This window comes from Pelodiscus sinensis, chromosome 7 (genome assembly GCF_049634645.1).
Source record: "Pelodiscus sinensis isolate JC-2024 chromosome 7, ASM4963464v1, whole genome shotgun sequence".
In the NCBI taxonomy this organism is placed as follows: Eukaryota; Metazoa; Chordata; order Testudines; family Trionychidae; genus Pelodiscus; species Pelodiscus sinensis.
In genome coordinates, this window is record NC_134717.1 from 25,238,042 (window position 1) to 25,301,817 (window position 63,776).

The 63,776-nt window shown below is 41.9% G+C and overlaps 1 long non-coding RNA gene across 1 annotated transcript; it reads right to left on the reverse strand.

Annotated features, from left to right (window-relative positions):
* Positions 1 to 37,282: 37,282 nt before the first annotated feature.
* Positions 37,283 to 56,264, reverse strand: LOC142830290 (uncharacterized). Its single transcript, XR_012905443.1, has 5 exons — positions 56,176 to 56,264; positions 43,283 to 43,353; positions 42,458 to 42,567; positions 40,729 to 40,985; positions 37,283 to 39,218 (listed from the first exon to the last, which is right to left on the reverse strand). It is a non-coding gene; the product is annotated as an uncharacterized LOC142830290 (long non-coding RNA).
* Positions 56,265 to 63,776: the final 7,512 nt, after the last annotated feature.

The window sequence follows — 63,776 nt, forward strand, 5'->3', positions numbered from 1 at the left end:
ACATAGCTAAAGCCAGCCAGTCTCTGAAACAAGCTTGATAAAGGACATACACAATATGCATTTAAATCCTAATTCTGATGTTATGAGGAAAGCTAAAAATCATACTATTGACTAGCCACTGTATGATCAAGAATGCAGCAGCATTAAATTTAGTCTCAGTACTCTGATATCTGCACTGAGCATACTTTAAGGTATTGGTCATGACCTACGAGTTCCTAAATAGCCTGAGATATGCTTACCCAAGAAAGTATGTGTCCCCCATGACATACTGCCATGCATTCAGAGAGGTTTCAGCTAAATCCCTCTCATTCTACAGGGTTGCTGGAATTCACCTCTTTGGTCTGTTCATCAACATTCTCTGAATTTCAAAGCACAATGCAAAAGTCATGTACTTGACAGGGGCCTCAAGAGGTGGCCGAGAGGTGTGCTTATTGAGTGGTCCAGGTATCTGTTTTGATGCTTTGGTTTACTGGCAGGCTGAGTGTGCTCATTATTTGTATAGGATTCTTTCTTGCTGGTTCATGGTAAACTTGTTATTATCAGGTTAGTAAGAAGGGTGCATCACGCTTTCTGTTTGTGTGTTTATTACTTAAATCTCAATAAATGATTTTTTAAAAATACACATCAGCATTATACAGCAACATAGAAGGCTACCCAATAGGAAACAGAACACCTAATAACATAACATGATTGTTACTGAAGGAGCCCTATATCTTTTTTGTTCCCAAAATGTAAATGTTAACTAAACAGCATTGTCTAGTATTGGCGAGGGGCTGTCTTTTTGTTTTGGGTTTCTACAGCACTTAGCACAATGGTCTCCTGCTCCATGACTGAGGTTCTATAGGGAAGATAAATTAGGTATCCTTTATTGTAGCATGAGACATGCAAACATAGTGGTGCTGTATCGAATCTCCATCTTGCTTTTTGGAGAGCAATGGTTATTTTCTGCTTTTTCAATATATTGACAAGATAGCTCGGTCTTATTTCATATTTTTGTAGTTGTGATCACAGATTAAGTCTAGCATCAGATACCACCCAAACCATAAAGCTCTACAAAGCTGAATTACAGGCAAAACAGTTGTCCACAGTATTTCTATAGGTGCTGGAAAAGCAAGAATATATGCAGTATTTACTAGTTGACTTATCACTAGCAGTTCTGTAATGAAGGGTTAGCATGAATTTTTTAATACAACAGCTGACTAAATCCCTCTTAAGCTAGCCAAGCTTTCCCATTTAAGCTCACGTAATCAGATTTCCAAAGCTATAAAGGTGGCCCCCTTTTGTTATAAACTCTGTAGCCTTAAAATACTTGCTCTCTATCCTAGGAGATAAATATGTCCTTTATCTAAAGCTTACAGCATCCAATAATCAACATATTTCTTTGCTGGATGAATTCTACTTTGCTAATACACAACACAGTAAATGGACTCTCAAAGGAAGAGTTCCTCAAATTCTATATTTCAGATATTTAGTTTTGCTAAGAGAACTGTGGATAATGATTGCCATCACTGAACAATTAGGATAGCCACAGATTTTGTATTAAAAGACTTACTCAATGTTTCCTGGGGCCTTCAGGGTCTTCTCAACACCCCCTCTCCTCTGCCCCTGTCTCAACCCCTCAGGCCACCAGGGGCCTTCTCTCTCCCTGCACTGTCCCTGCTCCAGATGCCAAAGGCCTTCTCTCCCCCTTCCTCTCTAGAACTGCAGCCAAGGACTGGAGTGGGAGGGGGAGATAAAAATTTGGGGGCAGAGGGGCTATTTACATGGTCTGGTAGCAGGCAAGATAGTGTGGCCTCAGCCATGCTGGGCACTCTTGGTGATATGGCTGCCCACAGTGGTCACTCTCAATATTGTGTCCCTCTGTGCCCTTCCCCTTTTCTATGTTATGGAAAACAGTCCCATTCCTGGCACTTCCCATTTTCTCAGCACAACCAAACCCTGACCTTGCTTTAAAGGTAGGATAAGAGAAAGCTGTATCCCAAATCTGTATCCTAACTCTTACCATTTAGGAGGAGTTCTTGAACAAACAGATTCACAGACAGATGTACATTTCTAAAATAGAGATAGATTCTGGGTCTGACACATTAGAAAAGGTGACTGCCACTTCCTGAGCACCTCCTGGTGGACTGTGGATCTGTGATGTCTTATCTCAGTTTCTCCCTTAATATGGTAAGAATCAGGTCACTTTAGCAGCCTGATCAAGAAGTCAAGCACTCTACTGCAATAATTGTCCATTTAATAAGGTCTTCTGAAAGAGGCACTTGTATGGTTTTTACAGGCTCTTACATCAGAGCTTAGGCAAAATCTAAAAGTCCCAGAATAAAGTTTCTGGGATCTTTCTCTGTTACCTCACCTAACATATTAGAGACCTGCATTCAACTTTCCCCTGTGCCTGATGTGTAGAAAGGCACTCAAGTACAAATATTACAATTGCAAGAAAGTGTCCCAGTCACTAGGCTATGGGAAGCAGTAGCAGCTATTACCTGAGTAGACTTAAAGTAGTACAGAGACTTACTAATAGTGGAACTAAATATATTCATTTGCTTCTGAGAAAAGTACAGAACACAGAGTAGAGGATGTGGACAAATTAGAGTCCAGTATAGGGCAACAAAAAGGATTAGGGAACTGGGGCATATGACTTATGAGTAGAGGCTGAGGGAACTGGGCTTAGTCTTCAAAAAAGAACAGAGGGCAGGGAATTTGATAGCAATCTTCAACTACCTGAAAGGAAGGAGGCGAGGGGACAGAGCTAGGCTGTTCTCAATGATGGCAGATGACAGAACAAGGAGCAATCATTTCAAGTTGTAGTGGAGAAGGTCTAGGTTGGATATTAGGGAAAACGAGTCCACAATAAATGTGGGGAAGCACGGGAATGGGTTACCTAGGGAGGAGTGGAATCTCCAGAGGTTTTTAAGGCCCCTGGACAAAACCTTGTCTGGTATGATTTAGTTGGGGTTGGTCCTCCTTTGAACTAGCTGACCCCCTGAGGTTTCTTCCAACTCTGTGCATTAAAGCATAATGCCATATGATCCATCACTGGGTGATATCACACAGCACATCTAAACAGGGGTGTGAATGCAAAAAGAAGAAAGATCTGAAACCCTTCATCAGACAACCATGGCAAGAAAGCTGTATTTATCTTTTTTCTTGTACTGGCCCAGATTCCTACTGTTGCTCTTTTTGTGTCTGGTTTCTCTGTACACTTCACTTTTGTTCCCCAGGACTGTTTCCACAATATACTATAATGTTTGATAGTTTCAAGAGCATTTTGTTTCTAAAGTTTGGATTTCTTGTCTTCAGACAGGTTCACAATTAAATAGGAAAAGGAAGTTATTTAGCTTATAAGATCTTATGGCAGATGTATGCTTTTGGATACTGATATGAATGAATAGAGTCAGACCACGTTATGGTCTCAAAACTTTAGTGCAGGAGCTTAGATTTTCGTTATAAACCAAAAAGAAATCATGTAGATTAGAAGGGTGTGTGTGTGTGTGTGTGTTAGAAGGGTGTGTGTTGGGGACGGGTGGAAAATAATGGCACCAAGACTGAGGTTAATAAGCAGCCCTTCAGCTTTCTGTTGAAAGAAGAGGAGGCTATTTAGTTCTCTTCATATACTATCCCACCATTCCATGCAGTGTATTCTTGAATCATCATCACTCCTGTTTTGTTATATTTGTTGAACTGCAACAACCCTATATTTTAGCTTTTGTTTTCTTCCCTCATATTAATGGATATAATTATTACAAAGATTCATGGCAAATTTCCTGGGCACAGGAGTTGAAAATTGGTAAAAACAATGTTTGTAGCTGTTTAAGTATGAAATTTCTTGGTGGTGTAACAATGGGGGGGGGCGGAATCATTGGTTTGCCACCCTCACCTATGTCCTGCCTTTAGAGTTAGAGTGAAGGCAGCAACCGCAGAGCTTTCTGCACCCACTGGAGCATCCAAGAGATAGAAGAAGAAGATAGGTCTGATCTCCTGTGTGTTGCTGGGAGCACCCCAGCTAAGGGATCTTGCTGCTTGTCTTGATCAGCTTGGGAGGGCCAATACTTGCTCTCTACACAGTTGCAGAAAGCTCAGCATCCCCTGACCCACACTCACTTCTTGCCCCTGTCCTTCCTCGGGCAAGTAAGAGGTAGGAAGCCCCCCTTTAATGGAGTGCTCCCAGTATCACAGTGCAGACGCAATCCAACTCCACAAGTCTCCTCCACCTGCAGGAATCTCAGGCTGCTGCACAGTCCCAGACAGCATCCTGTAGCAGAGGGAGGCACCCAAAAGTGGCTCTGGTCTGATCTCCCTATTCCCACTGCCAGAGCAGTTTGTAGGGCATGGACAGGCCCTGGTTTTCCCCAGCCCAGTTGGAGCTAGGGGAGTGCTCTTACGAACAAAGAGACATCAGCTTTCATGGGGAAGGGCTTGTTTCGTGATCTGTGATGTGTTTTTCATATCTGTAATGTTGGCAGAGCCCTAAATATAAGGTAGGATTGTGCATACAAGGACAAACCAAACTTCAAGAATATCTAAAATTGGTTCACCTCCTAATAAAGTTACATCAGTCTTATTAGCAAACGTATTTCTGGATGGCCATCATACTGACCACTCCAAATGCATACTACTAAAAACTGTGTGCATACCCTCTCATGCTAATGGGCATGGAGGAATTCATTCCAGAAGGGGGCATGACAAAGTAGTTTGTTCTCCATACTATACACTGTCATACCAGTGTTCTATTCCTGGCTCAGCCACTTACTTGCTGCATGACCTTGGACAAGTCCCTTTGCTGCCTTGTGCCTTGGTTTCTCCATCTCTAAAGTAGGGATAATGATACCGTTGGCCTTGTAAAGTGCCATGAGATCTGTTAGTGAATGGCACTGGACAAGAGCTAGATATTATACCATTGCTGTTAAATGAGTTTGTCTTCCTTCAGCTTCCAGACTTTGGCATATGGGTAGCAGCTTCCAGCATACAAGGGTTGAGTGCAAGCCAGGTTTCTGTATCTTCAATTACACTTTGGATTAAGTATACAGTAAGGCAATAGCATGATCTCTACTAGAGATACAAGAAAGCTGTTCTGCAGTCCTTTGGCTTACCTGCTGGCTTACACGCATACATCCACAATCTCCTTGGAAATCCCTATGTTAAGTTTGATCACTCAAGCTTTGTACAAAATGATGGTCTGGAAGGACGGGGTTACATATTTTCCTAATTAAGGAATAAATGGCACAATTTTTCCTTTGGGTTGCAATACATAACATTTCCCCCACTTAAGAAATACCTAAGTACCAAAAATAATTGTGCAGAAATACAATATGTACCAAAGGAACAACTCTACTACTGTAAATCCGTATAGCCTGTCACATAATATTCCCAGGAATGGTCACAGAGGTATTATAGAAATATTGTCATATCATCTGTACAACATTTGAGAGAAAGACTTGAACAAAAAGTTTTGCTAGGAAATACCTATATATAGTAATATTTCTACTCACTACATAGTGAGGTTTATGCTAATATCTTTTGCTGTGGTGATAGAGCAGTACAAAAACAAACAATTCTGAATTTCCCATCTATTTATTGACTACAGGCAGCCAGCTATAATTTCCTAAGTAAACTACGTGGCACCACTAGACAAACTCTAAGTCTATGCTTTCCATTATCACTCAACTGAGAGAGTACTTAGGTACACCAAATGCATAGGTAAAGTAATCAATAAAAGGGGAGAACAAATTAATCGAATGTGATGTAACATTGTATCCTGAAAATAGCTTGATTAGAAATAGCTACAACTGATAGAAATTTAATCTGGCATTGTACAGGTGTTTAAAGTCATTTTTGTGTTAGCCTTGTATGTCTTGAGTCTGGTTTTAATCGCATAGCAAATGTAATTTCATTAAAGAGCTAAAGATATCGCTAACGCTAATAAGCCACCTTTGAAATATAGAGAGCCTTTCAAGATTGAATTTTTTAGTTGGCTTGCTTCTCTTTCTTTAGAGTCTAATTGATTTTCTTGACATCTCTTTAGCCTGGCAAACTGCCTGCCTAAGTACTTTATCTGACCTTCAGGCTGTTTGCCAGCTATCGATCTAATACCTACAATGGCTATGTTGTAACTGCTCTTCCAACTTTGATAAAGGCTAATGTACCAGCACAAGCAAGACAGGATGTCAATGGTCACAAAATTTCTATCATCGTTCCTCTCTATAGCTACTTATGTAAGCATTCCAGGTTAGACTGAAATAAGATCCTAAGCAGTCCAGATAGGCTTTTATTTCTATTTTCTTTTTCCAGGAAATTATAAAAATAAAACTAAAATATCAAGGTAACAAATAATGTTTAGAAAGATTCAAATTCATTGTAGAAACACAAATAACTTTATCATTTCATGGATAAACCACACACAAAAAACCCCATCCCAAACTTGAATTGTTAAATAAAGGTCAAGACATGGGGAAAAATTGTAAAGTAGAAAAACAAGAATTCAGTTAGATTTTCCTATCTCAAATTCATTCCCTTCTATCTTGCCTTAGGTCAAGTAAAATTAAAATATTTTGTATGAGGTGATAACTGAATGGAAAGTGACAGAAAATAACTACTTTTTAAAGCAAATTTGATAAATCAGTACATTATAAACGAGTACACAGTGCTCCACAAGAATAAAGAAAAAACAGTGTGAAATTCTTAAAATCAGGCTTCATTTTCAAAAAGTCTGCATCACTAAATTAAGCTGTTGTATCCCCAACAACGGGTCCAAGTAGTATTTCTGCCTTTAAGGAAGACTGAAACCAGGTTTTAGTTAATCCTGTTCATGTTAGATTTTACTAGGGCCAAGATGGGGACCAGAAAGTGAGGCGAACAATGAACTCCCAAAGGAAGTTCCAAACCTGAGAACAAGGGGCTGTTGGGGCACTGTGAAATTTGAAATGTTTTTTAAGTTAATATAGTGTCTATACACAGCAAATCCAACACAAAGCACAGAAGAGAGGGTGCTTGAAATAAGGCAGAGGCCCGGGGTCCCTTGAGTCACACCATAGCCGGAGAAATGATCTTCAGGTTATGGGTGACCACACTCCATGTGCCACAGGGCATATTCTAAAGATACAGGTATGAATTTCTGACACCTTTGTTAAAAAGAGAAAAAAAGGAAAAAAAGATATGTTGGTTAAGGCATTAGCCTAGGCATTGAGACTTCTGGGTTCAAATCCCTGCTCTACTTCAGATCTCTTTGTGTGACCTTGGTCAAGTCCCTTATCCTGTGTTTGACTCATTTTACTAGCTGTAACGTGCTTTACTGCCCAAGGATGTATAGAGGATAAAATCATGAAAGGTGCTCATCTTCTGTGGTAATGGGATTAAATAAAATCCACTGATAAGATCCATGCTTCAAATAATCCATTGCTTTGTGGTTCCCATCATTACTGCATGCCCCATGCAGTCTTAATTGATACCACTTACGTGAGCCTGCTGCAGCTGCCCCCAAACTCCCAATTTTTAATAAGAGCTCTACAAAACAAATACTTTGCACTCACGTGTTCCCAGGGTTGCCTTCCAGCAGTTAAAAATGTGTTTCAAAAGCTCTGTTCTTACTGATGAAGAAACACTGAAGTAAAACAAAAACAGCTATGTTAATTTCAAGCTCTTTTTGAAACTGTACAAAATAGTGAAGCTTGCCACGGGGAAACATCATTAGGGAAAAGAATGGATTTTTCAGACTGTAAATAAAATATTTCAAACAGCACAACATTAAGACTAATTACTGCCTGCTGCCCCTGCCCAGTGTATTGTACTCCCACCCAGTACTCGTCCCACAGATGCATGCATCAGGTATGGTTGTTTTCCAGAATGCTGATGTGCAAACTAGGAGGCTATTTAGCTGTGTATGCAGGGCTCCCTTTTTTGGCACAACTCTACTCCCCACATGGCAGAATGCCTATGCTGTGAATGGGAGGCAGAGATGGATAAATTAATACACTTGATACACCTTTTTCAAAGGGGCAGCAAAATCTGCTTAGCAAATGCTTCCCTTCCCAGTCATTCAGGAGACAATATTCCTTCCAAAGGTGTTGCATCTCCAGGTGCTGATGCTCAAAAGAGTGTCTCCATATTCACTCCTCCACGTGCATCAGCCTGGGACAAGTCTTAGTAGAAATCCAACAACAGAAATGCACACACCTTGACTGTGCACCTCCAAATCAATCATTTATATTCATAGATTGCTAAGATTTTAGAGACTGGGTCACTATAAAAATTTGGCCTCATAATAGCTTTGATGCTTCATGCATAAGCAGAAGAGGAAGACGCCTCACAGACTATTTGGCACAGCACCAGCAGACCATAAGTGAACAGGCAGCTGAAAGATCAGCTCTTGAAAAGCTGGTGTGGAAGAAAAGGAAGAGCTCTGAATTGACTAAGACTGGCTGTGGTCCCTGATTATAAAATAAATGCATCTGACAGTGAAGTCAGTGGGGAAGTTAACAGAAGTAGACTAATTGAAACACTGATGTACTAAATCCTTTATCTAATCCCAGACTATGTAAACAAAAACCACACCTCTTCAAACAGGCTCATTTCCCACTTTGTTTCTTCTGCAAAAATTCCCAATGGAGATTTCTCAAATACTCTTTAGATTTTCCATCAGAAGAAACAAGAGTCTGTTCTTTGTAATATATGCATTGTTTAGGGGCTTGGTGCCCAGAACAAACAGGACACACAAAGAACCAGGCATGTCTAGTTTCCCCTAATCATGTAAGAATCTGCCACATATTTTTTTTAGAATTTCTAATTTTCAGCAATAATCTGTTGACACATAATAATGCATACTGTATAACCTGATTTAAAAATAGACAAATCTTCCATACAAAATAGCAAGACTTTTACTTAGTCATGTGTACAAATTTTTGGTTGCAAAACTCTCCTACTCAGCAAGAAAAAAGCTAATGTATATTTTTTACCATTTATTTTTAATTAGTGCAAAAGGAAGCCTATTATATAGAAGTTAAAACAGGAAAAAATGCACAATACATGTTAGGACTTCCCTGCTAGTATCTCACTATTGAAAAACATGATTCAAATCAGGCTTCTCACAAATGAAGTGAGTTTAGTGTTCTCAGTTTACAGTATTCAGTGCATATTTTGTCCAAGTCATAAATTCACAACAAAATTTACTGGAGACCCAAAATCTGACTAGCAAAATGATTACAGGTCAGAAGAAAGATCTATGGGCAGAATTGCATGGCAAAGCTTACTTAGCACCTGCTGACACTGTAGCTGCCTCTATTTAGTCTTTCAATGAAAACTAAGATTCCCCACAAAGAACTTAATCCATAAAAGTGCTGTTTTATTTATTATCCTAGTGATTCAATTGTAATATCAATTAAAATGGAATGAAAATTCTTAAACCATTTGTAAACTATGATCAATTTCAATTACAAAACACAAAAATATTTAATATTCTAGTTTAATAATCCTTTCAGAATGGTCATGAAAACATACCGCAATAAAAAGTTAATTATTGTTCTTGCCAATGCTTGCTGGAATTCATAGAATTGGCAAGTATTTAAGAGCTAAACACATCAGCAATATACAATAGAACAGATTTTAGGTACAAAATTAGCCAAGCCTTGAAATACTTTCAGATATTCCTTGAAATACTTTCAGGTGTTAAATTTTTAGACTCTCACCAGTGTCCTATGGTCTCCTGATGGGTCTACATTATTTGATGACCTATAACTCAAATGATATTCAACATGAACTTCTATTCTATATAGTTCTATAGCTAGTCTTAAGCTAGTCTGCTTTCTTTCCAGTTAGTCTCACTAATGTATGCTCTCCTATGGATGTTTCATTCTTGATTCTCTTAAAGTTGAATTAGTGCTACTAATTACCTCAAGCAGCTGTCTAATACGCTTTTGAACCTAAGTATTCTGTGGAATATCCATTTTATTCTATACTCAGCACTACCATTGACTGTTGTCAAGAGAGAAATTGCTACAGCCTACTCTCCAGGAGTGACTCTTGCAGTATTCATTGGCTCTTTTGCTGGAAAAGAGATAAGAGCATCTGCCCAGGACTTGTAGTAGTTTGGGATTTCCCATCGGGGGAGGAGGGAGTCATTCAAGTAGTCTCAAACAAACACAAGAAAGATGCCTTTGCTTTGCCCTAACCACACAGATTTATACTGACGGTCACAGCATAGGCTATATGAATGTCAGGAAGAGTACTGTATATTGTGGATTATTTCCAAATAAAATCTATTACAAATGCATTATACACATGAAACTCTAGTTTTCAAGCCAGCATTAGGCAACACTATAAAATATTACCAAAAGGAAATGAGTGACTGGCAGCCAGATTGAGGTAATTCCTGAGTTTAGTGTCCTTTGCAAACTGCAATGATTTTTATCAGCATGCTAAGGTCACCAACCAACTTTCCTTTCAGTCTTGCTAATCACAAACAAATTCTGGAATGAGTCTGGCCCCTGTTTTCTTCTGCCTCCAATTCCTGAAAAAGCAAGATCGAAGCATCTACAACAAGCTTTCAGAAACTGATTCAAGGAAAACCTGTTCAAAAGAAAGCATTCTCTCATTATACCGTTTTCCCTGTGGATCATCATTACTAGAAGATTTTTAAAGATAGTCCACTAGCTAGTCTATTATTGTTGGCTATCATGGCTTTAATGTCAGTCATAGCTATGGCAGTTAAGAACGGGCAGCCAAAAAGGTATTCAGGTTCAGTGTTTGAGCTTTTTTCCCCCAAAAATCAAAACTCACATTCACTTCAACATGTTTGTATTCCTTACCTACTATTGACAAACATTCATGCAAACAGGTTTTTGGCTATTCTTCATATAAAAATACCCACATTACTCATATATGCATATTCATGTTGCTGTTCATGCTAGAGTATTTACTATTCTTGAGAAGTGGATTGTGCCCACAAAATCTCCTGATACCATCTATGTGTTTTATTAGTCTTTAAGGTGCAGCTTTAAGTTTTTCTACTATTCTTTAGTCACTCATTTTAAAAGATGCATCTTTCCAGGTCAGGGGCAGAAGCAATATCATGAGAAAGACCTGTGACTGGTCACATAGCACGGAAGAGTCAAAGAGGATAGATCCCAGGGTGAAGTTTGTCTATACTATTAAGTGAACTCTGTATACATATCCCCAGAACTTTGTTCAGGTTCGCAAATGATTATCAAGACAGGAAGTAATGCACTATTCAGCTAATCATTTATTGTCAACAGTAAAAAAAAATTTCCAGCATCCAAGATGAGCTGGACAAGCTAATCACTGGTATTTTAGTTTTTGCTTGTTGTGTTTAACTTGGAGGAAATTGTCTGTAGGCTTGGTGTATAAACAAGATTGGTCGTGTATATGATTACAGTTGGATAAGCACTCAGTTTGCAGATACAATATTTCAAAATTCCTAGATCATTATATTGGCATGCAAACATTGTAATTTATAGGAATCATGTACTAAAGGAGACTCCTTAATCAGATGTTTACTATGTATAGAACATAGTAAACATCTTTTTAATCCTAACAAACATTTTTAATCCTAATAAATACTAACTCTTAATGAAGCATTTTTTTTTATTTCCTACAGATCAGATACTGATATGGTCAACCTTTTTTTTTTTTTTAAATGTTGAACACAGCAATCTCATAGCTAAACTGCTTTAATTTGGAATCAATTCCAATTTGGCAGAGTTCACATGCTGATTTAACAGCAAAGTAGTATAATTTCAAGACTCAGGCTATGTCTACACTTGCTGCTTCTTGTGTCAGAAATATGCAAATAAGGCTAAGCGTGGAATATCGCCGAGCCTCATTTGCATACCTAATGATCCGACATTTTTGCAGAAGAAGCTCTTGTGCCAGAAGGAGCTGTCTACACTGCCCCTTCTTGCGCAACAAAAACCCTCTTGCGCAATGCCGTTCTTCCTGAAAAGTAATCAGCGTAACGGCATTGTGCAAGAGGGTTTTCGTTGCGTAAGAAGGGGCAGTGTAGACAGCTCCTTCTGGCACAAGAGCTTCTTCTGCAAAAATGTCGGATCATTAGGTATGCAAATGAGGCTCGGCGATATTCCACGCTTAGCCTTATTTGCATATTTCTGGCGCAAGAAGCCACGAGCGTAGACATAGCCAAAATGTTTTCAAAACCACCTAAGCCACTCTAGAAAACCTTTAGGTTTGTTCTAATTCATTTAGGAGCCTAACGGCATGTGTGTGATATTTGCTATCATTCAGTGATAATGGGAAAAGGTGAAGCAAAACTTCTATGATAGAACAGTGTTGGGTGCTTAATAAGCCAAAATTAGACACCCTATTAAAATCACTCTTTGCCGTGGCTTTTCCTTTTTTGGATTCCTCTGGCATAAGCAATCTCAGATTATTTTCTCATTAGTCATTAACTATGCTAAAGAAATATAAACTATTTTACTAGATACAAGTCATTAAAATACAAACTCCAAAGGTCCCCACATCTGCCAACTCAGATGAAACAGTTTAAAAAGTCTAGTCTATTAATTGCCTTTCCCCTCCCTATGACAAGACTTGCTGCATGAACAACATGCAGTCTAGTACAGGTGAAAGCTAATGCAAGCATTTAGGGTTTATAGCTTCATCAGATGAAGTAAAGGAAAGTTTCCAAGAAGCACAGCATTGCTAGCAGCTGTGCTGAGTTTTGCTCAGCAAAAAGTCACTCTCAGATATCATTCATATTTAAACAATAGGATGTGAGCAGAAGACTTTGTGCTGCAGAAAGATAGTGACTTCTGAAATTATCACAATTATCATTCCATTATTGCAAGACAAACAACCTAATTTATTATGCTCTGCTGCTTCTCAGCTCTGGATCTCTTCCTGTTCTATTACACAGCCGGTTACTTAAGTATTCTACACAAACAGCATTTGTATTGAGTACTTCATTAATATTTGTAATATTATGAAGTTCTGGAACTTGCTCAGATCCCAGATGAGAGGCAAGAGTCCAGGACTGTTTCCTCAGAAAGGGATGTGGATAAGCAATGTAGGTCTCTGAGCCAAAGCTTTGACGCTGAAGTGAGGAACACTTAAGATTTTGAACATTCTGGCCATAGAGTGCAAACCTTCCTTTCAAAGGATACTTCCTGTATGCCACCAGATGGAGGGCAAACACCTCCCAGTTCAGCAAGGCAGAAAAATTGATATAAAAAGAATCTTAGCAATCATGGTGGTAGAGTCAGCTCTGCCAGAACTAACTGTATCTTTCAGGACAGGGCAAAATTTGCATTCTCAAACACTTTTCTATAGAAGCCATGCACCGAAGTTTAGCAAGCTGGAGGTTAACCAAGACATTTGGAAAGGAAAGCAACAAAATTCTGTAACAAGGTTGGGCAGCACGTATGGGTCTTTGGAATACTTTGCTTGAGTGAAAGTGTCATGATGCCATGGACTGCTATTACTTTTTCTGTGTCAGGCACATTTCAGGCAACTTTATACTATTCCCTTTGTAGTAGAGAGAATCAAAGCTACAGTCTTTCTAGATTTTTCTCCCATTTGTAATAAAACTGGTTATCCTTTAATGACTAGAGCAGTCAAAGTTATTCTGTCATTTGAAACAAAAATGGATAGATTCCAGGGCAATTATCTCCATTCATCAGATTAATGTCTCAAAAGCAATTCACAAAAAGAGGAAGCATCTCTCCTTATCCCTCAACATTCTAGTAATACCCCCAACTATACATGATAAAAAGGAAACTGAAAAATGGCTATGAATGGCTGAGTTGGCAATAATCTTGTGTCAGGTCAGAAAGATGTTGTGCTTTGTTTTCATCACCAGAATATGAGCCCAGAGTTGGCCTTAGCATTTTTCAATTTTTTTGCCCTCTATTCCCTTCTAGCCCCCAAATTATACTGATTATTTTATTCAGTACTCATACCTCTATATCTTAGGTCTAGTCTATCAGTTTTTGAGAGAATTGGCAAAATGATTTCTGTGGCTATATTTCATACTTAAAGGACTAGCTTTGGAAGGGTTGGTGGAGAGAAAATTCTACAAAATGCAGAGCTTTTGGTTTCCTGTTCTACCTTCCAACCTCCTGCAATGGAGCCAAGCTCCTTTTTCCTTTTGAATTTGTATGCATTTACTGATGCCAGATTTACAAACTATTCAAAGATTGGATTAATTCTAGTTAAAAGGTTTCATTTGGTAGAAACCTTAAAATTCATTCCAGATGAGATGTAAAATAATCCTTTGTAAAGCCTAAATTCCCAATTTAGCAAGGTATTTTAAGCATATGAGTTGTCTCACTGATAGGACTAATATATGTTTAACATTAAGCACATGCTTAAATATCTTGTTAAATCCAAGTCTAAATCAGTAACTAAGTATTTGCTTGGATGCCAAGAAAACCACTCTTGGCTTTTTCCTTCTTCATAAAAAGTAAATATATATTTTGAAATAACTAGAATTTAAGAAGCACAAGTGAAAGCTGTTATAGATCCTGTCATGGTAAATTTCTCTGGGAAGGCAAAAATTGCTATTATCCATTTCATGTCTACCTTAACCCAGGAAATATTAAGGTGATTATCTTGGAAGATCTCATTTCTGCTGCTTAGAATTTCTCAGCATGGTTCATGCCTGCAATAAGAAGTCTATTCACCCTATAATCTGTAAGCAGCATGCATATAGTTGAATGTTGACACAGAAATGACTGCTCTGAGTTTTTCTGGCACTCCAGCCACGTGGAAGAGTCTTCTCCACTCTGCTCCCTTTGTGTATGTGTAATGGACTGGGGGAGAGCTGACCCGCACTGGGTTAAACTCAGCAAAGGTGTTGTCCAGGAGGCTAGGATAACCAATTAAGACAGGGTATTGAAATGTGAATTGTACAAGATTCTTTGCCTCATCACATTCAGGTTTTTTTTCTTTATTCTGTGGTTTGGTTTGAACTGTTCTGTGTGAATCTATGTCTCTCCTCCCCATTTACCATCTAGCTTTGTGCCCAGAGACTTTTCTCTTTGTTTTAATTTTTTTCCTTAGTTGCTCTGTAACATCTAGCAGCCAAGTATGCTTTAACAAGTTTATCTTTTGTTTTGTAATAAAAATAACTTTTTTAAGGTGATGATTTGATTCTGGTGTCCTGGAAGGTCTGTCTGTCTGTGTGTATCTGCATGCCTCAGACTGAGAGGTCAGATACTAGAGACTTCAGCTTGTTTTCCTCTTTTCTTTTTTCAAGCTCTTTTAGGGCAAAAGAGCTAGCCATACTCCTAGGGGTAGGTTCAAGTGTTTTCCCATGTTTTTTTAGAAATAAAAATCACTGGATGGTGGCAGTGTTCCCCCAAAATCTATCTATTGTGATTCTGGCGGGGGGGATGTTTTTGTAACCAGTGCCTGTAGAGGCAAGGTTTTTAAGAACAGCCCTGACAGCATGTTAAAGTACACCACAAAAAATACTTAATGTACCTGATTTATATTTATCTGAATCAACTAGGCTCAAACCACTGAAACACCCATATTGTTATTGTGTGTTTTGTATGTAATGAAATCCTAAATAAGTATCAACCACTCAATAAATGAGAGAAAGTATCTAATGCAACACAAAATTAAGATTTTCAAGAGGTAGGGACTATCTCCTTCAGACAGCTCCTTATGTGTTTTCCACTGATACCTCTAGCAGTTAAGATGCATGTCATCAACCACCAATAATTAGGAAGATGATGTCTGATGTTTCCCCATACTTAAAGATGGCTGTAGTCCACAAAATGCATTGTGGAGGGCAATATTTCCTTCTGCACATAGTAATTTAGCATTTGAGAATAGATGCAGACACTGCAGTTTAACAAAAAATAAACTTTCAGAGGGTAGCCATGTTAGTCTATAACTAGAAAAACTTTAAAAAACAACAAATAATCATGCAGCGCCTTAGAGACTAACAAAAATGTAGATGGCACCATGGGCTTTCGTGGGCACAACTCACTTCTTCAAATGAATGGAGTTTAAGGGGTCCAGTTTTTAAATAAATAGCACAGAGAAGGGACATGAGGGAAGAGAGGAGGAAAAATAAGAAAAAAGGGGAAAGAAATTGTCAATTAGAGCATCAATTGCTAAACGAAACTGATAAGAATGCTTAGTAGCCCCTTTAAGTACCTTTGTTTGAGATTTTTATGTCATTGGGTTTTTATGTCATTAGGATATGAAATCTAGCGGGCCATCCAGCCAACGTCTTTGTTTAGACTTCTGGGCTACGTCTACACTGGCCCCTTTTCCGGAAGGGGCATGTTAATTTCACCTATCGTAGTAGGGAAATCCGCGGGGGATATTTAAATAAAAATGTCCGCTGCTTTTTTCCGGCTTTTAAAAAAGCCGGAAAAGAGCGTCTACACTGGCCCCGATCCTCCGGAAAAAGCGCCCTTTTCCGGAGGCTCTTATTCCTACTTTGAAGGGCGCTTTTTCCGGAGGATCGGGGCCAGTGTAGACGCTCTTTTCCGGCTTTTTTTTTAAAAAAAAAAGCGGCGGACATTTTTATTTAAATGCCGCGGGGGATATTTAAATCCCCCGCGGATTTCCCTACTACGATAGGTGAAATTAACATGCCCCTTCCGGAAAAGGGGCCAGTGTAGACGAGCCCCTGTTGTAGGAAGCAAACTTGTAAATGAAATTAAGTTCTGTAGTTTCCCTGCTGAGTTCACTTTTGAAATTGGTTTGAAATAATACAGTGACTTTGAGATCCATTAATGAGTGCCTAGGAAAGTTAATAAATTAACATTTAAGGCCTCTGCCACTATGTGGTTGTACTGCCATGTAGAAGTAGAGTTGCATTAACATTATTACACTGCATTAACCCTCCACCAGAAATCAGAAGGGCAGCCATTGAAAACATCAACAAAGTTAGAACGAGGATGATACAGCAATAATGGTTTAGGAAGAGTGGGCTAGCAAGGAGCAGCAGAACAGTAACATTGACATCAAGGGAACACAGAGCAGAAGTCAGGGTTGAATGGGAGTCAGCATGGCAAGATGCAGGACAGACCACCCTCACCAGAGTGCAACCAAGGATCATCAGGAAGTTGCAAAGTACATCAATTCAGAAGTGTTACTCTCCCTAAAAGTCAATTATAACACTAAAACAGATTGTTAGGATCATGTCACTAGACTGCATTTTCCAAGACATAAATGATTGGACAGGTAGAGTTCAAACTTGTAAAAAAAAAAACCCAGTTGTTGCTGTGTTTCATAGCAATTAGTGTTGGGTTGGCTTATGTCAACCCAATTGTCAGTGTCCACAAAGCTAGTCTTCTTCACACAAGGTAAGTTCCTTACTACACTGGCCACCACCACAAGAGACATATGGCTTGTGTCAGTATTGTTAGGATGACACAGTGTTTGTGTTGACACTGCATCCCTTACATTGGCAGGAGTCATGAAACTGACAAAAACAGCTTTATTCAGCTGGAATCTGGGGTCAGAAGCCTGAAAGGCTCCCACCAAGGCAGCTCTGTGAGCCATGAAATTGATAATACTGCCCAACTACTAATGGGGAGCAGGCAGAGCTGAGAAGCTGGATCCCACTTCTCCATGGCAAGAAGCCCTGGGTGGCTTCCTCCCACTCCTGGTGGGAAGTTGGGGAGGAAGGAACAAGAAGTTCTGGACAGCTTCCCTCTGCTCCTAGCAGGAAAACAGGGGTAAGGAAGGGCAGCCTGCAGGGACCCTGGAATTAAGACTCATTCTCAGATCTACCCTGCCCCTACCCCATCCCCCCCCCCCCACACACACACACACTGAGCCTCTTAGGTTGGTGGAAGTGCTCCTGGTAAGGATGTATACAACCAACCCAAAAAGGATAGTATGGACGTGTTCCACTTCTTCAATTGCTGCAGTGCTTTTAAGGCTCTGTCTACACATAATGCAGCTTTTAGCAACTCAGCTGTGTTGCTACAGCCATGTCACTGCGTGTGCCTAAACTACATCCCTCTGTCAGCAGAGGGATGTAAATTAGACACATCAAAAGTGCAAATGAAGCCAGGATTTAAATATCCCGTGCTTCATTTGCATAATGGTGGCTGCCACCTTTTTTCGAAATGAGGCTTTTTGGAAAAAAACTGGCAGTTTAGACGGGGCATTTTTGACAGAAATGCCCTGTTTTGAAAGATCCTGTACTCCTCAGGATCTTTTGAAGAGTACAGGATCTTTCGAAACGGGGCATTTCTGTCGAAAATGCCCCATCTAAACTGCCGGGTGGTTTTCGAAAAGCCCCGTTTCAAAAAAAAGTGGCGGCCGCCATTATGCAGATGAAGCACGGGATATTTAAATCCCAGCTTTATTTGCACTTTTGATTTGTTTAATTTACATCCCTCTGCCAACAGAGGGGTGTAATGTAGTCACTGTTTATCAACTTCTTCCAACAAAATACTTACACCCTCAAAAAACAGCATTAGCTTGGTGGCAGGAGAGCACTCCTGCAAACAAATATTGTTCATATTGGTGCTTCTCGTCAGAAAAACTCTGTCTTTGGCAGAGGTGTAATTTTAACACCTCTGAACAACAAAAGTGTTGTCATTCATTAGTGCCGACATAGTGTAAACTGACCTAATATAGGTCAACTTTTAGGTTTGCAGTGTAGACATGCCCTTAGTAAATGGCATTCACCTTTTACTTTGGAAGATTGGAATTTGTTTACTGTCTCTCTTCTTAACAGAGTATATACAAACAAAATATCATTCATGGAAATTGTACGTTGCTTTGGCAGAAGAGATCTTCTGATCTTGTAGTCAAATTTCTCTTTTGTGAGGTAACAGGTCAATTAATGAAATATTTCCAAGCTAAATATTTTGTAGTACAATATATATAGCCTATCACATTCAATATGTCAATGCATATGCTACCTCTTGGACACATAAATTAATGGAATTAATGTCACTTACTTAAATTAGGTCTTAGTGTAAACCCCAGGTTTAATCTATGACGTATGCAGATAAATAGTGTTTACAAAGCAGTAGAATACTTTTAAGGACACATGACAATGCAAGAAGCCACACTACAAAATTTTACTACATACACATGTTCACGCAAGCACACCTATTATGTTTTAGATATGTGAACATTACAATGTAATACGCATTTGATACACACTCATGACCTACAGACATAGACAAAATGAAATGGTAATTATAGCCTTTTGATAAATAACATTTATAATACATTTTTTTCCATTTCACTTCTACTCTGCCCACTTTTGAGCAGCTCACAAAGAAAAACAAAAGCTAATTGGCATTAAAAGGAAAATGAAAATATTTAGTTTTCAAAATCTGGTTAATGAAAATACTGAAAGTGAAAATTAACCTCATTAAATTAGGTGGGTTGAAGCATCCCTTTCAAAAGAATGGTTGACTTCTTCACAAATTCAGTTTCATTCTGGATAGAGGGAACTTTTTTTTTTTTCAGGCAACATGACCTTACACCTAGGAACACTTACGAGATATGGATCAGAACACAATTTATATTATAATATCCCAAGTAGAGATGTTAAATAGTGGAAGGGTGTAAATGTGTAACCACTGGAATATTCAGCAGCTACACATTTACATGCAGAGGGGAAACAGCTCCTGCCTGCCCCCCTGTATTGCTGCCTCTGTATCAGAGGCAGCAGCATGGGGGTACAGGGGAGATGGCTCCATGGGAGGATCCAGGTCTCTGTGCTCTGTGCTTGTCTCTGCAGGCCATCCCAACCTCCAGTAGGTCCCCTCCCACCAGCCTGAAGCCTGTCTGGGGGGCATCCCTTGGCCTGCCGCTTCCTACCTCCCCCCACAGCACATACACAGCCTGCAGCCTGTCTGGGGGGGGCCTTGCTTGAGGCAGCGGCCATCCTATCTTGCAACCTGCTGGGGAGGGCAGCACTCTGTAGGCTGGCCCCAGCCTCCAGCTGACCTCTGACATGCAGCTAGTCTGATGGGGGCAGCACTTCAGAGCCTTTCCCCAGCCTCCAATAGTCCCCTTGCAGCCTGCAGGCTGTCCCCTCTCCAGCTGGTTGCCCCCTCTCCAGCTAGCCTCCTGCAGCCTTCAGGCTGTTTGAGGAGGAGCAGGTACTGGGGGCTGCTCCATGGGTAGTTGGTGAAGGTAGGGGTGGGGGAAGAAAGCCCCCAGACTCACCCCCAGATCTGCCCCTTCTGCCAAGGCCCTATCCCCAACAGGAGCCAAGTTGCCTCCCTAACCCCTCCCTGCTTCTCCCTTCTCCCCTCCAAACATGGGGAGGGCAGGAACACAGCACCAGCCTCCCCAGCCTGAAGCATGGGGAGGGTGGGTAGCACGCTGTCCCAGCCTCCTCGGCTCCGGAGCACGTGGAGGGCAAGCGCTAAGGGGGAGCATCATTCCGCCCCAATAGGCCTACAGTAGGCACTCTCAGAGCAGAATGTGGATGGTGCCAGACTGGTGGTTTGGGAAGGCAAAATGCCTTCCCCCACCTAACATACCAGCTGCCCATGGGCTGCTCCCTCATCCAGCAGGTCCCTCCTATGTTCTGCAGGCTGAATGGGGGCCAGGCTCAGGGGCCTTACCCCCCTCCAGCTACACCCACTCCAGTGCTCCCCTGTGGCCTGCAGGCTGTTGAGGGGGTGAGATTCCAACCCTATCTTTGTTTAAGTTGGGGTAAGAGGAAGCGGCATATCAATGGTCCTAATTCTTACAATTTGGGGGAGTTCTTGAACAAATGGATTCACAGATGCACAGACTGACTTGCAGACAGAGAGATCTACTCTAAAATAGATAGTTAGATAGATGCTAAGGTTATTTAAACCAATATAAATGAGCCCAAACCATCTCACAAACTTTCAATTTGTATTATAGGCTAAGTCCAGATTAATGTTCCTGCAGCACACTGAAAACTGTAAAGCATATATGTAATTGCTGAGCATTATTTTTATAATAACAGATGGAACCAATCTCAGTAGAGAGTATCTCATAAATGATTCATCACCATTCCTTTAACCTAAAGCCTTTTGTATTTTGCAAATCCATGAGCATAACCATTAGTAAGCTTTATGCATTACACTGGGTAAATTACCTAGTGTCTCAAATTTCATTCAGAAGCACTGATAAAATTTTGGGGAGGGGTCTGTGACAATAGTTTTCACACTGTTCCTCTTCCTCTCAAAATTGCAAACTTTCCATCACTATTGACTTCATCTGGATTCTAAATAGCATTACAAATCATTAGTAACATTTAATGCTTGTATCTTTACTGGAGCCTATTAAGCTTTGACTAGCAAGAAAGACTTAGACCCATTAGGTGCACTATTAAGAATTTCTACTGTTATTGATGCTCATGGTACATTATAGGCTGACAGATTATGTCTGACTTACAATGCAGCATTTTAAAATACTTTTCCTTTCAGTCAGTAACTCTCAGTATGGAAAACTCATGTAGTTCGACCAGAGTTCACAAGCTGATCAGAGTTCTCCTCTTTGCCCCTGAATCAGGCAGAATGAGTTGAGCGCTAATAAAAACAACAACAATAAAGCAAAGAAAAAAGCCACATACTGTATAATTTCAGTAATAAAGCTATGCAGGGAGTTTTGAGCAAATAAGCAGGAGCCACAGAGATCCTTCTTTGTGCCTCGAAGCAATCAGGTAGTAAGGAGAAGAAAAGAAAGCCCTCTCCCAACAACAAAAATCAAGGAAGAGAAGCAGCCCCGGTATTCCTTCCCATCTGTTTACAGATAGAATGTATTTGATCACATCCACTGTGATTTGAGCATGTTTATCCACATTACCCACTAGCAATGTCAAACATATGTTTAATAAAAGTGAATGAAATATCTTTTGTGTTAAGTTACTCCTTGGCCTAAATTTTCAAAATTGGAAATGATTTTGGTTGTTCAGTTTCACACAAATCAAAGGGGCCTGATTAACACAAAGGTCTGTGCACCTACCCTGAAAACTGGGGTTCCCAAACATGTCAAGGTAGGTACCCGCAAAAAATGATGGCACCAAAAAGCAGTAGTTATTTTTAGAAATTTAGGTCACAAGGTACATCTAAACTACATCCTTTTTTTGATAAAGGGATGTATATTAGACGTATTGAAATTGAAATGAATCTGGGATTTGAATTTCCTGCATTTTATTTACATAATGGTGGCTGCGGGATTTTTTCGAAAAGCCGTTTTTCAAAAAAAAAAAAAACATGGTCAAGTTGGGGATCGTTCGACAGAAATGCCCCATTTCGAAAGACCCTGTTACATTATGTAAATGAAGCACATGAAATTCAAATCCCGGCTTCATTTACAATTTCGATATATCTAATTTACATCCCTTTATCGAAAAAGGGATGTAGTTTAGATGTACCCTGTATTTAGAGCCCAACAATCTACAGAAATACAAGCAAGCCCATGCATTGGAAATTGGAAAATGCATCATGGTAGGGTGCAGGTCATCTTACAAACTTTGATACACTCTCAGAGAATTCCAAGCCAGTAACTTTACTGAGGTGGCATCATATTTATAGTAGCCCAATGTCGGAGAGTCTGTAATGCTGAAATGCTGGCAGTTCCCTCTGGGCAGTGCTGTTGCCTGAAATGATGGCTGTTCCCTCTGGGCGGCCCATGCTGCATGGGGAGTGCAGGGCCCAAATAGTCACTTGCTCTTCTTGCTCCCGCGCAGTGGCCTGGCTGAGTGGCGCAGAAGTCAGCCGAGCGCCATGACGGGAGGGGAAGAGGGGCAGGGTGGTGACGTGCGGCATGACAGTGGCTCCAGGCCCCGCCCCCTGGCCATGAACGTCATCGCTCCACCCCCCTTCGCCTCCCGCCATGGTGCTCAGCTGACTTCTGCGCAACTCAGCCAGGCCACCGTATTGGAGCAAGTGGTGCAAGCGACTGTTTGGGCTCTGTGCTCCCCATGCAGCACACAGAGATAGGGGATGGAAAAGAGAGAGAGAGATGGAGCGAGAGACCGGAGGCTTAGGAGAGAAGACTGATGTGGAGGAGAGACCTGAAAATCCTGTCTTATGACGGGCTAATTGGCTAGTTAAGACAATAAGGAGCCTGGACGTGGATCCCCAAGGTTAGCTCCTAGCAAGCCGCCAGACACCAAAAATGTTGCAAATTCTGCCCATGTGCAAGAGAGATTGAAAATACAGAGTTACTGTGTCTCAAAACAACCCTGCTTCCATCTTTCCTTGTACACAAAATTATGAGAAAAAGGCTGAAAACAGAGGTAAGCATGGTAAACCTTATGTCTGCATCCCATCTAGTTAAAAAATAGTGTTATGCACTTCTACTGCATGTGACTAACATGTTCATATGTTCTACTTTCATGACTACATCCAATCTTCCAATTCATCCTCCACAAAGGAAGCACCCTCTCCCTCCCTCCCTCCACCACCTTTTCACACAGAACGTGAATACCTACTCAACTCTTTAAGATACAGTATCTTCATGACAGACATTAGAAATGGAACAAGCCATCCTGTGGTACCTGAGAGCATGTGTACACTAGGAAATTATTTTGAAATAATAACTCCCGAAATAACTATTTTGAACTAGCCTTTCCACACTACAGGAAAGCCTTGAAATTAATCCAAAGCAGGCTCCCTTGATGTGGATGTGCCACCATGATTGGGAGCCCCAGGAAGCACTGGAGAATAATTGAATGACTCTGGGCAGTAGATATTTCAAAATAGCAGCAATGGAGCATTCAAACTACCACTATTTTGAACTATTTTGAAATAAACGCTATTCCTCGTGGAAAGCAGGAGTGATTATTACAAAATAACCAGGCCCTTATTTTGAAATAATGGGCTTGGTAGTGTGAACGTTCTGCTTGTTATTTCAAAATAAGTGGAGTTATTTTGAAATAACTCCCTAGTGTAGACCAGGGCTTACAGCAGGGCTACTCAACTTTGGGAGCCCCGGGGGCCACAATGATACTCACAGCACATGCTGAGGGCTGCAACTTAAGTGTGGTTGCATATACAGTATATGCAAATAGCTTCTTTCACCCAGAAAGGCATGAATATAAACATTAAGTCTTAAGCCACAGCACAGGACCCAAACGTGGCCAGTGTGAGCCAGTCAGCACCTCTCAGGCTCTGCCCACAAGGCTAAGCAGCCAGAACTTTCCACAATGCCCCAGCACTACCATCACCTCCTCCCTGTGGACTAGAAATGCCAACATCTTGTATACGTCTGTTCCAGCCAGCCTGTCCGCTTGCATCTTTCAGTGTTCACCTGGGAGACACCTCGCTGTTGTGGAGCGTGTTCCTAGTAGAGGCTATGTTCAAAGGATCCCGCCCATGAGCCACGTGTTGAGCCCCAGGTAAAGCCAACCCACACCCCTGGGTCACGTGCTGAGTAGCCCTGGCTTAGAGACTAACAAAAATATAGTATAGTATAGTATAGTATAGTATAGTATAGTATAGTATAGTATAGTATAGTATAGTATAGTATAGTATAGTATAGTATAGTATAGTATAGCTTTCATGAGATGAGTTGGCGTGGAAATTACAGAGTATATATAATAGCAAAAGCAATGACCTGTCAATTGTAGGACCAGTGTTAATGGCGCTAATTGAGTCAGGCTGGATGTGTCATTTTTAAAGTAACAGACTAACACAGCTATTCCTCTGAGACTTATTAGACATGGAATATCCTTTGTAATCAGTTGGACAACCTATTAAGGAAAATATGTTAAACCCCATGCCCTTTCAGTTGGGATTATTTATTTCATCCTATATAGACAATAGTATGGCTGCAAACTTCTTAAATTCCACAGTTGTCCACATCAAAACCAAAAGGATGAGGCTATGTTGCCTGCCACTAGGTACAACACACACTAGTAGACCACAAGGAGAAGGGGAGCAAATGTGATTTTATGCCACTTTTGTCACCTTGGAATTCTTGGCTTGTTGCACAGCTGATAAGCATCCATCATAATTTAAGCAGATGAAGGTGCCTGACTGGTAGCTCCACTATCTGCCCAGAATCTCCGTCACACCCAGTCCTTCCTGTCTCAAGTCTGCTTCTAAATCTGTGCATAAGAGGGGGCCTGCAGAGGACAACCTACTGCTGTATCCAGTTGTGGAGGTTTTCAAAATACAAAGGCTCATGGTCCTGGATCTCTAGCAAGAGGTAGCCTTGCCCATGGTGGCTGGATGTTATTGAGATAACGTTACCAATTTGTTAGCCACATAAGTGTTACAACAATTTTTCAACCAAAGGCATTCCAATGCCAGCCTGAAAAAAGGTGGTGACCCAACCTTTACCAGGGAGGTTGTCTCCAGGCCACTGAGAACTCCCCAGAGTAGGTTACTCCTACTAACCTTAGCAAGCTACAGATACAGCCCTCTGTTCAAAGAATTGTCAGACAAGAAGCAGTTCATCACAAACAAAGTCTTACTTTGAGAGAGAATTAGGGTATGTCTACACAGCAAAGTTATTTAGAAATAACAGCCATTATTTCGAAATAACTTCACTAGTGTCTACACAGTCAAACCGCTATTTTGAAATTAATTCAAAATAGCGGAGTGCTTATTTCAAAATTGGTAAACCTCATTCTACTAGGAATAATGCCAATTTTGAAATTGCTCATTCGAAATAAGTGCTGTGTAGATACTTATTTCGATATAGGGGGCCTCCAGCCCTTCCCAGGGTGCCCTGGTGGCCACTCTGGCCACAACCAGGAAAACTCCTCTCCTCCCCACCCTCCCCAGAGCCCTTAAAGGGGTAGAGTCTGTTTGGCCACAGGCCCTGTGCCAGCTCCAAGCCTGCCAGCCAGGAGCCTGCATGGCACTGTCCCTGACCCAGTTGCCAGCATGAGCCAGCCAGCCAGTGCCAGCCAGCCCTCCACCACTCCCCAGGAGCCTGCCAGGGGCCGGAAAAGGCAGGCACCTGCCTGGTTCAGTGCAGAGATCATGGACCTGATTGAGGTTTGAGGGAAAGCCTCCAACACTAGACACAGGAACACGGCCGTCTACAGACGGATTGCTGACAGCCTGGCCACCAAAGGCCACATGTGCACCCAGGAGCAGGTGCACATGAAAATTAAGGAGCTGCGGCAGGCCTAGGCCAGGGCCATGGGGGCAGCTCCCAACCAGGGGCTGACCCGGACCCCTTTCCCAATTATGATGCCCTGGACTGCATCCTAGGGGGCCAGACGGTCCATGCCCCCCAGGTGGTCATTGATCCTGGGGCAGAGGGCCCTGACTAGGACACAGAGGAGGAGCAAGCAGGGAGCAAGCAGGGAAATCTGAGAGCTGGCTGTCCAGGGGGTTCCCTTTAAGCAGAGGCCTCAAATAGCCTCAGGCAGCAGCCACACAAGGTAACTCCTGACCTAATGCCCTGCTGGAACCAGTTTCAGCTGGCCTTAAATGCGATTCAGCGTCCAATCAGTGTGGATGCAGTAGTGTAGACATACTCTTAGGCAGTTACACTATTTTCAGTTTAAAAAAAAAGAAAAGACATTCTAATAAAGCAGTTCAATTACTCTTAAAAGATCATACATTTAAATGGTTCAAGAGACTAAACACACTAAGAAATTCAATGTTGTAGTCTTAATACATATTGACCTCTTTTCATACATATGCATAGGGCCTCCGACACAACATTAGCCTTATTACAAAACAGTGCAGATACTCTACGCATGTGTACAAAAACGGTATTACAACACAGCATTAAAGAAACACTAAGACCACCATTTTGTGAGCAGTGATCAGATGATCACAAAATGAGGTGAGATGGATCACACTCAAAAAGCAGCCATTGAATTATATTTACAGGCATACTCAATAATTTCTCAAGAATCCTCATAGAAATCAGACTTAAACCCTCATGACAATCCATTTGAATCATACAGCACCCTTTTTGTTTGTCAAGATGTGGATGCCTCTTATTCTCTTCTCTGGACTTACCCAACTGCACCAAACCTACTTCCAGCCATTCTTATGTTCAGTTTCTGGCCTCTTCTGATTGGTTGATTTTTCCAGGTTTAAACTTCAGATCCAAAGGAAAAAGAAAGAAGCAGGAGTCTTCTCACACTGGAAACTACATGCAGTAGGGGAGAGCAAGAGTATCGACCTCCTAATAAGGCATCAAATGTCAAAACATCCTTCCAAAATAAACTCTCAGGAGACAGAGGCTCCAAAGTACAACAGGTTCTGGCACTGTACTGAAATTGCAAAAACCTGAACCCCACAGAATGGACGGAAACAAATCAGTTTGCCATATCAGGAGTCACTTTCTTACATCCTATTTTGCACATTTATCATTGTTATGGGTTAAGCCTTGTTATTGGTTACATGTAACTCCACCTTACATTCAGGATAAATGTAAGGAAGCCTGTGTAATCAGCTGGTTGAAACAGTTAAGTAGTGTATACCCCAAACACAGGTTCATGTCTCTGACCAAAACAAAAACACAATGTGAGAAGGGGTCTGGTTGGGCATCGTTTGTGCAGGGGTATGTTCATGAAACAAGTAGCACAAGCTGAAGCACTGTAGAAGCAGACAGAAAAGAAAGCACCATACACAGTTGGGAAACACCGTGCATGGCTCTGTGAGAAGCCAAAAGAGAAGTTCAAGATCGGGGTACTCACTGAAAAAGGCTTGGACCTGCAAGCAAGAGCACTAACCTCCACTGTTTGGTTTTTTTTCTGAGAAACATGAATCTGCATGTTCTTTGTAAATAAACAAAACTGCATCCAATACCTGACTCTCACTTGAACAATACCCCAAAGTTGGCTAGGTTTTCAGATCAAAAGTGTATAGCATTATTTTCCTCCATATCAAATGTAACCACGACAAAATATTTATTCTACTGCCTGTTGTATACGGAATCTAACAGAGGAGTTATCTAGAGTTGCCCCAATTCTGCTCTGGTGTGCAAGTCTTGATTTTACTGGCACGGCACTTTGTAAGTGAGAACAGAGTTTGGCCCAATTAATAAATATTCCTTTGACACATCAATTATTCCATGCTTAGCTTAGCCTTTTATGATTAGCACTGTTACGCTCAGTGCAATGTTACCACTAATAAGTTTGGAAACAATTTAGTTTTGGCAAAGTATCAAAATAAGTCAGACTTTGCAAAATAATTTACAAGCAAAGCTCAATGGAATTTAATCACTATTTAAAATCAGGCATGTTTTCATTTTCAGTTTTCTCCAAAAGAAAGATGTAATTGTAACATTTTGGCCTATTCAAAATACAGGCAAAGAAATATTATTAACTTAATCTGATGGCCTTAATAATATAGGATTTTTAAATGAGAGCTACCAATTATAAACTAGGAATATGTTTCATTTTACAACTCTCTAATGGACATTGGTTTACATGGAAAAGGAACCTCCCAACTTCAAAATACATATTAGTTTATATCACAGAATGAGAACAGTGAGTATTCCTACTATAATATTTGGTTATACTACTTGATTTCATGCTAAAATATATTTTCACTGAAAGATCCCCACTGCTACTATGAATTTAATTGCATGAAACCCCACTGAGGTAGTCTTCTCAAATGTGTATCAAAAGCATATATTTAGAGAATAACATAATATGTAGGAAGTCAGTGTTTGGCTTTTTTGGAAAAACCATAGAACTGGAAGGAACCTCAAGAGGTCATCAAGTCCAGTCACTGGCACTCATGGCAGGACCAAGCACCATCTAGAAAAATGTTGAAATTATGTTCTTCAATTGCAAAAAAACCCCAAACAGAGGCAAATATATAAAATACATTGCTGGTGCATATGGACTAAGTAAAGAGTAGTCTTCTTGGGGAAAGAGAAAATTAATTAATAGGATCAGTTATATAAGTTCTTTTTTTTAAGCAACCTAACACCTGGACTGATGCATAACAAGAAGTAAAATATAACATCATTTAAAACACAATGTGTAAAATGCAATAAGCACATGATGAAGTGCTCACCAGACTCTCCCTGCAGGGAATGCCAAAAGAAGATGGAGAAGAATGACAAAAGAAGGTGAGGCTCTTACACTCCCACAGGCAAATCTGCTCCATCTTTGCATAAGGAGGAGTCCCAGAGACACTGTGCCTGCTTTAGGCACAGGGATTAGCATGTTGGCCCCATAGAAGTCACAAAATAGTTTTGCCACTGACTTTAAGTAAAATCCTAGTCCCTTTTGTCCAGTGCTTCCACTGAGGGGGTGCCCCTTACACAGGACTGTGACACAATCCACTGTCCAGTCCATTCAATTCAGCAAGGCAAATTAGTGACAGGTGACAGCAGCAGCTTTTAGATTAGTCATCACTTCAACAGCAGTAGTAGTATGGAGCATACATGGTAGGACAAGGAATCTAATGTAGTTCCAAACAAATATCATGTATAGACCCACAGCCAGGGGAGTGAGGGAGGAGGCTCCAAGGCCTTTAGAATCACCACTGACTGTGGTGCAATCCAGGTAGTTCTAAGAGTGGGGGGGCCAGTATGGCACATTCTGGGCTGCACTGAGGATGCCCTAGAATAGATGCTCCCGGCCTCACCTCTTTTGTCCTAGGCTCTGCCCCTTCCAGTAGTGTGGGACCACCTTTCCGCACCTTGCCTATGAACCCAGCATGGCTGTTGGGTTCCCTGATTGTGCATGTGTAACACTGCACAGTAAACCTTTTGCAAAGCAAGAACTAATGGACTGAAACCTCAGTACATTATGGAACTAGTGACGGGGAAATATGAGTACATTGAGACACTGGATTGAATGCAATTTGAAATTTATGGTATCACTTTATAACTGCTGGTGGACGGGCAAATGAAAGTAAGACACTGCGTTTAAAGACAATCTTGTTACTCTTGACAGATTGGCTGCCTTATATCATTTTGGAACTGTAAGAGTGAGAGGGATTACATTTATATAACTTTGAGACTGTCAATAGAAGAGAAAGGGAAATTAGGTTAGTCCCATTTTGGAGTAAAAGTACATAGTGCTATGATGTGAAGGGAGAGATGATGTGATAGATCTAAGATTATAAATGAATTTTTGTGATTGCTGAAGATTTTATATATAAATTATTTTTCCTCCCTATTTGGCAATATTATGGGAAACTGATGTATCTTATACCTAAGGGGCAGAAAATGGTTGAACCACTGAAAGCAAAATCTCAGACACAGACAAGCAATTATATTTTTATAGTTTACAGAAACTTTCCTTTGAAGTAGACTTGTTAAATTAGGAATGTGGAACAAGGGGGAATGAAGAAAAGTCACTAAATCATTCTATTTTGATACTTCCCAATTTGAGTGTAGTGCATGAATCATGAACAAAGCTGTATATTTGTCACAGCCATGACTTCAGTATCAAAAATCATGGTTTTTAAGGGAGTTTCCAGAAAACTTTGTCTCCTTGCCCCAACCTGCTACTGTCCAAGATTCTTCTATGATTTTGTACAAATGCTCTAGAGCAGGCTTGTCATGCCAGGGTCTTTAAAGATTGCCAGAGGGCTGAGGCCTCCAGGACCACCAGACTCTTCAATCAGCTGGTTCTCCAGGCTGCCTGACTCCCAGTGGGAAGCCCAAGGAGGCAGCTAACCTGGCAGTCTGAAATCCCCAGCACCACTAAACCATGGGTCCTGGAACTCTGTCCTACAGTATCCAGGGGTTTGATTCCATGTCAGAACCCTGAAACTCTGGTCCAAGAAAAATTTTTCAGAACTTCCAGACTCCTGGACATGAAGCCAGGAGCCAAGTCCAAGCTAATGCTAGAGTTCCCAGGGCTTCCAGCTCTGTGGTAAGAAACTGAGAGCCCCCCAGGGTTTCAAAGCTCCTGTCTCTTTGACAGGTGCCCAGGTGCCCTAGCATGACAGGACTGCTCTGGAGTTCTGGTGCTTAGAAGCTCTAGTTCCTAGCAATTTGCCAGGTGAGCTTAGAAGTCTGATTGCGATTGTTCAAAAGTTCATGAAATCTGAGAAATTTCCACAAAATAGTTCAGGTTCAATCAATGAGCATTATCTGACAGAATTCTCACTGGAAAATTTTTGACCAGCTGTACTCTTGCATTCTTTGCTGTGACAATACAATGACCTTCCTAAATTTTGCAATGACAAACAATTCAGCCATGTGCCTCCAGCCCTTACTCACTGGGGAGTTGGGTGGGGTAAAGGTTTTAAACATGTCAGCAGGTTGGACTTCTCTCCCTTTTGGAGGCATTGTGTGTAGTTGAGTTCAGGTGGAACTCAGCACTCTCAGTTGTCCTTCATACATTGATTGGGGACACACGGGATGACTTATTGGCCAAGGTCCTCCAAACCCACCCTAAAGGGATGTACCCTAGAGCACAGAATGCTTTTCAGCACCTGCCTTTTCCCCCCACCCTGACTAGACTTCGGTATGCTGCCACACCTTTTCACACTTGCTGCTGGTTTTTGTGTTCTACTCTGAGACTGGGCTACTCAAAAGAAGGAAGGACTCTTCCCACATCCCAAAATTGGCATTTTCCTTAAGCATTGTGAATAGTTCCTTTGACTTCATAGGACTGACCACAATGCATAAAGTTAGCATGTGTGCAAGGCTTTGTGAGATCCAGATCTTACACTTTTGCCATCTCTGAAATTCATAAAACACTCATGTCAAATGCAGTTTTTGGCCTTTGTAAAGCAATTTATGCTGAATTTAGAAGTTGTCCTTTCAGAATGGTATCATTGGGTACAAAAATTGAGGTTTTCAGTTTGTTTGGTTTTTTTCCAATACAAATAATATTGTTTTCTTGCAAAACAATGATAGGTAAGTGGGGGTATGTCTACACTACCCCGCTAGTTCGAACTAGCGGGGTAATGTATGCATACCGCACTTGCTAATGAAGCCCGGGATTTGAATTTCCCGGGCTTCATTAGCATAAGCGGGGAGCCGCCATTTTTAAATCCCCGCTGCTTCGAACCCCGTGTAGCGCGGCTACACGGGGCTCGAACTAGGTAGTTCGGACTAGGGTGCCTATTCCGAACTACCGGTACTCCTCGTTTCACGAGGAGTAACGGTAGTTCGGAATAGGACCCTAGTCCGAACTACCTAGTTCGAGCCCCGTGTAGCCGCGCTACACGGGGTTCGAAGCAGCGGGGATTTAAAAATGGCGGCTCCCCGCTTATGCTAATGAAGCCCGGGAAATTCAAATCCCGGGCTTCATTAGCAAGTGCGGTATGCATACATTACCCTCCTAGTTCGAACTAGGAGGGTAGTGTAGACATACCCTGGGAATTCAAATTCCATCTTTGCAATACCATACAAAGGAAAAAAATCATTTAAATCTGATGGTACAGCTGTGATCAGCAGCTAGTTTGTAAACATATCCCCATTAACTTCAGCTACCATATTTTATTACAAAAGAAAATCTAATGATTTGTAATGAACAATCTTTTTTTTTTTTTAAATGACAATATAGAGTAGATCAGTCCAGTTCTGGCTAAGAGACTGATCTCACAAATACTGACTACCAGGTGCAGCGCTTGACTTCTGTGGGATTGCTAACAGCTAGGGCCGCTGATGGGAGGAGGGGGCAATGACTAAAGGGGCAGTTACTCTGTGCAATTTAAAAGGGCCTTGGGCTCTGGGCCACTACCACCACTAGAGCCCCAGGCCCTTTGAATCACCACTGGAGCCCGCACAGCACAGTCCATGCGGATCAGAGGGCTGGGGAGGGGAAGGGGCTAGCTCCCAACTTGGACCCTTCTGCCTGAGGCCACACTCCTTTCCCGGGGGTCCAAATCCGAGCTTCTCCCCATGTTCCCCAGGACTCCATGAAGTATGTCTCCAGCTCTGCAAATAGCACATTGATTAAAAGTGAGAATCAAGCTCTTTGTGAAAACATTTTGGGACTCAAAGGAATGATCCAAAGGCCTACTTCTGTAAGATGGTGTTTGTGACGGATTTACGGGTGCGAGCACCTCGCGCCCCCTCTTTTTGACTCGGCGTAGAGCCGGGGGCGGGGCTCCGCGGACCCACCGCCTTCTTTATTCTCCTTGTCCCCAGCCCCTGGGCTTGTTGGCGGGGTCGACCGGGGAGGGGGTGCGATCACCTCTCGACCAGGGGTGGCCGAGAGGGTTCGGCGAACCCCAAGTTCAGGCCCCCTCCTCCGGCCGGAGGTGGGGGGGGGGTGTTCGTGGTGTCTCTGGGGGTGGGGGCTGTGGTCCTGACCCGTGTCAGATTCTGTGGCGGGCGCCGTCCGCCTTGCTTCCGGCTCTTGAGGGTTGTAGGAAGGGTGGGGGAGTGGGGGACCCGGGCCCTCCCTCACCACCGGGTCCCAGCCCGAGGCCCTAAGTGGAGTTGGCGTCTACACGTCGCCCTCCACGGCGGATGGGGCGGCAGCCCCCAATTCCTCCGCCCACGGGCACCAAAAGGGCCCTGCCTCGGGCTCCTTCCACTCCCTGCTTGTCCGCCCCGGCGATGGGGCTGATTGGGGTGCACTCACCGCGCCGAAGTCTCCGGGTGCGTCCCAGCGCGAGTCGCCAGCTGCTGACTCCGTCCTTCCTGGTCGCCCCGGGGGCCGAGCCCTTGGCGCCCCTGGAAGCCAGGGTCGCTGCCTCCTCGCTCCTGCCCCCCTGTCCGTCTGCCCGGCTGCCATCTTTATGGGCGCCGGGGAGTGACGTCCGGGCGTTCCGCCCCGTCCGTGCGCCGCCGCCGCCCCCGCCCTTTCCCCAGCGTGGGCCCGTGCCCCGTTTAAAGCCGCCAGCCGGGGCGGGCGGGCTGGCTGCTTCCGCGCGGCCCGCGCCCTCCCCCGCTCCCGGCGGGGTGCCCTGGGTTGGGCTTGCCGCTGCCCCAACTCCGGGGCTGCGATGCCAGTCGGCGCGCCGCTTGCGGTGCGCGGTTTCTCTCGAGGGGGGGGGGGAGTCCCGCTCCCTCCTCTAGTGCGGACCCCGCCGGGTCCGTCACAGTGTTCCTTAAAAGTTTAGGAAATTAGGGATTAGAACATAAATTTCAGCGTTGGAACAAAATCCTACTTATTTTATTCATGAAGAAATATTTTCTTCAGCAAGATGAACACATTTGATTATAAACTTCATGGAGGTTTTTTTCGCCGAGATACCAAGTTTCTCAATGCCAACTAAAACCATGTGATCAGGCCCACTGACTACAAAGAAACTGCATCTGTCTCCACCAGCACTGAATTCTGGATCAAAGATTTGAGTGTAAACATTTGCCTGAGCTGAAATTTGGCTTACAAGGGTTAGCCACAAATAGAAGTAGTAATGTAAATGATTTACATTTTCAATTTAAAAAAGTGTTTTCAAAATTTATGAAATCTAGTGATTAACTATTATTTTGGAACCCTATCCTATCATTAGTTTAAAAATTATTTGCTCATACAGTTAAAATGGTTTTAATTTAGTTCTCTACAGAATCTATTACTTTAAGTATAAGTAAACAAAACCCTAATAAAGCCCTAACATCAGTGAAACTACTCATGAATAAGAATTTGAGGAATCATGACCTAATCTCTGGAAATCTCTATTTATTTACCTGATAGATTAGATTGGCCCCACAGCATGCATATTATAATCTTGTCAGAATAGAACTATTTTTAAAATATATATTACCTGATAATGGAATGTTTTCCTCCAGTAAATACCACTTAATCTCCTTGAATATACTTATTTCTAAACACACACATAAACCACATTTAATAATTACAAATAGCAAAATTGTTACATATTAAAATTAAAGTGATTTGGTATTTGCCTTGTTTGTGAGTTTAAGGATTTCTACTTCTTTTTCCTTCCCATGTCCCTTCCCAACCTCATAGCCGTTCCTGCAGCAGGAAATGTTTGCCTCTTCTTAAGAGACAAAGATAGTTCAGTGGATGGTAGAGAGTTTCTGTCTTTCTTGCTTTCCTGTATGCATGCCATAGGTCTTACAGTGCCTCCAGGACACTGACATTCTCTGTGAGGGAAAGTTTAATCACAGTTGGAATCTTAATTAGGAACACTAGAATACTCAAGCTTTTATCCTGGAGGGTTAGTTGCTGATAGTTTGTGCACTGAAAAGGATGCATTTTGTAATTATTAATGTCTAACATTCAACAGAGTACTTTTCATACCTCTGATTGGCAATTGATCAGTTTGCTGCTTTAGGCTTGTTTTAGCGGATTGTTTTTTTCACGTGGAAATCCTACTTAACAATATAGAAAGTAATTGACCATCCTGCTGTATCTTCGGTATGATCCATAGCAATGGATGGAGACAAATAGATTCACAGACAATCAGCCTTGTAGTGCAGGCATTCTTTGTGCTCTGATCCTAGTAAAGGGTAGGGTACATGCATACTTCATTTTTCATATAATAGTTTTTGACGTTGGTTCCGAGAGCTAGACAATGTAACAAGCATATGTAGTTCTCCAAAATTAGGCATGCAGCCTTGGGTTAGTTCAACCATGTGTTTAGACCTAACATGCATCTTCTCATCTGTCCCAGATGGAAGACATTAACAGGAACACAATCCATAGGGAATCATATATATTATATGCATTGATAAGATCATTTCCCCACATTATTGAAGTGGGAAGATGGTGAGTAACACAATGCTTAAAAGAATACATGAATGTTAACTAAAGAGCAGCATAGTCTGATCTGCCTACACCAGCTTCAATATAAATGGCTATTTTGTGTCCCTATTTAGGTATTAGTACCATAAAAAAGAGTTGGTTGGAGAAATTGACAAAATTATAGAATATGCATTCGCAACAAAATCAAAATGCTTCATAAAATTGCATCAATGTCATCAGAATTTTGGGCAGAAAAAAATGGAAAAAATTCCAACCATGTTAAAACATCCTGTTGGGATGCTGGCAGACCAAGTGACAACTCATGCCCTAGGCCTCAATGAAACTGACAAATGCATAGCTGGAAACCAGTCTGGCTCACCTGTCTGTTAATACAGTTAAAAACGGGTATTGGATTTATAAAAATGTGTTTAGATTTTTCGAAAAGCTTATGAATTGCTGCATGCATTGATCTTACTGATTATTTGTATCCCATGTAATAACATACTTATGTGTTTGGTCTATAACTGTAAAAGTGTTTGTTTTGAAATGGCAAATACAGTCAGGAGAGTTGCACTACCAAATGTGAAATACTAGTTTATAAGAGGAGGTGTCATTTCCTCCTCATCAAAACAAAGCCCGTGGACACCAGACAGTGTAGAACATCAGTGGGAAAATAACTTCCACACTCATGAAGACTAGAGGAAGTGTGCACATTTATTTGTTCCACCAGCTTGAACTCTGGGAGATGAGAACAAAAATCCATATCAAAATGAAAGTATTATTTCATGAGTCATGAACTCTGCGGGGTGAGAATTTCTAAGCATAAACAAAGATCCCACAGGTTTTTGGCCGGGGTCAGGCCTACCGTAATTACAGAGCTTGCACTTACACCAGCTTCTAGTGTGTGTGTGTGTGTGTGTGTGTGTGTGTGTGTGTGTGTGTGTGTGTGTGTGTATGACGGCTTTAACCTTGTAAATAACTCATCTCTTTTCTTAATAAATCTTTAGATGATTCAATAGAGCCGTCCTTGGAATGCCAATCTCAGGAAGTTCTAATTCCTTCAGAGAATCTGAGCAGGGCAAGCAAGCACCAAAGAAAGATTAGAATGAAGATTTTATGAGACCTCTTGAGCCATGCTGACATGAAACACAAAGAAATTGCAGGAGTGGAGAGACAGCAACAGAAGGGAGCTTAAGGAGAGCAAACAGTGGCTCTTAAACATTATGGAGCAGCAAGCAGACATGCTGCTACTACTGCAGATGGAGCAGCTGCATGACCAGTCACCCTTCCTCACCGTGGTTGGTGTCCCAAAGCTGTTTTCAATACACCCCTCTCTCAATTACCACCAAAGCAATTTGGGCAAAATTCTATCCCCAGGCACCACCCGCCACACTCCTTACCTGCCCATTCAACCTCCACCTATGTAGATTCCCACAGGCTCCCAATGCTCTCAACACCCATCAGCAAGCAACTTAGTCCTGATGAACTCCAGCCTCCTGCTTCCTCCCCCATCCCCACTTCTCAACTGTGTTCACAGTACATCAGACGGCAGGGCTGCATGTGAACCTTGGACATATACAAACCTGTGAAATTCTCAGAGCATGCCTCACGTTCTGCCTCTCCCATCCTCTCCCTCCCTGTCTCCAATACAGTGCAGATGTTTGTTTCATGCTTCACGTGTGTGCTATGTTAACTGTGTTTAATAAATGAAATTCATGTATTTCAAAAAATTCTTTATTCCAGTACATGAAAGCAAGCAAGCAAGTGTACCCCAGCAAAGCTATGGTCACTGTAGCACTAAGTACAGTGCACAGACCAATGAGAGTAACCCCCAGCAATACAGCCACTGCACTCATATACATAGCAACAAGTTTTACTGACTTTCAGCATCAAATTGCTTCCTCAAGGCATCCCTGATCCTTACAGCCCTGCACTGTGCTGCTCCTGTAGCCCTGATCTCAAGCTGTTCAAACTCAGCCTCCAGGGACTGTGCCTCGGAGGTCCAGCCCTGAGTGAAGCTTTCACCCTTCACTTCACAAATATTATGGAGGACACAGCACATGGTGATAAACCATCGGGATGTTATCATTGGCCAAGTCCAACTTCCCATACAAACATCAGCAGTGGGCCTTCAAACAGCCAAAAGCACACTCCATAGTCATTCTGCACTTGCTCAGCCTGTTATTGAACCACTCCTTGCTGCTGTCAAGGCTCCCTGTGTATGGTTTCATGAGCCACAACATTAAGGGGTAGGCAGGATCTCAAGGATCACAATGAGCATTGCCACTTCCCCCACAGTGATCTTCTGGTCTGAGAAGAAAGTTCCTTCTTGCAGCTTCCTGAACAGGCCGATGTTCCGAAAGCTGCATGTGTCATGCACCTTTCCAGACCAGCCTACATTAATGTCCATGAAAGGCCAAGGTGATCCCCAAGCACCTGCAGCACCATGAAGGAATATCTCTTACGCTCAACACATGCGTAGGATAGGTGGTTTGGTGCCAGAATTGGAATGGGCATGCCATCTATTGCCCCAACACAATTTGGGAAGCCCACCCATTGAAAGCCATCCACTATTTCACACACTTTGCCCAGAACAACAGTCTTTCAGGGCAGAATGCAATCGATTGCCCAGCGCACATCCATCAGCACAAGTCCAACAGATGACGTTTCCACTCCAAACTTACTGGCGACTGAGCAAAAGTGGTCTGGAGTAGCCAGCTTCTACAGTATGCTTCCCCCGTGCTTCAGCACATGCAGGGCAGCTCTCATTCACATGTCCTTTTGCCACAGGGTAAAGGGCAAGCTCAGCACACAGTCCCATGAAAGTTGCCTTCCTCATCCAAAAGTTCTGCAGTCACTGCTCATCATCTCAGGCTTGAATGATGATGTGATCCCCCCACTCAGTGCTTGTTTCCTGAGCCCAAAAGCGATGTTCCACTGGGGTCAGCACTACTGTGAATGCCACAAGAAATCTCCTGTCACTTTCCAGCTTCAGGAATAACTCAGCTGCCATTTGTGATGTTTTAGTGAGACCTTATCAGCATTTTCATCAACAGCTGCAGATCCATTCCTTCACACCAAGCAACAGAGCATGCAGCACAGAAGCCATTGAAATATGGTGCCTAATGAAGATGGAAGTACCATGCGGCATTGGGACAGGACATGCTGCCCCCAGCCTCCCCAGAAACCTCTGCAGCAGAAGAGGAAGAGGTGCTCTGTGGGATAGCTGACCAGAATGCATTGCTCTGAAAGACGCTGCAAGTGCTGCAAGTGTGGTCACACTAATGCACTAGCAGCTGACAGTGTGGACGTCCAATAGCATTTTTGCTGCTACGCTCTGTGAGCAGCACTGTAATTGCCAGCACTTTGCATCCGCCAGTGTTGTCAGAGCCTAAGACTTTAAATTATAACAACTGTCAGATTGTTTTTCAACCGATAAGGCTCACATTTTCAAGCTTTTCTCTAAAACCCTGAGGGAAAGAAACTTTCTTTGGTTTTGAAGGAAAGTTGAAATTCTTGCACAACATGACTGGGAGCTGGTATTTTAAGAAAAATACTAAATGCTTTATGAAGTTCACAATAAAATCATGTATTGGCAAAAATGAGGTATCAAGCATTGGTGGACAATCTGCACAATACATGCAGACAAGCCTTCCCAAGCAGATTTCCTCCCCACATGGGTTCCTTTGCATTTGGATAGCTCACTTTTGAGATGCCAGCCAGCCTTCTTTCAAAGATTTTTCCAAAGCACGAACAGCAGATCTGTAATCAGCTATCAGGAGAAGAGATTCTTATCAGTCATACCTGCCTACTCAAGACCTGTCTAGAACTAACTTCCCTCCCACACCTTTTCATTGACAGACATGTACAGACAAATCATCCAGCAAGTCTCTTTGCATAGTTGTATAATCACTCTAGGTAGCTTTGCTCCTAGCCCCTTCTTTTGCCTGCTCCTTGCCCCAACATCAGTAACACCAGCACTTACTTACACCTATTCTTAGGGACACTTTATAAAAAATATTTCAGTATTTAAGGTACCTAATAGGCATTAGCAGGAGTATGGTGCCTAGTTACAACTTTAGGAATCTAAATATCTTGAAAAATCTTTTAACCTTACTATTTGTTATTTCTTCTAACACTTATTAAGGACAGACAAAGTAACTAGCAACATTAGTTACAGCAGAAAAAAAGTGAGAAGCAAATTTGATTATATTACAAAGGGAAGGGAAGGTGCATCAACAAACTGACTAGCAGGGTCATCCCTAAGGAGGTGCAGGACTAGAACAACTCTTCTCCATCTGCCTCAGGCCTTCCCCACCCCTGCTGTGGCCCTTGCTCAACCCCCTTCCCCTAGTGATGCAGCCTGAAAATTAGCAGGGGGCCTGACACTAGCAGCAGAGGTCTGGCCCAACTCTGAGTCCCGTTTCTCATCGATGGCAAGGGGAAGCGGAGTAGCCCAGCTGAAGGCCATTTCACTCCTCCATCTCCCAGCCACATCACTCCACTTCCTGCCACAGCCTGTGAATGTGTGGGGAATTGCACCCATCCCCAAGTGATGCAGCTGGGAGCCGGGGGAGTAGAGCAGGTTGGGGCTGGGTCACTTCACTTCTTGTTGCCATTGGTGAGTGCAGAGGTGGGTCTGATCACTGCTGTTGGTATCAGGCTCCCCTCTAGTTCCCCCAGACTACCCTGAGCTTCACGGGGGGGGGGGCAAAGTATGGAATCCAGGGTGATTACACCGAACTGTCCAGAGGACAAAAACACAGACAAAAATTACATCATAATTATAGTTTGGGGATTCTGAATCTTATCCAGCTAAAAAGTGATTTCTAAATATAACCATATACATTAGCCACATACATTAACTATAATGGAATCAAATATAATGTAATATATATTTTCTATACAAACCTTTAGGAGGCACTGTATCCAAGAGACAAGGTTTTCTGATTTTCAAGAACTGATAAAGAGATCTTGTTTTATCTATCTTAATGTGGCATAAAGATCATGAAGAACTATTAAGCAGCTTTCACAATATCCAGTCCCAAAATCTAACAGCCACATTAGTTGCAGCTGGAGAAGGTAGAACATTTTAGTTTCCCATGTTAATTAATTAAACAGTGTGTATATGAAAAGTATTTACATGGTATATAATATGCCATTTCAAGTGTGCTATTTTTAATTATAAATGGGCACATGATAATATGGCCAATATTAGTACCCAGAAGACATGACGTTAAGAAAAGGAATGTATGGGAGGCAATGATGATGATGAAACTCACAAAATTTATTAAAGGTTTCTTGAAGACTGTGAACCTCTTTTTCCATCATCTCAGCATATCCTCCACTTGCACATGCATAACGTTGTACATTCATATAACAGAATGGCAGGATACTCCTGTGAGCCCAGCTCTATTAACAGGTGTTGGACTGCTGCAGGTTAATTACAGATGACTCATTATGGCAGGTGTGGCTCATTAGTCTGCATCCTGAACAGGATGTTCAGTCTCCCTCTGAACCTGAACAATTGGGTGCTCTTCTGTATAATAGAGAGGAGAGAAAATACAAGAGGAGGATCATGTGTTTTGCAAATCTGTTGGTCAGGGGGGCAGAAGAATTTGCATTGTCACCTCCTTCCCACTATACCTGAATTAAATCCTCTGAATACAAACACTTAATTGAGATGTTCAGGCATGTGTCCACATGAGGAGCAAGCCTTACAACTTGGGTAGACAGACTGGCTAGCAAGCCTCGAGCTAGCACACTAAAATAGCAGAGGGGTTGGAGCTGGGGTGGGCTTGAAAGCTTGAGCTGCCACCCAAATTGCCACATTCACAGCTCTGTTTTTTAGCTCCAGCCCCACTAGTGCAAAGCTGCCTACCAGAGCCAAAGGCTTGCTCTCAGAAGCCCAGAATTCTGTGGGATTTGTGCTGTGCTTATTAACAAACCAAATATAAAGATGTTAGCTCTGTCCCTGCCCCACACTCTCATTTTATACTTTCTTGCCCTTTTTCCTATGAGGCGATAAAAACAGTGAGGTGTATTCTAACTGAAATTTTTCAGAAAATTTTGTTAGGAAATGTTAATTTTTCGACAGTTTTTTAATCTTCTTAAATGTGTTTTGGGTGGTTGTTGTGTTTGGGGAGAGGTTGTTTGTTTGTTTGCAAGCTGCATTCTTTTGGCTAGCTTTAACCAGTGCATCCTATTATCATAGTGGAAACTCATTGTCGTTGCAACTTTTTTGGTGTGTCTCATCCTCCTGTCTCCACGACTATTATTTTTGTTCTTGTTTCTTATAGAGCACATAATGTGATAGACATGTTCTAAAACCGCAAAGGAAGTCACAGTCCAATCCTCAAAGAGCTTAAACTCTTTAAATACTATAATATGTAGCACCTTTATAGTGCTTTTATCACTAACTTTCAAAGTACTTTTCAAAAGGAAGTATTCTCTCTCTTATGCATAAGGAGAAACTGAGGCACAGAAGGAAAGTTACTTTTCTAAGGGCCCCCAGTTAGGGCATATCTACATAGCAGAGCTAAAGCCAAAATAAGCTATGCTGCTTGAGCTACATCAACTGCATTGCTTAAGTTGAAATAGCTTTATTTCAGCTTTTGGAGGTGTTACACAACAGGAAATCCAAGGAAGAGCACTTTTCCTCCACTTCCCTTACTCCTCATAAAATGAGGGTTACAGGTGTTGGTGTAAGAAGTCCTCCAGCTTGACATTATTTCAACATTATGTCAAAATAACTGCTTGTAGTGTAGACATGGACTATGTTATTTCAAAATAATGTCAGTTATTCTGAAATAATACGGCTGTGTAGATGTACCCTAACAGAGCTAGGAACAGAATACATGTCTCTTGTGTCCCAGTCCAGTTCTCTGTCCACTGGATCATAAATGTGTGTGTATGCCTGCACACGTGTGCATGCACACTCTCTCGTTCTCTCTCCAGAGGGAAAGAGTAGGTCATATAAATAAAGTAGTCAGGTAATCATCTATCACCCACTTTCATGTCCTACATTTCAGCAACCTCTCTGCACTCTGGTAGGCTCCACTGGCACTCCATGTTTCAGCATGACAAAAGCAGCAAGGATATTAACTAAGGTGTTCTTGTCTCTGAAAAAAAAAACAGGAGACACGTTTTTGTATTATTTGGATTACCATAGTGTCCATGCTATATATGTATTGTGCAAATACAAAGGCAAACATAAAACAAAAAGGCAGTTCCTCCCTGCCCATTACATTTAAATACAAACTCTTCTGTTGTGAATATAAGTGTTCTGTTAAACAGGATATAATCTATTTGAATCTCAAACTTACCATCCTGTTGTCCAGGTGTAGGCCCTTCCACTCTCTCTGCTTTGTCTTTCTTAGCAACAATACTGGATACGCAGGTTGCAGACTTAGTAGGAACAGGGCTGGGGATGGGAGCCTGAACTGGTGTAGTCAGAGAGTTCTCTAGGCTTTGACTTCACTGACTCAAGGTTTTTTACAACACAAGTAACATGCAGTACTTACGTCTCTGTAAAATGCTATGTGGAGGCACAGCATTTGTAGTGTTTACACTGAGTTAGGAAGATTCTGTCAGCACTATAATCCTTGATCCTGATTGACCTCATAATTTACCCATCAGTAAATGCTTCATTGTCTTTATATTTTTACAGGCTATCCAAAGTTCATTAGTTATCTGGTTGTAAAACAACTTTTTATTTTGTCAGTGAAGACATAGCCCCTGAGGCATTGGTCTCACCATACCCACGCTTAGAGAACAGTTATCAGATGATCCAGCAAGAGGAGAGAACTCAGGAGAACAAAGAATACTGCAACTTACCTTAAAAACAGGGCTGCAGTTCCATTGGCATCAATAGCTCTTTGACATGAAAGATCATTTCAGGAGTGAACCTGCATCATATAATACAAATTAATCACTTTTGTCGATCACATAAACCATAACAAAGTGACTTACTTAATCCAGCACTGCTATCCTGTAATGATTATGCTCACCATAATAAATGCCAGAATTCATATGTGCAATATCACAATTAACTTGTCAGATATTTAGTAAAATATCATAAAGGTACATGTGAAGAGCATGTAGGTTAAGTTGCTGTAAAAACCAATTGGCATGCCTGACATTTCTTGGTGGTCTGAATTCAATTTTATATTTCAAAGGCTATGTATAGAGATCACTTTACAATTGCTCTTGTGTCTTCTTGCCTGAAAGAACTCTAATAATTCTGAAATGGGTAAACTTTAATGTTTTTGATGAACTCTCTTCCTCATCTTAAAAGTAACTAATGATTTAATTAACTACAATATTTCAAATGGGAATAATACAACTTTTTCTAGTGTGAAAATATATATCATTCACAGTTCTCTATATTAAACCAGTCAATTTTTGTTCTCTGCTAGATTCAAATCTGTGTTTAACTTTTTAATATTTCTTAATAGGATTTATGTTCAATTAAAAGTATGCATGACGTACTTACTAAATTATGTGTCAGTTTGCAGTAGAGGTTTGTTTTGTTTTTTTACTTAGCAATGTATGCACAGAAAAGTTTTGAAATAAGTGTGCATTTCCCTCTGGCACAAACCAATTACCAAAATTCAGACATATCTGACAACAGCTGTAGTGATAGATTCTAAAACAAAACAGTTTCAAAATGCTACTTTTGAAAACATAAATCTATCCTTGTTATAACTAAATGTTAAAATGTGACCATGGAAAATAACATCAATTTCTGATTTCAACATGACAGTCTTCTACCCAAGAACTGTTCAGACTCTTCATCTGTGTGAGAGAGATGTCAAATTAACTTGAATAAATTGATTTATATTTGGAAAGTAAGTTGCTGGTACTTGATTTCTGGGAGTCCGTTATTCAATGCTTGACAACACTGTTGTTTCCTAGGGACCCAATACAGCAAAAGCAAAAACAAATCACCACAGTTGACTCAGCAAAATGGAAGCAGACTTTTCCACTATAGAAACCACCTAACTTTTCTAAACTCAGCCCATCAGGACATTGACTGATAGGTGCCAAAACAACCTCATGTTCTAGGAAACATCATGTTCTTGGAAAGGTTGTGCAGTGTGTGTCTCTGTGCATAGGTGCTAGAAGTAGGGGTGCTACCACACCTCTTGACATTTAGTAATAACAACCCAAATACATGATTTCTGCCTTCAGCACCACCATTATAAAATTGTTCTGATGTCATACACACAATATTATGTGAGCACGTACAATTGTGTGGCAAACATGGTCTGAATGACTACATTACTCTTATGTGGTGAAGCCATGAATGCGTTATGTAGGTCATCCCAAATGAGCTCCCATAAAAGCCTTTTTATTATACTACAGTATCATGTGTGTGCTACATATATCAGAGAATAACAGGGGGTACGTCTACACTACAGCGCTAGTTCGAACTAACTTAGTTCGAATTAGTTAATTCGAACTAAGCTAGTTCGAACTAACGCATCTAGAACTAAAAACTAGTTCGAACTAGCGTTTTGCTAGTTCGAACTAGTAAGTCCACATTGAGTGGACTCTGAACAGGGCTTAATGATGGCCGGAAGCAGTGCCGGCAGGGCATAAAAGGAGGACTTAGAGCATGGAGATGCTGTCTCAGGCTAGCCGAGGGCTGCGCTTAAAGGGTCCCGACCCCCACCCCGGACACACAGTTCTAAGGGGTGCCCCGCTTGCAAAGAAGTTCTGGCTTGGAGTGCCCTGAGTGCCCACACTGGGCACATCACACCACTCGGCCATCAGCCCGGCTGCACTTGCCGCAGGCTGCCATCTGGGGAGAGGGAGTAATTGGGGGGCTGCAGGAGAGCTTCCACCCCCAGAAGCCTGCAGAGCCAGCCCAGTCCTCCCCATCGGGGGCTCGTACCCCATTCCTCCCTCACCTCCTTCCACTTGCCCTTCCCTAGCCCCCCTTCTTATTGATGTACAAAATAAAGATAACGTTTCTTCCAACATTGACTCTGTCTTTATTGAACAAAACTGGGGGAGACTGGGAAAAGGAGGTGGGAGAGGGGAAGAGAAAGGCTGGGAGAGGGGAGGGCAACTAACATGATCAGGGGTTGGGAACAGGTCCCAGATGAAGAGAGGCTACAGAGACTGGGACTGTTCAGCTTAGAAAAGAGGAGACGGAGGGGGGACAGGATAGAGGTCTCTAAAAGCAGGGGTTGGGTGGAGAGGGTGCATTCAGAAAAGTTCTTCCTGAGTTCCCATAAAGAAGGACTAGAGGACACCAAAGGAAAGGACTGGGTAGCAGGCTTGAAACTAGTAAGAGAAAGTTGTTGTTCTTGACAAAGCAAATAGTTAACCTGTGGAACTCCTTGCTGCAGGAGGCTGTGAAGGCTAGAACTAGAACAGAGTTGAAAGGGAAGTGAGATAAAGTGATGGAGGTTGGGTCCATGGAGTCCTATTAGCCAGAGGGTAGGAGTGGTATCCCTGCCCAAAGTTTGTGGAAGGCTGGAGAGGGATGGCACGAGACAAATGGCTTGGTCATTGTCTTCGGTCCATCCCCTCCAGGGTCCCTAGGGTTGGCCGCTGTTGGCAGACAGGCTACTGGGCTAGATGGACCTTTGGTCTGACCCAGTACGGCCATTGTAAGCTCAGGGCTCAGTGTCGGGGGTCTCAGTGGACCCCCTTGATTTTCATGCACACCTGGTCCTGGGTGGCCAGGCTGGCAGCTCTCCTGCCCTAGACGGCCACTTTCCTGTGCCTAGTGCGGAGATCGTGGACGAGGTCCACGATGTCCGCACTAGCCCAGGAAGGTGCCCGCCTCTTGCGGTCCAGGGCAAGCTCCTGGGAGCCGCCAGCCTGGTCCCGGCAAGAGGGGGTGGGCTGGGGGGCATCGGGTGGGTGGCTCTGTGCCGTGCCAGGTGCAGGGTCTGCTAGCTGGGTGCTGGCAGGCTTGCACCTGGCACGGGCACCGTAGCCAGCCCGTGCCCCTTTAAGGGGTCCGGGGCCGGGAGGGGGGCATAGAGTTTCCCTGGTGTTGGCCAGAGTGGCCACCAGGGAAACCTGGGGAGGGCTAGCCTCCCACTAGTTCGAACTAAAGGGCTACACAGCCCTTAGTTCGAACTAGCTAGTTCGAACTAGGCGTTAGTCCTCGTAAAATGAGGTTTACCTAGTTCGAACTAAGCGCTCCGCTAGTTCGATTCAAATTCGAACTAGCGGAGCGCTAGTGTAGCGCATAGGAAAGTTAGTTCGAACTAACGTCCGTTAGTTCGAACTAACTTTCTAGTGTAGACATACCCTATTTTAGGAATGTTATAGAAAGTTTTAACAATTTTTAATATGTCTGTTTTTATTCCTCCACAGGTAGAGTGGCATGCCCTGGATACTGATGTTCAGAAGTGCTGAGCAACCAGAATGCCAGATGAAGTCAACAGCAGCTGTGGGGCATCAACTTCTCTAAAATAACAGGCCCCTAGGTAGCATGAGTCCAACAGCACAGAAATCAGAAGGCAGAAAAAAATAACATAAATCCATTTAAAACATAAATGTGACTCAAAATAGCTTTCTGGACATAAAAATGCCACAGCTTTGATGTCCAATCTGTTGAGACATTCCAGACCTAGAAGCAAGTGCTTTGTCTCCCATTTATAAGCTGTGAATTTCCACTATTCCAGTGGTGCAAAGCTTCAGTATCTAGTCCTGCAATTACACCTGGGACATGGCACTAGCAAAGGATTGACTATTGCTCATCTTGCATTTCAGAGCAGTTACATTTCAGAGGAGCAAGTCCATATTTCAGAAGGGGAGGAGCAAATATTTTTCTATCAGGTTTTGATGTAAACAGCATCTGTTATAAGCTTTTACGAAAAGCTGGAATGATAGAAGTAGTGCCAAAGGAGATGCACTGGCAGAGAGAGGGAGAATGAGGTGGTCAAAGGGGCATGATAATTGTTTTTAAAACATGGCTCCACAATTCATCACATGGACAGCTCGTCCCCTTTACACAAAGTATAACTCCATGAAAGGTAGGTGCCATTAGAGCAGGAGTGGGGAACCAAAGTCCTGGGGCTTAAAGCAGATGGGTCAACTGGAGGAAGGTGGCACTGCCTGAGAAAAATCTACTTATTTTCTTCTTCCTTGAGGCAGAGAGAGCAGTGCACTCAGTTCCTCAGCACCAGCTCTGCTGTCTTGGATTGTGTCTGACTCTGGCAACCCATTCCAGAGAACAAGCAACCGAGAAACTGTCCTGTATTGTGATGGCCCAAACTGAGCCTGCTTTTCATTATCAACTTTGGAGGCCGTATTGTAAGAAAACAGTATGCCTACTTAATCTTACAGGTCCTGAACTGGCTGAAATTAGAACATACTGTCTTTAAACAGGTTTTGTATTTGTCCGTAGTACTTAAGACTGCCCTGGATTGGCCAGTTTCATGTGGTGCTTAGCAATGCAAAGGAAAAGACACAGTCTGCGACTACTGGGGATAAGAACAGGGGAGGCTTGGCCAGCCTCCACTGATCTCCATTCCCACCCTCTCCATCATTCTAGGAAGTAGGAGGGGGCAAATGACTTAGTAAAGCATCTGCAGCCATGGACAGAATGGGATGGGGAACAGAGCTAGGCAGCTACTAATGCATGCTCAAGCTAGTAGTCAGCAATCGCAGGCAACTTTGCCTGATAGGATAAGCAGGAGGCTCATTCAAAAACTAGAAAAAACCAGAAGGAGCTGGAAAGAGAGGCATTGGCAGGAAGAGGAGGTGAGAGATGAGTGCCCTTATCTTAGAACCCTAAAAGGGCAAGAGCATGTGTCTTTATGGTTTGAATAGTTAAGAAGGCTCACAGAAACTCATTGTTTTGCCAACTGAGTCTATTCCAGCTCTTGGTCTGCTTTTAAAGTATTGAAACAGAAGTAAACACAAACATCACACTGATAAAAAGCACTGTGTTAGGTTAAATGAGCAATTCTTGGGAGTGTATTCAATTAAATGTTTTACATTCCCTTGTTTCTCCTTTTCTCGTTTTAATAAACCTTGATATTGAAAAACTATAGGACATGCATAAAGCTGGTCATGATTAGAGTCTAGAAAAATTGATCTTGATCATGATGCCCTGTGTCCTAATTATCATGCCCAACTGAAAAGAAGAATAATGGTTCTGCTGCTATGAAGGCTAAATTGTTATAAACATAAAATGGCACCACTTACATTTCTGGTGGTCTGAGTTCAGCGTGTTTTATTTCGAAGAGTATGAATGGAGACAGTTTTATAGTTGCTTTTGTGTCTTCCTACTTGAAAGAACTTTAATACTTCTGAAAATGGTAGACTTTAATAATAGAAACAATATTTCTATGACAAAGTGATCTGAGCAGTTACTGGTACATAAATGCCATTACTAAAGTTGTTCAACAGCACCTTTTAAGCCATAAGTATAAATGTACTGTAGCACAATGCTTGAAATTCAGCTCTTTAGAGATAATTGGTGGAAATAGAAACATCAGTCATCTAAACTCACATAATATCATACTTCAAAGAAAAAGCAACAATGTTTACCCTATTGCTTAGGCGTGGGTTTGTTTATTTGCAGTCAAATCATAATTTACATTGGCTTCTCACATATTGATATGTTGAGGAAATAAACAGCAAATATAAATTGCAATCCATCTGTTAAGCTTGTTAGAAATACAATAGTCAGAAGTTTTTCTGACAGGTTTAGAATGTTATATTTTGCAGAAGTGCATTTCCCTGTTCACAACTAACAAATAGAGAGCCAGAGTTTCTATTATGTTCATCTTTCCTGTATGAGAGGGCATCAGTCTGTATATCTCCTCCATCCTCTGCCATACCATTCAGTCTGTCAGAGGTTAGAGCATCCAGGAGGGTGTGTAATTGGTACCTGCTGGCTATTGTGTCTAAAGGACAGTACACTATCTGAGCAATGTTCTCTCCATATTTAAACCAGCATACAAATCAAGTAACAAAATGGTGAATCAGGCTCACTGTGTCTAAACTAGTCACATTAACCCAGTATTCAGTCATCTCACAGCAATAACGCAGTTCACTTTAAAAAAAGAAAGCAACTGAAGTAAGCATAGAGGGACAGGAGCTTGTTCGCCTGTAATTTCTTACCAATAGATGGCATGTTCACATAGTACAGAATGTAATCATTTCCGTTAATGTCACAAAGTGGCATATTAATCAAGCTTGAAGTTCACACCATGTTTCTATTGGCCCAAAACGGCATTTTTCACCAGCAAGAAGTTTTGGTCAAAAAATCTTCACCCAGCTCTGCCTCCTGAGAATACCTCCTCATTCTGATATTCAGCTCTGACTCAGTTCTCTCACTCAGTGGCTATGTCTAGATTGAAGAGTTATATCAGAAAAGATACGCAAATTGCAATTTGTGTATCTTTTTCCGCTTTTTTTCCGGAAGAGGCTTTTCTGAAATTTGGCCCATCTACACGGGGCCAAATTTTGAAAAAACCTCCTCTTTTGGAACATCCCTTATTCCTCATACAATGAGGAAAACAGTGACACCGAAAGAACTCATCTGCTTTTTTGGAAACTGTTACAAAAAAGTAGATGCGTTCCTTGGACATGGTATAGGTTTTCTGAAATACCGGAGTTATCCTGGAAAAGCTCTGCAGTGTAGATATAGCCAGTATGATGGCCGTTCAGTTGGCCTCGTCTATGGGTCTAAATACTGCTCTGTCTATGGGTATGTCTACACTGCAATTAGACAACTGTGAGTTGGGCTTGTGGGGCTAAGGAGCTATATAATTGTAGGGTAGACATTCAGCCTGAGCTCTGAGACCCTTCCACCTCATAGGGTCCTTCAGCCCGGGCTCCAGCCTGAGCCCAAAAGTTTACATTGCAATTAAGCAACCATCTAGTCCAAGCTTCATAGGTCAGATTCAGCTAGCACAGGCTAGCCATGGGGTTTTTAACTGCAATTTAGACATAACTTCTGTGCCCACTGTGAAGAGCTGATGTAACAGCCACTTCCTTACCTACCTTATGTGGAAAAAGCCTGCCAGACCTATTAGCAGAACACTGAATCTGTGAAAGAACCATTCAAGTGGTAATAAAGCCATTTAACTGGAACTTGACAACCCCAGGTACATACTGTCAAGATCTGAGTTTACTATGTTGGTCTACAGGACCTTAATTTAAAATTTGATTTAAAAATATTTCATTAGTGTGTTGCTGAAGATTATAAAAATCACGTCTCTAGAAATTTATTATCCCCACCTTGGGCTGTGTGACGGGGTGGAGCAACCCCGTCACTCGCTAACGCCGACTGGGGTAGCCGAGAGGGAGATAACAAGCGTGGCTGGCCCGCGTGAGGGAGGGACGCGTCATCACGCGGCGCCTGGGCGCACCGGTGATGACGTCACGGGCGCGACGCCAGGGAACCCGGAAGAGAGGGGGAGCATAAAGGGGGTGGCAGCGACCGGGGAAGGGCGGTCGGAGCCAGGGGAATCAGGAGGTCAGGAGGGAGAGGAGGTGACCGAGAGGCCCGAGCAAGGGGGAAGCGGAGGAGGCAGGCAGCCCACGGGAGTCAGCGGGTGACCAGCGCGGCCAAGGGCCGGCGGAGTGGAGAAGGACCCAGGGCAGGCAGTGGAACCCGGGAGCAGGTGTGTTTGGGGTACTAGCCCCCCTGCTACCACCGAGAGGCACACTCTCGGTGTTAGGGCCCTGGGTCGGGGTCCGGAATGAGGGTGGGCCCGGATCCCCCACTCCGCCCGGGAGATTCGGAACTGAGCAGTGTATTGAGTGGAATCGAGTTACAAGCAGGTGAGGTGGCGGATCTCGCCGCCACCTCGTCACAGGCTGCCATTGGGCATAGGGGCACCGATTTAATAGAACTGTGTAGGACCCTGTAAACCCTAGGGCATCCCTGGTGAAGCTGAACACCTCTGGAGAAAGACTCATGGGCAGCAGGGTGGTTTAATGCAGGGGCTTTAAGAACTGCAGCCCAGGGCTCTGGGCTAAGGTGTCCCTGCAAAAATAAATCCATATCAGTGGTCATCGATCACGATCAGCAGGTCAATAATGGAGCCTCTGCCAGTTGATCGCAATCTCTGAGACACTAAAAGTTCAGCAACGCAGCAGGGCTCAGGCAGGCCCCTATAGACCATGGTCCCATGCTGCTCCTGGAAGCTGCCAGCTGCTAGCTCATCATTACATCCCCTGGCAGGGAGGTGGCCGCACATGCCGCTCTCGCCCCCAGCACCATCCCCACAGCTTCCGTTGGTGGTGCTTCTGGATGCTGCTGGGGGCAATGCTTGTGGGCATGGGCAGCAAACAGAGACACACTATCCCTTCCTCCCAGTACGCACAGAGATGTGCCAACAGTCAGCTGCTTTTAGGAGGAGCATGGGACCACGTCATGCAGTCAGCCTGCCTGAGCCCTGCTGCCCCACCAGCTGGGAGTTGCCTGTGGTAAATGCTTCCTGGCTGGAGCCTGCACTTCACACACTGCTCCTATACCCCAGCCCTCTGCCCCAGGTCAGAATCACTGCCTGCACCAACCTTCTTCCAAAAGCCCACACCCCCTACCCTCTCCTGCACCCCAACACTGTGTCCCTGCCTGGAGCCCTGTCTTACACCCAAGCTACCTCCCAGAAAGAAACTAATGTAACAGTTGTTTTAAGGTAAGAGGAGGCTATTGTGAATTAACTATAGTCTACATATTTTAAGACTAATATATAACCACAGAAGGGCTTTATGATAATTAAAAGGCAAGTTTAGCATAACAGTAATAGCCTTGATATAGTTCTGATAATTTTCTTTTACATTTGGAAAAAGACATATGTACTGGGGCCGCACAAAATCTAATAGCCTCAGGCCTACAAGAGAGTCAATTCGGCCCTGCATGGACACAGACTTAACTACTACTATAAATGTGTTCCACCCCACTTATGTTATCTTTCTGGTCAAGCAGCTCTTCTCCCACAGCCTCCGGAACAACTCTGACATTATAATCAAAGAGGCTGATGAAGGAGGTGCTGTTGTCATCATGAACAGGTCTGACTACCAAAAGGAGGCTGCCAGACAACTCTCCAATACCAAATTCTACAGGCCACTTTCCTCAGATCCTACTAAGGAATACACTAAGAAACTGCACCATCTGCTCAGGACACTCCCCACACAAGCACAGGAACAAATCAACACACTCTTAGAGCCCCGACCAGGGTTGTTCTATTACCCAAGATCCACAAACCTGGAAATCCCAGACGCCCCATCATCTCGGGCATTGGCACACACACTGAAGGACTGTCTAGATATGTGGACTCTCTACTCAGACTCTATGCCACCAGCACTCCCAGTTACCTCCGTGACACTACTGATTTCCTGAAATAATCCAGAAAGCCACAACCCTCTCCTTCAAAGTCCTTTTCAAAACCCTGCCAGAAGGCAGTCAATCAACAAAGGCTAGGTTGGGCGGCAGCTGAGCATAGCTGATCATTTTTATTTTCAAAAAAGATCATATAACTTGGACCAGTGAAGATGTGCATAGTAAGTTATATAACTGTGTGATCTCTTTACCTCCACCTCCTTTTTTGGTTTGTCATTTTCAAGTTGTCTTGTGTCAAGTTATACTGTGAATTCTTTGGGCCAGGAACCAAGAATTTCTGTGGGTTTACATGGTGCCTAGAATAATAGGAGGTGGAGAGAGAAAATATTTCCTGGGGCCTTTTGGAACTGCCCAAATAGGAATAATAATAGCAACAGAAACAAATATAATTAGTACCTGGCTCATCTAGATAAATCCACTCCATCGCTGGAATGTAACCTTTCTGAAGTAGATAAAAATATGCATTTTACCAGCAGCTCTACAAAATATTTTGGGAAAGAAAGTAATGTATCCAGTTGAATCCATGAGAGTTTAGACTGGCATGACATAATTGCTTGTAGTGGAATTTAGACAGGAGGATACTAGGACTAACACATTATAATATTGCTTTGGAATCTTTAATAAATATAAGCAGTCAAAAGGATCTCAAATTAACATCACACCTGAAAGGGTAGGTCACCAGTACTGGAAATTCAACCATCTGACTTGCAAAACATTGTTGACTTGCTGAAGACAATTTAAAAAAAAACTCATTATATTGGTCACTTTTACTTCCCTTTCTGTCACTATCAAATACCAGCATTGTTAAAATTCAGAAATATGCCACTTTTTGCCACTCCAAAAAAAGCAGAGGGAAGGGGTGACCTTACCAGCAAGATCAGTAATTGAAATAGTTGTCAATAGCAGGAAGTCTCCCAGACTCAGGCTCTAAGCAATGGCATAGTAAATATCACCCAGATTTCTGATACCTTGAAATGTCTGAATTAACCCTCATCTTTGAGGAGAAAGTTTAAGACCATTTCTTGACCTCTGAAGAGAACTTTCCTAGCAGTGCCACTAAAATGAATCTTTTCAATATATTTATAAAATATTTTAATATTGGTTTTCTAATTCTAATCTAACTACCACAAAGTTCCCATTTCCTTTCTCAGAGACTCTTGGACAGTTACTGATTTTTTTAAGGCTTACTGTATATGCCTTTGGTTATTTTTGTTCAATTTCTTCTTCTCAAATCATGAATTAAAGTACATAAACAGGCTACAGCTGTTTAACTTTCTATATTCTGATACCACCCGCATATGGGGCCACAAGCTCCTTTCTCTTTGTCTCAGACTCTTCTGTAGACTGAAATCCAATACTTTTGTCTGTATCTGCTGCTAAAAGCCTTTTTTCTGCAGTTATGCCACAACTCCCTTGTGGCTCATTAAGCACATTTACATTTAGCTCTTAAAATCCTAAACATCCCATTTCACGCCTAGCGATAGTGTACTGATGAAAGAAGCATCCTACTTATGGCTTCCATGATGACAGCAAGAACTTCTTTGACTCTTAGCCCCGGTCTACACATTATAGAGTTAGGCTGACATAAGGCAACTTAAACTGACCTAGCGCTGCAAGTGTCTACATGATAACATTGCTCCCTCGATATCAGTCATCCACTACTACACCTACTTCATAACTCCACCTCCATGAGAGGCATAGCAAGTAAGCTGATATAGTTAGATTGATGCTGCACTCTCATAGTCAATATGTTGCTTATATCATTTCTAGTAGCCTGAGGCAGCCTTATATCAGGAGCCCTGACAGTTAGGGCTGACAGATGGACCCCTGCTGGGCTAACAGTTGAGTCCTGCCAGGCAGATAGCTGGAGCCCTGCCACACAGGACTGACAGCTAGAGTTCAGCTACCATGGCTGACTTCTGGAATTTTGTTGCTGCCTTTCAAAAGGCATCCCACAATGCTCAGCTCTGACAGTTAAATTGGTGCAAGCACTGCTGGTGAGGATGCATACCATGACACAAGGAGTGTAGGGCAGACATGCAAACACAGTTCAATTACTGTGGTCACCCAAGTCAATGTAACATAAATCAACCTACTATTGAGCGTAGAGTAACTGTCCCACAAAGATCTTTTATATATTTGTGGATGCTTAAACAAAATCATATGAGCAATATTTTTGGCAAAAGGGAAGTTTGCTGCAATAGTACTGAAGTTCTGAAAATGATCACTCTTATTCTGCAGTAGAGATAATTTTTCATAGCAGAATTAAAGGTACAGTGAAATTTAAATTAAAAAAAGATAATCTGCTTTTATGATGCCTATGTGAACTACTCCTACACCATATCTGCAGGACTAGGCCCTTGGGCATTGTATATTTGTGTTCACAGCTTTGATGCAGAGGTATAGATGAGTCACCTGCTACTACCAACATTCTTAACGTATTCATTAAGCTTAAATTAGAGGGGTCACATCATCCAAATCTAATATAATATCATTAACAAACTGACAGCATCGCTGATCCCATCCTCTTCCTAAACTCCCATTCAAAAGGAGGAGCCTTGCCAGGTGTCTGGAAACTTCACAGTTCCAGGTTCCAGCAGACAAGAGCCAGGAGAGAGACGGTTTCACACATGAAGATGGTAGCACTCTTGCTACTATATTCCACTCTGTTTGCACTTCTGTGGGTTCCAATTGAAGTAGCATGGAATAAAAAGAGGCAATCACTCAGGTAACCTAGAGCAATACCGCTGAGTGCTTTAAAGGTCATACACACCATCTGGAGTATCACCCACCATCCTACAGGCTGTTTGTTAGTGCAGATTCTGGAGCACCAGTGTAATAAGTTAACAAAAAATATCTCTAATAAGAAATCTGTGAATCCTGAACCAACTTTATACTCCAAATGATTTCTAGAGTGTACCACATTAGTCCAATCTCAAGGTAAGAAGGGCATGGACAAGTCTAGTGAGATATGCCTTGCAAATAAAAAGTTGCATTTACCCTTGTAGGAGCAGCCAGAAAAGTATGCTCTTCACTGCAACTGCCATAGTCCCTAAATTACAAACATGACTTCTAAATAACAGAGTCCATTATCAATATGGTGACTGATATAACTCTAAGTAGTTCTTCTGTTTCTTCTTAATGTTTACTAACAATATCAATCTTACCTTGACCAAACCTCAGCCAGACTCACCTAGTCTCTATCAAACGTGATTATTAGCTCTATGTGCCAATGGGATCAGCCATAATGGAGATATACAACAAGGTACCAACTTCATATTGGAGATATACAACAAGGTACCAACTTCATATTGCATGTGCTATATCCCATATCCCTTGTAGAACCCTGATATAAGAATGCATAGAGATGCATGAATACTTGTCTAAAAAAACCCACCTTTGGGTCCTTTTGTACCAAAAGGACAAAAATCACTTCACAACAGGTCCATTCACTGCAGACATACCAATAATACCTCATAGTCAGCTTCATCAAAGGAGGATGGCAGATTTAAACAGTATCAGAATGTACATATTGTCTTTGTCCATAGCCCGGAGAATATCAATGATTAACAGCATTAGTGCAGTTTCACTGCCAAAGCCAGATAAAAACCCAGAGCAACTAAGAGCTAGGAAATATAAAGACAGCAAATATTACAAATATTGGCCAAAACTTTCTGAATGATTTTCCCAAATTATGAAATATGAAACGATGTAAGTCCAGTGTACATCTCTGTTCAGAATCACCAACTAAAATTCAAGCAGAGATAAAGCTGAGTATCTCCCCTCAAAATATTCTCCATTATCCATAGATTTAGCTCCAGCTAAATCTGCATGATTTTATCTGCAGTGTAAACAACAAAATTCTACCACTGTTTTTTCCAGATGGCATGGAGCAGGGCCACTGTCAGCCAACTTTCTGTGCAGACTATCTTTTTGCCTTCTGGGCAGGGGGAGGGCTTGCTAGGCTGTTTTCCTGCCACTGTAGCTTGGGCTTTTCAGGTTCTTCCCATTCTCACCCACTCTTTTCCCAGCCAGTGGGAAAAGAGCCACTTTTCATCTCTCTTTCCCTCTCCTATCTCTGTCTTTCTCCATCCTTCTCTCTTGTTGTGTACAAAATAAATGATGAGCTGAGCTCAAGTTTAAAATCTATCACTACAGTTTCCTCTATTCCTTTTTAATTCCATGCTGCTGTTCCTTCATTCTATTTGCCACCTCATTCCCTCTCCTTTATTTGTTTCACACCCCATGTTCATCACCACATTTCTCTCTCTCTCTCTTTCTCTCCCTGCTCCCTCCCAATCCCAACCTGTCCCTTACTTTTACTCTGTGTGCCCATGTGCATGAAAGCAGAAACAAGAAAGCTCTACACAAACAAGCTCTCATCAAAGGCTACTGTTCACTCCCTCTTCCATACAGGCTGGAGAAATCCTTCACTGTATGTGATTGTTTCTAATTCTAGACCCATCTGGAAAAAGGAACTCCAGAAGCCCAAACAATAATTAAGAATAATAGAAGAAACTAAGTTAGCCAAAGTTCAAAGAGTTTTGGTTCAAGTTCTTTTCAAGATTTGGGTGAAGGTTTGGGTCAGTTATTTTATTCAAACTTACACTCCCATTTCTGATGTAAATTGTTTGTGTTTTGCAAGAGGAAGCTTCTGATAGTGGTGTGTGAATAACTCTGAACATATCTTGAATGGAGATGTATTATTGGGAAAATACTGAGTGCAAAAGAAAATGGCAAACTGAGGAGAGAGGATAAGAAAATTCCAACAATAAGGAGTTAACTGCAGACCTAAAATTTGGCAGCTGTCTTGATATTAATGATCATGATCTAGTTACATTTACTTTGTACAAACAGAATATGGAACCAGCCAGTAATACATATATTTGAAACTTTGACAGGGTCAATTTTCCACAGCTTCAAGCAACTGTTGTCATAACCAACTGGGAATATACATTTAAAGGGGGGAAATTTGAACCAGAACTGTTCTGGTCAGGATGGCAAAAAGCCATGATTCCACAGACATGAAAATAGCTACACTAGTCAAGAAATCACCCTAGTTAAACGAGATGTAAAAGCAGTGCTATAACATCAAGAAATTAATAAAAACAGAAGAAAAAAGGGGGGTGGTAAATGGCAATGAATAATTTACAAGTTGAAAAATGTAGGTAATGGATAAGGGAAGCTAACAAAATAAATAAAATATAAGTGCCCAATAGTTAAAGACAATAAGAAGGCATTTATGAAACATATTTGGGACAAAAAAGCCCTATGTCAAATATAGGTCTACTACTGGATGAAGATGATAAAATCTACTATATATTTGAGAGCGTTAGTCTCTATGAGTATGTCTGTCTGTGCAAGAACTCTTCCTGAACAGTAAGAGCTAGGGCCACCAAATTTGGTATACAGCTTCCTTTTATCATAACTTACAGCAACTTAAGGGTTTGGTTGTGCCAGGGAAACAGGATGTGCCTGTAATGGGATTGCTTCTCATAAAACCAAACAGAAAGGAGACAGAATCACCAAATCAAGTACAGTCTTCACTATTGACATAACTGAGTGAATGTTGAAAGAGACTGAATCAAGATGAGCCAGAAAAATAAGGTAGGCTCAGAATAGGATAGCTTCCCAATAAACCTTGGAGAAAAGAGATAAAACAGATTAATTTGGAGTAGTACTTTGTTTTGGCACAGCTCAATCTATGCTTAAGTTTTGAAAACTAGAAAACAATGTTATTAGAAACCAAATTAACTATAGTTCTTTTTTTGTTGAAATATAGTAAATGATAAGAGTTTATAGGGATGAAGAAAAAATACACTTGACGGAATACCTATTTTTAAAAACTAAAATAAATTAAACAGAAAAATGTCGACAATTCCTTTTTTAAGAAATCTGAAATAAAAATTAATTTTAGAAAAATAACACTGTATTTTTGAAAAATACAATCATTTAAATAAAGCATTTACATTTTCTTTTTATTTTAAAAAAACCTAATTGAGATAAGGACCTGAGCAACACTAGGTAAATCTGCTAGTTGTAATTAATGATGTAGAAAAGGCAGAAATATTCAACACATATTTCTGTTCAATACTTGAAATTAAGCAGGGAAATGTATCCATCTGATATGGTGGTGTGGAGCAAAAGAAATTTGACCATGTGTGACAATGTAAGAGATGAGGCAGCATCTTTTAAAAATTAAATTTTTCAAATCGATAGGCCTAGATAACTTATATCAAAGAGTGCAAAAGGAACTAGCTGAGGAGCTCCATGAACAACTGATGTTAATTTTAAACAAATCTTGAATACAAGAGAAATCCCAAGGACTAGTACATTACAAATGTAGTTCCAATATTTAAAAGAGATGAAAGGAATGCCTGAGGGAACTACAGCCTAGTTAGCTTTATAGGATTACAGGGTTATAACTGCCATCCTTACTGCTTTAAACAAACCGTCAGTATATGAAAGGGGGTCTGCGATTGGCTAGATAATATTTTCAAGTTTCTAAACCTATATCAGATGGTTGGAATATTAAGAAGGGGAATTTTATTACTAGTCACACTTTCAAAATCAGCCCAAGCCCTGATAATCAGGCCACAATATGTAGAGTTCTCTGTGAAAAAGAGAAGTTACTTGCTGGACTATAACCTTCCTTGTGCTGCACTGACCATGGAGTCAGGAAATGGGCCTCTCCACCCCCCCTAGACAAGAGGCAGGCAATCTGTGTAGAAATGGACTGAGAGAGGAGTCCAGCTCCCATGCTGGATCATGCATCAAACCTAGAAGGAGACATGACCTGCCAGCTATTGTCTCAGCTTCAGCCAGCTAGGTCACATTCTGATCCATTTTAGAGCAACAGCAAAGAGTATCTCACTGTCTGAGGCCATGGCTTGCCTTAAAGCAGCCTGCCTGTAACTAGACATCTTGCTGGCACCACTCCAGGATTTCTGCACTGTAACTTAGCCCCTGGGAACCTCTGGCACGTCTCTCTTTCTTCATCCTGTCTGCTGTAACACAAGACTCATGAACCTCTGGCACCAATTCATAACTCTGTCCCATTCACTACATTTCATGTCTCAAGAACCTTTGGTACCATGGCACAACTGTAACTTCCATCACAAGCACCTCTGCACAAAACAGCTTCTTCAGTTAAAGGAATGAAAATACTGAAACATACTGCCTGCTGACAGGTTATGTGTAGGCAGTAATGAGAAAAGTTGTTCCTTTTCGGCCTGGCGTGAGGAGATCTCCAAATATGGTAGGTTATTACCGAGTCTCTGTGCTAAACCTTCTGAGCAGAGTCTGCAAGCTGTGCCTAACTGAAGTGAATGTTCTCTATTGTGAATTTTCTCTCCTTTTTCTCTTTGCAGATGGCTTTACTTCTGAATTGCCAAATTGTAAGAAACAAAACGAAATGCTCTTAAGATGTCACAACGAATGGATATTGAGCACAAAGAGACCCTTGGGAGTCAATCTAAACCTTCTTCAAATCCCTCCTCAAGACTGCCAGCTGCTGTGATGCCCACAAGAAATTAGGCAGTGAATGACAAGTCAGATGCAAAAGCAGCAACAGCCCTTTAAAATAGAGCCTCACACTGTGCATGTTACCTAGCATACATAACTTCAATCCGCTCAGCATTACCTTCTTCCTTTAGTTCACTTCCCTCTAATTGTTGGTCATACTCATTGGCTACATCTACAATGGCACCCTTTTCCGGAAATGCTTAAAACGGAACAGTTTTCTGTTATAAGTATTTCCGGAAAAAGCGCGTCTACATTGGCAGGATGCTTTTCCGGAAAAGCACTTTTTCCGGAAAAGCGTCTGTGCCAATGTAGACGCGCTTTTTCCGCAAAAGAGCCCCGATCGTCATTTTCACAATCGGGGCTTTTTTGCGGAAAACACTACTGTGCTGTCTACACTGGCCCTATTCCAGAACAGTTTTTTGGAAAAGGACTTTTGCCCGAACAGGAGCAGCATAGTTTTTCCAGAAAAGCACTGATGATTTTACAGTAGATCGTCAGTGCTTTTCCGGAAATTCAAGGGGCCAGTGTAGACAGCTGGCAAGTTATTCCGGAAAAACGGCTGATTTTCCGGAATAAGTGGCCAGTGTAGACACATCTATTCAATGCAGTTTGTTGTAGTTATAGTGTACTCTCTTAGGCTGTGTCTAGACTACATGCCTCTGTTGTCAGAGGCATGTAGATTAGACACATAGGCAAAGTCAAATGAAGCCGCGATTTAAATGATCACGGCTTCATTTAAATTTATATGGCTGCCGCGCTGAGCCGACAAACAGCTGATCAGCTGTTTGTCCGTTCAGCGTGCTAGTCTGGACGCTCCCCTGCTGACATCAAAGCCCTTTGTCGGCAGCCCCGTTATTCCTCGTGGTACCAAAGTAGGAATAAGAGCCTCCGGAAAAGGGTGCTTTTTCCGGAGGATCGGGGCCAGTGTAGACGCTCTTTTCCGGCTTTTTTAAAAGCCGGAAAAAAGCGGCGGACATTTTTATTTAAATGCCGCGGGGGATATTTAAATCCCCCGCGGATTTCCCTACGACGACTCATGAAATTTACATGCCCTTTCCGGAAAAGGGGCCAGTGTAGACGTAGCCATGTAGTTTAGACGTACCCCTAGGGGCAAGGGCTTTATCTTTCTATGTGTTTGTCCCGTATCTAAGCACAATCCCTGATACTGAATGGTGTATTTCTGTATTATTGAAATGCAAATAAAAAATAAACCACTGGTGCTTGGAACTAGACACCTGGAACACAGTCTTGTTCTGTGATGCACCCAACTTTGATACCACTGAGATATAGCATCACTGAGATTTCAATATAGGTAGACTAGGCATTAGCACACCTTTTGCAAGATCAGTATCTCCAAAGGCAAAGCCAAGGCTATTGTCCCATAGTTAGTGGATTTGGGACAGCACAATTACCACACCCAACTCAACCACCTCTTCAAGAATTTTCAGAAACAAATTAGACTGGGCCACAATACTTGCAAAATCACAGTGACACACAGTCAGCAATAGTGATTGGATTCCATTTTCAAGACTATCTTTTCAAGGAAAAGGCTAGAATCTTACTATTTAACTATTAGATTAAATTATCCTTTACATGGAGAGAGTCCCCCAAAATAAGAAGTTCTTGAAGCGTAGGCTTTATAGCCCTTGTATATTTTACAATTGAAAAACATTCTAGAGACACGGTACCATGCTTTATCAGTGCAAATGCCCAAATGCTTGGCTAGTACACAAGTATAATTCCCACTGAAATAAAAAATGAGAGAAGGTTGCAAGATTTGACCCAGTATTTTATTTCCATCTTATTAAAATGAGCTGCCTTTTAGAAATATAGTACCTTCAGAGAGTCAAGTGAAACAGGCCTTTTTATACCTGTAACTAAATGCCTAAAGTAAGATTAAATACTATAATCACTTTTCATGCATTTTTAAAATGTTAATTTTTGTTTGAAATATTTAAATGATTTTCTTACATCTATTAATAAATAATCTCATACCTGTATATATATTTTGGGCATGAATAGCAAAAATGACTGCTATGAATTTTAATTCTTTGCTTTGCCATCTAGGAGGTCACAGCTATCCATTAGGTGGAAGATTAAGGGTAGAGATGGAATGGATCTCATTTCTAAGAGATTAAACTGTTTCTGAAACAGGATCCCATCTAGATGACGGATGGTTGATGCCATCACATGGTGTTTTATAGGCCGCTGTTAAGTGAAATTTTGTTTCTCAAGGGGGTTCTGGTTTAGGCTTGTAAGAAAGTTACTGTCAGTTTTCACATCTGAGATATTTGGAATGACTATAAAAAGCGTTTAGGAGGAGAACAGTCAGTGTGAACCACAATAAAGTAATATTTGGGCAAAGAAACACAGAAGTATATGACCTTGTTGCTCCATGAACAAACCTGTGTGTATTAATTCTATTCACCCAGGGCATGTCTACACTAGGAAATTATTTTGAAATGAAATAGTAACTCCCAAAATAACTATTTCAAAATAGCATGTCCATACTACAGCCTCGAAATTAGTTTGAGGCAGACTCCCTTAGGGCATATCTACACAGCAGGACGAAAGCCAAAATAAGTTACGCAACTTGAGCTACGTAAATTGTGCAGTTTAAGCGAAATAGCTCAATTCGGCTTTTGGCGCTGTCTACACAGCAGGAAGTCTGAGGTAGAGCACTCTTCCTTCCTCATAAAATGAGGGCTACAGGAGTCAGAGTAAGAAGTCCTCCAGCTTGCCATTGTTTTAACAGTATGTCAAAATAATTGCTTATAGTGTAGATGTGGCTTATGTTATTACAGAATAACTTTATTCTGAAATAACATTGCTGTGTAGACATACCCTTAATGTGGACACACTACCTTGACTTAGAGCCCAGGAAGCACTGGGGAGTAATTGCTTTGAATGACTCTTGGGATTAGTTTTTTCAAAATAGCAGCAGTGGAACATATACGCTCCTGCTGTTTCAAAATAACTATTTCAAAATAAGTGTAATTCCTCATGCAAAGCTGGAGTTATTATTTCAAAATCACCAGCCCATTATTTTGAAATAACAGGGTTGGTAGTGTGGATGCACCACCTGTTATTTCAAAATATGGGGAGTTATTTTGAAATAACTCCCTAGTGTAGACCAGGGCTAAAACATTAAAGACCTTGCAATTTCATTAAACTTGCTCTGAAGATTTCTGAAACCTTCTTTGTAAAGAAGATTACATTTTATATGAACTATTTTAACGGACATCTGGTGTGATGGAAAACAATAACATGTTTTACTATGATTTTCTTGCCAGGATTATGAAATCCATTGTTAAGTGAAGTAATAATGGAAAATGTTATACAGAGATGATGTGTGATTTTTTTAAAATAAAACACAATACAAGTGGCCCTTTAACCTGCGGTATATGTGCATGTTAGATAAACTTAAATACATTCTTTGAGAGAGAGAAATTTCAGAAACAGATCAGTATATTC